Below are 71335 nucleotides of genomic sequence, written 5' to 3'. Positions count from 1 at the left end.
TTGCCAGCAATTTTCTTTTGTCTGGGTCCGAGATACTCATTGTTGGTAAGCTGTGCAAGAACGAAGGAGACTTCTACAACACCCGCCCCTGTAGGTCATCGCTACTCTGTCTTTAAAGTTTCATCTCGTGGCAGCAACCTTGAAGTATTTTTATTTTCTGACGTCTGCAAAGGCCAGCTTTTGCCGTTCAAGGGAAAGGACGTTTTTTTTCCACTGTTTCACCTCTTCTGACTTCTTTTCATGTTTCCCAGGCATTTCAAATATCGTTATTGTCTGAGATCATCTGCGAAGGACAGCTTTTGCCTTTCAAAGAAAAGGATTATTCGCTGTTTTCCCTCTTCTGATTTTTTTCATACTCCAGTTGTAGGTGCTTTTGTGGCTTTTGAAAACCACTGTGCTTTTACTAATGCATCATGAAGATCATGTCAGTGCACTGTATATGTGGCTGCGAACCCAAAGCTGTTGATGTGAAGTGCTGGTGATTGTGAAGTTGTGACGTGAGAATGAAAAACTGTTAATTTGAAGTGTTTGCGGCTGTGACAACTGGAGTTTTCAAGCTTCAGCTCCGTGTGTTTTTTCTTGCCTCCGAAACACCTGCTCAGACATTTTTCTAAAACGTAAGCACAACAATCATTTCATGCCAGCATGTTGCAGTGTTTTATATGCATGCTGTGTTGATGCATGCACACAGAATCTGTTCTTGTGAAGCTCTTGCTTCTAACTCTTAAACTGGAGCCAAGGGTGTTTCACTTTGTAAGCCACAGCGACAGTCACTACACTGCCCTTGAGTGAAGCATGCGAGTACGTATAGCCTTGCTTCACTCTGTATCTCTTAGAAGCGCATTTGGCTCCTGTGCCACACTACCTTGTCTATCTCTCATTTGGTGTTTGTTTTATGTGCCATGTCTTGTTCACACCTATTATGATACTTCTCCCTGCAGGTTTCACATTGTGGAGTTCACTGACGAAGGTAGCACATATGTGGTGCCTGAAAGCTGGGTGAGAATGGAAGTTGATGGTGCAACTTTCTATTGGCCACCAACAACAGCAAAAAAAGAAGTTGACCGCATGATCTTGTTAGCAGTGCCTTTAGAGGACAACTGGGAAGGTTACAAGGCAAGAATTCTTGCAACTAAAAGTGAGCACCATTTTGTTTCATTTTTATAGTGATAACATAGCACAAGGCTGTCTATGTCTGCTCTTCTGTAGTGGACATATATCATTTCAGTACTGTAATTTTTATTCTTTGGTGTAAGGTTAGGAAGAACGTGTTCAGCAACAGTGCTCCTTTCAAGATGATGCAACATAACAAGGACTCTTTGTATGAAGTCGCCACACACTGCACAAAGGTGCTTATTAAATATTGTTTATATGAAGTTGGTAAAATTTGAAATATTTCTCACGGGTGCTCTAAATCTGTTTCTTGACCCAGGCATATATGAGCGTGCCAGAGAGTGTCTTCCACATGCCATTTTAACATCACACCTGGACTCAGAAGGCTCAGTTGTTGAAAAAAGCGCCGGAGAAAGCGAAAGGCAGTGCTCCTTTCGGACAGTGAAAGTGATGACATCCTCGAGGTTCGGTCACCAGGCACTGTGATGAAAAGTGATTTCTAGTTGTATTTTCGCTCATTTCTTGCGACTTGTTTGTTAATGTTCCTAATTGCACTATTGCTGAATACATGATTTTTCTTCTGTGGGGCAGTTATTTTGTTTTGTTGCAATATTTCTTTCATGTAGGAGGGAAAGGATCTGGCATGAGCCAAGATGTCCAAGAGCATATTCCCCTTAGACGCAACTCTTCACAGCAAGTACACATTCGAGGTATAACACTGCTGTGTGCAGCCGTATATTTATGTGAAAGCAATTAGGCATAATCATATTGTTTAGTCTATATTGACCTAAAACTGCTTCATTGAATCAAAAATCGAAGAGCATAGTGCAACAAAATATGTCTCTGAAAACCTTATAGATGGCTTCGTGGCTGCAAGGGAAAGACAAGTTCCAAGGGTGCTTTCTAAGTCACCTACGACATTCAACAGGCACATGAAACAGCTTCCAGGAATGTCTCGCCTATCAGAAAGATTTGCCAAGCATGGGGCTGGTATGGAGTTATCACTATACATGTTAGTGTTTCATTTTGTCTGTAGTTCATTTCAAGCTTGCTGTACATCATTTAGTAGTGCTTTGCATTACTGTCAGTAACCTACTAATTTCTCTTTTGCTTACAAGGATCTTAGTTTCAGCAATGTATTCTGCTTACGACAGAAACATCTACATCTAAAAATTGTACATTTCTGCAATGAAATTGCAGGTCTTCAGGACAAAGCCACCACATCCTCGTGGGGTCAGGACAGCAGTAGCTCTGACTGTGAAGCAGGTGTGATATCTGCTGCGTTTTTTAACAACCTTATCTTTCAATTTTATTAATTTAATATGCTATCTTGTGCCGCACACACCTTGAAATGAGTCGGATAACACTAAAAATTCCGAATAGCATTGACTTGTGTAAACTGTACATTGCTTCATGATGGTTTCCAGAGGCAGTCGAAAGCTTCAACATCTGGCATACTACAGTCATGCTGCTGCTGCCTAGTTTAGTTTTTATAAGCTTAGTTGAATGTTTGAAGCATATGAGGGTGAACTCCACGAGAATACATAGTTATGAGTAACAAAATGTGCTGCATAGAATTGGGGGCTTATGTTTACTGGATGCAACTTATATCTATAAGCCTTGCTGTGGGCTGAGTGCTTTTCTTTTATTCTGCGACATATTTTTGTTGTGTATGTTTACATGGTGTCATTTCACTCCCTTTATGTGTTGTGCTGCTTATGAACATGGACTTCAAGACTAAGCTGGTAAAGGCCAAACCACACCACCAAGCCACCACATTGAGTAGCTGCATTCCTCACAGTAAATAAAAAAGGCATTTCGTGTAGGGTCAGCTCACATTTATTCACTTAGAAGTAGGTATTCAGTTGTAAGTATTCGTTTTACAAATTATAGCTTGAAGACACCGTGCACAGGGGCACACAAACTTGCATTTCGAAGGCATTTGAAACTGTAGAATGTCTGTGTGGTGCTCTTTCGACTTTAATACTATTTCAACTTAATGCTGCGTAACAGCACGGCTGTTAATTCTTATAGCATAGGTATCAGATGCTTCTTAGAGGAAATGTGTATAAAAATATGTACCATATTTTTTTGTCACAGCTCCTGCAAACACAAGTGCCCCGAAAGAGGCCGGTAGCCTGCCTGCATGGTTCACTGGTATGAGTGCGTCTACAGCTTTTTTTAGTACCAGTTCATTTGCTGTCCAAACAATATATGATGCACTGTGCATTTGACAATGCTTCAGATGTTGATGTACCAGTTATATCGGGCCTGTAAAGAGCAATAAGGAATAAATACTCGACTGTAGTGCATAGAGTGCTGATGCTCTGCTTTCTACTTAGGAGAAGTCAAATTATTTTTCTGGATCTTACCTTAAAGTTGCCCTTATTTTGCTTCTAGCCTTCGAAAAGAAAGTTTTTGACAACCAGATGAAAATAATCATCGAGCTGAAGAGTTGTGTTGTGTTGGGTTTAATGGCACATAAGCAGCTAAGGCTATCATGCGCCAGGCTCAAGGTATATGAACACTTTTCTGTAGGTGGGAGGAAACATGGTTGTGTAGAGGACTTAAATTGCTATTTCGTTCTGGTAGTAATAAGAAGAAGAAATTTTATAAATGGCTAAAAATAAATGCTTTCAAGAAGGTCAGGTAACCTCAGTAGCCATCCTTGGCTGGGCAAGGATCCTGAGGCTTCCAACCATTCAAATAACCACCTCAGCCCTCTTCTCATGGAATGAGAAAATGGCTGAAATGCATCATATTTTAAAGCAAAACTATGGATCAAAGTTTACAGTCTCTGAAGAACATCTGCCTCTTTTAAAAAGCTAAAAACGGAAGATATGTTAACAATGGCATTTTCGCCTAAAAGCAGCGCTGGGTGTAAAGGAATGTATTCATTATAAAACTTCGTAAAGTGCTTATTTCTTAGTTTTTCGAGTTTTGCACACGACAATAAAATATTTGTGTTGTGTTGTGTTGGGTTTAATGGCACATAAGCAGCTAAGGCTATCATGTGCCAGGCTCAAGGTATATGAACACTTTTCTGTAGGTGGGAGGAAACATGGTTGTGTAAAGGACTTAAATTGCTATTTCGTTCTGGTAGTAATAAGAGAAAGAAGAAATTTTATAAATGGCTAAAAATAAACGCTTTCAAGAAGGTCAGATAACCTCAGTAGCCATCCTTGGCTGGGCAAGGATCCTCTGGCTCCCAACCATTCAAATAACCACCTCAGCCCTCTTCTCATGGAATGAGAAAATGGCTGAAATGCATCACATTTTAAAGCAAAGCTGTGGATCAAAGTTTACAGTTTCTGAAGAACATCTGCTTCTTTTAAAAAGCTAAAAACGGAAGATATGTTAACACTGGCATTTTCGCCTAAAAGCAGCGCTGGGTGTAAAGGAATGTGTTCATTATAAAACTTCGTAAAGTGCTTATTTCTTAGTTTTTCGAGTTTTGCACAAGAGAATAAAATATGGTTTATTGTTAGTTCGTCTCCACATCTTTCACAACGAGGTTTATCTTGTTTCGTTAGTAAAAAATTATGTGTAATGTGTGTATGTCCAATGCGGAGACGACATAAAATTCAATAAACCGTTCCTGGTGCCTACAGGTCTTCCATTCACCCAGGACAGGTTTTACAAAGTGCAGCTTGTTGTTAACCTCGTTGTCCCAAGAGGCCTGCCATTTTTCTCTCAATTTATTCTGGACTGACTTGATGCAGTCCTTATGCGGTATGTTTACTGGTTTTATTTTTGCGTTAAGGGCAAGTGCGGCGCTTGCATCAGCCCTCTCATTTCCGCTGATGCCCACGTGACTGGGAACCCAGCAAAACTTTATTGTATGTCCTTGTGAATCAGCTCGTATTACATTATGTATTAAGTTTCCTATTAAGGGTTCAGTTGCATTTCTGGGGTTTATTGCTGTAATTACGCTGAGGGAGTCACTGTAGATAACACTGTTCCGTAGGTTTTTCTTCAATATTTGTTCTACAGCTAGAGCAATGGCGTAGCATTCTGCTGTAAATATTGAAGCGCACTGAGGCAGCCTGACTACTTTTTCCCATTTCCCTTGCACTATCGCGCTCCCTACATAGAGTGCTGTCTTAGATCCATCTGTGTAGAAATCTGTGCAATTCTTGTATTTTTCACTTACTCTAAGAAACTCTTGCTGTATATGTTCCAGTGGGGTATGTCTTTTTTGAATGTGTGTCAGTGCGAAATCGCATACACCAGGAAACAAGTACCAAGGTGGCAACCTATCGGGTCTCTGGGCAACATCAGGAAGTGCATCTAGTATGTTTATTTCTTGGCATATTTCTTCAAAGCGGAGGAGCAATGGTTTTACAGCTTGAGGTTTGTTGGTGAACAGTGTTCTGGATGGGCATTTTGTAACTATGGTGTAACAAAGATGTTTCGGTAGCGACCTTATTTTCAGTACGTATGCACAGGTAAGCATTGTTCTCCTGTTGGTGAGGGTGGGTTCATTTGCTTCTATGTGAAGGCTATTTATGGGTGATGTTCTGTAATTTTTAAGGTATGATGGCCTCGCAGACCCATACACTATGGATCCATAGTCTAACGAAGAGCGTACTAGAGAGCGATAGATGTGCAATAGGCACCTCCTATCGGATCCCCAACGCTTCCGTGAGAGTACTTTAAGTATATTCAGGGATTGGGTGGCTTTCTTTTTTAGGGTGTTTATATGTGGTAGAAACGTTAGCTTTTTGTCAAAAGTTAAGCCTAAAAATTTGTGTTCTTGTTTTACTGGAAGTGTGGTGTCGTTCAAGTGGAGGGTGGGATCAATCTGCAGTCCTCTCTCCAGCGAGAAAAGAACCGCAACAGTTTTCTGTGGAGAAAACCTAAATCCATTTCTATCTGCCCAAAGTGCTAATTTGTTTATTGTGAGTTGTAGTTGTCTCTCACAAGTTGCCAGGCTAGAAGATGTGCACGCAATTTGAAGGTCATCAACGTAGACCGAGTACATAATGGACTGTGGAATTATACTGGTTAAAGAATTCATTTTTACTATGAACAATGTAGTACTTAAAATGCATCCCTGAGGAACGCCGTTTTCCTGAGTAAAATTATTTGAGAGGGTTGCGCCGAGACGAACTTGAAAAGAACGGTTGGATAAAAAGTCCCTCAAATATTTCAGCATCCTCCCGCGGATACCAAGCTCTGCCAGGTCGCGAAGAATCCCGAACCTCCAGGTCGTGTCATATGCCTTCTCCATATCGAAAAAAACTGAAAGGCAGTGTTTTCTGTGTATAAATGCCTCTCGGATTGTGTTTTCCAGGCGGATTAAATGGTCGACTGTGGAACATGTTTTTTTTAAAACCACATCGGTGGACATCAAGAAGCTCTCGGGATTCTAGAATAAACATTAATCTAATATTTATAACACTCTCAAAAGATTTGGCAAGACAGCTTGTAAGGGTTATAGGCCTGTAACTGTTAGGGGAGGTTGGTGGCTTTCCTGGTTTTAGAAATGGAACAATAGCTTTTTTCCAAGCAGCTGGTATTTTCCCTACTACCCATATTTTGTTAAAAAATTTTAACAGAACTTCTACAGATTGCTCAGATAGATGGGATAGCATTTCATAATGAATTTCGTCGGGGCCTGGTGCAGTTTGTTTACCTATAGACAGTACTCTCTGTATTTCTTGAAGTGTAATCAAATTATTGTAAGGCTCGTTTGTGCTGCCTGCCGTACGGAGTCTTTGTTTTTCGGTTTGTTTTTGTATTTTAAGAATGACTGTGTATAGTGGGAAGAACTAGAAACTATAAAAAAATGTTGCCCCAAAATGTCTGCTTGTTCTTTAATACTTGTCTGAATTCCAGGATCCGTCAGCAGAGGAAGGGTGAATGGGGAACAGCTGCCATTTACTTTTCTGACCTGCTCCCACAGTTTTTTTGATGTTACCGAGCTGTTTATGGACGACACATAATTTTGCCAAGACATTTTTTCTGCATTCCGCCGTATATATCGGGCTTTAGCTTTTGCCTTTTTGAAAGTTATTAGATTTTCGTGAGTAGGATACCTACGAAATACACCCCAGGCCTTATTTTGTTGTTTTTTGGCTTCCCAACATTCTCGCGTCCACCATACCTTGTGGTTCTGGCGCACCACGCCTGTGGACAGGGGAATAGCTAGCCGTGCAGCATCGATGATACGCTTTGTAAGAATTTCATTGATTTCATCTATGCTAAGTGTTTCTGAGTAAATGTCCTCTAATCTGGCCTTTTCTCTAAACAACGCCCAATCAGCTAGATGTAGCTTCCATCGCCGTGGTTTGGTTGGGATGACTGCGGGTGAGGATGATAGGCTTATAAAAACTGGTAGGTGATCACTCCCAAACGGGTTGTCTAAAACGTCCCACTTAAAATCACTATAAACAGAAGGTGAACAAAAAGACAGGTCAAAACTGCTCATTTTCCCAGACGTTGGGGAACAGTAGGTGGCCTTTTTCGTATTTAAAAGACATACATTATTCGTCAGGATAAAATCTTCGATTATTTGACCTCTAGCGTCACTGCGTTCGCTTCCCCACAGGGAGGAGTGAGCATTAAAATCCCCAAGTAACAGATATGGTTCCGGAAGTTCTCTGATCAGTTGCTGTAGATCATGGAGTGTTAACGTAAAATGTGGAGGACTGTATACGGAACAGATTGTTAGTGTTTTGTAGCTTACGATACTGACTGCAACCGCCTCAAGTTTTGTTTTGAGTTTCAATTTCTTGAGCAGGGACACCGCTTTGAACGACTATCGCGACGCCTCCCGATAGCCGATTTGCCTGCTCTCGATCGCGTCTAAAAGTTTTATAATGTTTCAGGATATGTACATGTTGTGGACCAAGATTGGTCTCCTGAAGACATAAAGCTGTGGGTAACATTGACCCTAAAATATGTGTTATGTCGCTGTAATTCCGCATAAGTCCTCTACAATTCCAATGGATTAAAAAAGCCATGTTTATGTTTTTGAGAGGAAATGAAAGGGGATTTACTTAAGTAGTGGGCCCGTTATGAGGGGTCTGTCTTTTTTCCGCTCAAGAGAGCTGTTCCGCCTCTGTAGTGGAGGCGGAGTGGCAGTTATATCCATCGCCTCACGCGAGGCGCTGGAGGACCGCGGGGAAGCCGCGGGTTTGTCGGTTTCAGTCCTCCCCCGGTAGGGGGAAGTCCTGCGGGATGCCGACGCATGGACCGGCGCTCCCTGCTTTGACACTGGCAGGGCAGCTTTCGCTGACCCTGCCTGGGGCGTGAATGGTGCTGCCATTGGCTCGATGGAAGTGGCCTCGGCAGGCACCGGGGGGCTGTGTGGTGCACCGCCCCTGCGCACCACATCAGCAAAGCTGGATTTTGCTGTGAAGGAGAACTGGTTGGTAACGGCAAATTGCCTTCTTGCTTCTCTAAATGAAATGTTTTCCTTGGTTTTTATCGTGATAATCTCTTTTTCCTTCTTCCAGGACGGACAGGCCCTGGAGTATGCAGCATGTTCTCCTTCGCAGTTTGCGCACCGCAGGGCTGCGTCACATTCCTCAGAAACGTGATCCTTGGAAGCACATTTTGCGCACGTTTTGCGGCCGCGGCAGCTCTGTGAGCCGTGGCCAAACCTTTGACAGTTGAAGCATCTTCGTGGGTTTGGAATGTAGTGTCTGACATTTACTTTCAAGTATCCTACATCGATGGTTTCTGGTAATGTACTTGTATTGAATGTTAGAACCAAGTGTTTTGTCTCTATTTCTTTATTGTCTTTCCGGATTTTGATTCTGTATACATCTGTGACATTTTGGTCAGACAGGCCTTCCAGCAATTCTTTCTCGGTTAGGTGTATGAAGTCGTTTTCAGAGATGACACCACGAACTGAGTTTAGGAATTGGTGCGCTGTTATTGAAACTGGGATTTCTCCGATGGATGCAATGTTTGCGATTTTCGAGTTCTGGGTACTGTCAAGGAGTTCTAACAATAAGTCTCCGCTGGCCATTTTAGACACCTTGTAGCCAGGGCCCAGGGTATCTGTTAGGCATTTAGATACAAGGAACGGAGAAATTATTCTTGCTTGTTTTTCATTACTTTCACTGTGGATAACATAGAACTTGGTGAATGTCAATGTCGGTTTCTTTTTTGAAAAAAAGTCTGCTGCTTCGTTCCGCCCTCTCTTGAGAGAGCGATCGGGTTTTGAAAGGGGGGGAGCCATAAAAAATGAAGTTTTTCAGTCATGGTGCCAGCCACCCACCGTGGAGTCCAAGAAGGGGACGGCACAGGAACTTGAACGCAAGTCCTGCCCATGCCAGCTGTACACCTCAACTATAACCAAATCCGACACAACTCAGGGTGGTTGGCCACACAAGGTTAACCCTCACCGCCTATGAAAAGTGAAAAAAACTAAGAAGTGAGTAGGAGATAGGAGAGTTGTGAGAAAGAGATAGGAAAGTGAAAGACAGAGTGGAGGATTGGAAAAGGCGACTGCCGATTTCCCCCGGTCGGGTCAGGCCGAAGGTGCCGTCTACGTGAAGCTGGGGCCAAAGTGGTGTGTTACTTCCGCCGAGGGGCCTTAAAGGTCCAAATGCTCGGCATCGGCTCAACCACCAGGATCCCCTTTTCCCCGGACACGGCGATGCCACGCACGGCGAGGCGCGGGTGCTCGGGTCCGTGGTGATGCACAATTCACCATCATCCCCTTGCGGGGATGTCCCTGCGGATGCTCGGGAACCCGCGGTGTCGCCACTCACCGTCGCGACGCCTGCAAGCTGCAGGCGCCCCCCTGCGGGGACATCAAGCTGAAGAGTTTGAGGTCACTGCTAACTGCAAGCAAAGCAACAAGAGCTTTAGTTTTGCCCCAAGATTGCCCAAAGCTACCTGCGTCAACAGTGGCAGGTGTCCAAGCAATTGAAGAGTATCTTTCCTCAGAAGGAAACATGGAAGTACTTGTAAGTCTAATGTTTGCTGTTTAAACTCTTCCTCAGCTTTTCTTTAATGTTTGGTATGATGCGTCTGCAGACAAACTACTGCTCAAGAATTTGCGGCATGGATTTTCAAGACACTGTTCAAATTTTGATGCGAAACTTGATGAGCACAGCAGCATCACTGCGATTCAGTTAGAAAGGGTCTCACGGCTACAAGCACGCGTTTGCTGAGCTAAAGAACATTAATAACATGATCCTGGGTAAGTGATTGATTACTCTCGTGAAGAATTGTCATGCTGTGCTAAACAGGTTGGTCATTTTATCAGCCATATATTCTTGGTAGAACACATTTTCCCAAATGGTGGAAATTCCCAGAGCCCTCCGCTAGGCGTTCCTCATAGCCTGAGTCGCTTTTGCAGAAGGTATCTCATTCTATCCATACGAAGGTATATAGTAATTTTCTGACAACTTTGTCATTACAGAAAATGAATCTACCATTTTGAATATTCTTTCCTTCACAAACTTCTGTTGTTGTTTGCTGTTTTTTATTTATACAGCAGGTTTTTAGCTATGCAGCGTATATGACATTGCAAACATAGTGAAATGTATGAATTTACTTTTAAGTGACCGAAACAGGCCACAGGCTTACCTTGGGGATTATTATACTGGTTGCATGGGCAGTGAAAAGGTGCAAACATGGTTTATTTGCTTTTAGATGAGCGATGATGATTATGGATTTTTATGGCGCAAGGGCATCTATGGCCAAAGAGTGCCATGGCACAAGGTATTTTCAAATACTCAAGGTGGGGTCGAAGACCCATTTCCCAAGCATTTCACCATAAATAAGCCGAGCAGGTTTTTAGCTATGCAGCGTATATGACATTGCAAACATAGTGAAATGTATGAATTTACTTTTAAGTGACCGAAACAGGCCACAGGCTTATCTTGGAGATTATTATACTGGTTGCATGGGCAGTGGAAAGGTGCAAACATGGTTTATTTGCTTTTAGATGAGCGATGATGATTATGGATTTTTATGGCGCAAGGGCATCTATGGCCAAAGAGTGCCATGGCACAAGGTATTTTCAAATACTCAAGGTGGGGTCGAAGACCCATTTCCCAAGCATTTCACCATAAATAAGCCGAGCACCAGTCCAGGGGAAAGCTTGTACCCATTGTATCACCGGTGGGTACCCGGGGGCACTGGGGATCGAACCCCACACCTCCCACATGCGAGGCGGATGCTCAACCACTTGGCCACTGCTGCGGTCCTTTTAGATGAGTACTAAAAAAGGACGAGGTAGCTGAAGAGCTTGGCTCGCACATATACGGAATTTTTGGCTGCTAGTATGGTGTTTGCATTATTCACCTTGTTAGATTTATTTTGCTTGAAAAGTGCAAAAGGAAAATTCCAAAATAATACCGTGGCGCACTGAATTGCTGTTTCAGTGTTTCAGTTCTCCCAGGAACTTTAGGAATGTAGGTACGTGCAATGGGTGTAACATTAATTATGGTTTTAGTAAATTTGTAGGTCTCGGTAATTAGAATGTGACTAGCTGATTGACGATGCCCATCTATGTTGTGGGGACGTGGCATTGCGAAGGAAAGTTTTTGTTTTTGCTCACCGTGGTGGCTCAGTGGCTTTGGCATTCAGCTGCTGATCTCAGTGCCGCGGGTTCGATCCAAGCCGCGCTGGCGGCTTTATGATCGAGGTGAAATGAAAAAGTGCTTGTGTGCTGTGCGATTTCAGCATACGTTACCCAGGTGGTCTAGATTACTCTGCAGCCCTCCACTAAGGTGTCCCTCATAGTCCATGTGTTGCTTCCGGGACATTAAACCCCGCAATGTTTTTCTAGGAAAAAAATTTGAAGTGCTTCGAAATTCTACTCTATTCAGTCTACTTTGTCATGAAAAAATTTCGTGTTCATTCTTTATTTTGGCACTGCTGTGACATGGACCTAACAAAATGCAGGTTGTAAAAGATTTACCTGTATTTAAGGGTCAATTTGCATGTTGGTGGCAGTGTAGCTGTTTTATTGCCGGTTTAGATTACCTCATTAAAGCAACTTGTTGAAACAATTGCTACTGTATGCTGCATCAGGTGTCATGCAGTTGTAAAAAAATTGAATTTCTAATACTGCTGGCAATTGTTTAGTGCTATTTATAACGGTACACACAATGCCAAATTTTCAGTATATAATGCCCTGATTTTGGCTAAAACATTTATAATGCTATTGTGAAGACATTGAAGACTGCCTACAAATATATAATGAATGCATTGTACAAAGGACAGATATTCTAGTTCATTGCATTTTGCCCTCATTGCTACATGTTATGTTGGATTCAAAGTAAATATTGCAATGGTAATAGAATATAGTGCTGACTACTGTTATATCCGAGTCCGGACTACAAAGTAGTGGATTATTTGGTAGGAATATCACAGCTGAGCTGGTCTGAGCCTTTCTGAAGTGGAGGCATTTGTTTTTGCTTTCTTCTTTTATCAAAGAATGCCTGAGAGCCCCCTACCCTGACCCAACATCCCTGAAGAATAGCAGCGCTGTCATAAAGCGCTGGCTGATTGGAGCGCAAGATCATGAAGGTGGCCGGAGCCAGAGGCGCCAGCCGACTCGAGCAAGGGATGCAGTGAACACAGAAGAATAACAATATTTTTTGTAAGACTGCACAGTAGGCGAGCGTTTACAACGAGTGGAACTGCTTGTATGCTGATGTCTGCATAAAGGAAGACATTAATAATTGCTGCAAGTTCGTCTTCATTGTGTGTTTCTCCTCAAGATGCCTGTGCATACAGGTCGAATTCCTCATGGCCAAAACTTAGTTTTCAAATGTCATATAGATAAGGTAACCACGATTTGTCATAGATTCACAATCTAGCAGGGCACTGGCTGGCGACTGCAAGGTCGGCATATGGCCTCGGCCCTATGTTGGCTGCCAAAGGTCGGCCGGTGTAAGGCCAATCACCAATCCCAACCTCGGCCCAACCTAGTTTGCCAAGCTAGGGCCAAGGTCGGCCAGGCTGGCTATCGACTTTGGCCCAACATAGGGCCGAGGTCGTTTTTTCAGTTGGGCTAGGTCTCTTCGTGGGAGAGACTACGCGGGCTCCGCAGCCGCGTCACGTCCCTTGGGCGCGTCTGCACGGCGAAAATCCAAGCATCGTAGAGCCGCGAGAAATTACAGTTTTACACATCTACTAACTGGAACTAGCTGCCCTGACGACCCGCTACAATCCTATAATTTCTACCAAGCGCCGAGCTTTAAAAATTTAAACGTTTATTAGCAAATTGAATTAAGTTACTGTGTAGTCAACTACTACCACAACCGCTTCGGCGCCCATCAATGCCATCGCCCTGATTGTGAAAGAATCAAGACTTTTAACTAAAAATGGCTTTTTTAATTTTTTTTTTGGGGGGGGGGAAGGAAATGGCGCAGTATCTGTCTCATATATCGTTGGACACCTGAACCGCGCCGTAAGGGATGGGATAAAGGAGGGAATGAAAGAAGAAAGGAAGAAGAGGTGCCGTAGTGGAGGGCTCCAGAATAATTTCGACCATCTGGGGATCTTTAACACATCCCCTTTTTGAAAATCACATCTTCTCGGGAACAACTTGTAATTCATTGTTGTTCTGAGCGGTTCCAAGGAAAACTGAGTGCCTCATTACGGCTAGACACACAGTGATCGAGTGCGTATGTAAACCAGAGTGCACAGTTGTAGCTTGCACTTTGCTGCCTATGCAACGTTAGCCATAGCGAACGCAATCACCAATTGTTACGGAAAGCGCAGACGCGTTTTCGGCATGTGTCTTTGGGTTCTCCTCCCTACGCGTCTTCTTCGCGCAGTTTTATAAATGCTGAAAGACACGAGTACGGCTCACACAACGGCGCTCAAATACTGCTTGCACAAAAGTGCGCATTTACGTCAAACGCTGAAAATAACACCTCGCTTTTTCAGGAATACACCTCGGCGACTGCGGCCATGTATATTTATGAAAGCATTGCATGGATACATATCTTGTTAGTTAGTTAGTTATATTGATTTTAATGGCGCAAAAGCAACTTAGGCTATGATGCGCCAAACACACGGTTAGAGCTTTTGTTAAAGGTTACGCTTTTTATATCTAAAGTTTGTATAAAACATTGGCTTCTCTGAGAAATTTAAAAATGCTAGAAAAATCAACCAGTGCTTGATCTCCTAAAAGTAACATGGGGTGTAGTGGGATGTATTCATTGTGCAATGTTGTGAAATATTTTTTCCTCAGTTGTTCCAGTTTTTTGCATACAATTAAAATGTGGTTTACCGTGAGGTCATCGCCACACATTTCGCAGAGAGGTTTGCCTTTTTTTGTCAGTAAGAAGTTGTGAGTAAGCTGTGTGTGTCCAATGCGTAGTCGACACAAAATAACTTCTATGAAACGCTCCTGATGTGTACATGATCTCCATTCTCCCAAAACAGGTTTTATAGAATGTAGTTTGTTGTTTGTTTGTTCGTCCCATGCAATCTGCCACTTATTCCTGAGTTTACTGTGCAGTAATTTAGAAAAATCCCTCTGTGGTATGTTAACTTGTTTTATATGGCCAATTCTAGCTTGTGCTGCGCAAGCATCTGCTCTCTCATTACCTAAAATTCCAACATGGCTAGGGACCCAGCAGAATATAATGTTATGTTTTTGCTTTGTAATTTTAACTATGTTATGTATGATTTTTCCTATTATGGGTTCAGCAGCGTTTGTAGAATGCAGCGCTTTTAGCATACTGAGTGAATCGGTGTAAATGATCCTATTTTTTATGTTTTGTTTTACTATTTGTTCTACAGCTACAAAGATGGCATAACACTCCGCAGTAAATACCGATGCATACTGTGGCAATCGTATCATTTTTTCATTTGTTCCTTGAATTACTGCACTTCCGACATGACTTTCTGTTTTTGAGCCATCAGTGTAAAATTCGGTGTAAGTGTCATATTTTTCTTGTAGTGCAAAGAACTCTTGCAGTATGTGCTCGTGTGGTATTTTCTCTTTGTTTAAGTGTGTCAATGTGAAGTCACACACTGAAGGAAGGCTGTACCATGGTGGTAGATATTCATGTCTTTGTGCAATATTAGGTAGGGCGTCCAGCACTGCTAAGTCTTCACATTTGTCTTCAAAGCGCATTATTAGTGGCCTGATAAAATGTGGTTTATTATTGAATAATCTCCTAGATGGGCACTTGGTAACAATGGGATAGCAGAGATGTTTAGGGAGAGAACGGGTTTTTAGGATGTACGTGCATGTTAGTGCGACTCTTCTATCCTCTAGTGTGGGCTCATTAGCTTCAACGTAGACTCTTTATCGGGGATGTTCTATAAGCTCCAGTTGATAGACGCAAACCAAGATTATGAACAGGGTCCAGTCGTTTCAAGTAGGATGCTCTTGCCGAACCATATACCACACACCCGTAGTCCAGCTTGGAGCGCACCAAAGAGCGATATATTTGCAATAGGCATGCTCTATCGGACCCCCACCGTTTTCGCGAGAGTACCTTTAATACATTGAGGGCTTGGGATGCTTTCTTTTTCAGGTTGTTAATGTGTGACAGAAATGTAAGTTTCTTGTCAAAAGTGACGCCTAAAAATTTATGTTCCTGTTTGACTGGCAGTGTGGTTTGATTCAAGCACAGATTGGGATCGACCTGTAGGCCTCGTCGTAATGAGAATAAAACAGCTACTGTTTTTTGAGGGGAGAACTTGAATCCATTTTTCTCTGCCCAAGCAGCCAGTTTATTTAGTGTGATTTGTATTTGTCTCTCGCAGGACAGTATGTTGGAAGAAGTGTATGCTATCTGTATGTCATCTACATAAACTGAATACATTACGGACTTAGGTATTACTTTGGCCAAGGAATTCATTTTTACTATAAAGTGTGTCGTACTTAAAATGCATCCCTGGGGTACGCCATTCTCTTGGGCGAATGTCGTTGATAGAGTTGCTCCCAGACGGACTCTGAATGTGCGGTTAGTCAGGAAGTCGTTCAAGCAGTTCAGCATCCTGCCGCGGATCCCTAGATCTGCTAGGTCATGGAGGATGCCGAACTTCCACGCGGTATCATATGCCTTCTCCAAATCGAAGAAGACACCGATACAGTGCTTTGTGGATGAACGCCTCTCGGATGGTGTTTTCTAGGCGGACAAGGTGATCAGTGGTCGAGCATGCTTTCTTAAATCCACATTGACGTAAATCTAAGAGTCGACGAGATTCAAGTGTGAAGGTCAGTCTAATGTTTACTATGCTTTCGAAAGATTTAGCGATGCAGCTGGTGAGGGCTATCGGTCTGTAATTGTTAGGACTTGTTGGTTGTTTTCCGGGTTTCAGAAAAGGTACTATTATTGCTTTCTTCCACTCCTCAGGTATATTCACAGTTGTCCATATTTTGTTAAAGAAGTTCAACAATGCCTGCACGGCAGCCTCAGAGAGATGGGCGAGCATAGCGTAATGCACATTATCTGGGCCTGGTGCTGTCTTTTTACCACAAGATAATGCCCTGATCAATTCCTGGAGTGTGATGGGTTGATTGTAGTCCTCGTGCATACCTGCTGCAAATGGAAGTTTTTGTTTTTCTGCTATTGCTTTGTACTTCTGGAACGTGTTTGTGTAATTGGACGAACTGGAAACTTCAGCAAAATGCTCACCTAGTATGTTGGCCTGTTCTTCTAATGATGTTTGTGTCCCGGGTGTAGTCAACAGAGGAAGTGTGAAAGGGGTATGGTCACTACTGAATCTTCGAACTTTTTCCCACATTTTTTTTTTTGAGGTTATTGAGCTGTTTATAGAGGACACATATTTCTGCCACGAGGATTTCTCGGCATTTCTCCGAACGAATCGCGCTCTGGCCTTGGCCCTCTTAAAGGCAATCAAGTTCTCCGCTGTGGGATACCGACGCAGAGAGCCCCAAGCTTTATTTTGTTGTTTTTTTGCCAATGTGCATTCTTGTGTCCACCATACATTATGTTTTTTGTGTACGAGTCCTGTTGTTTGTGGTATGGCTAGTGTAGCGGCCGATATTATGCATGTAGTAAATTTTCCATTAATTTCGTCTATGCTGAGATCTTCACAAAATTATTTTTCTAGTGTGGCACTTGCTGTAAAAAGTGACCAGTCGGCGAGGTGAAGTTTCCAGCGCCGTGGTCTTGTGGGGATGACTGCAGTAGACGATGAGAGGCTGATGATAATAGGTAGGTGATCACTTCCCAGGGGGTCATTTAAAACATCCCATTTAAAATCGTTAAAAAGCGATGGTGATGCGAAAGCTAAATCGAGAAAGCTCATTTTTGCCGAGCTTGGGCAACAATAAGTTGCTTTTCCTGTATTTAAAAGACAGATGTTATTTGAGAGGATAAAATCTTCGATTGTTTGCCCCCTAGAGTCGCAGCGCTCGCTTCCCCAAAAAGGAGAGTGAGCGTTAAAATCCCCAACTACCAGATATGGCTCTGGAAGTTCATCTATCATTTCGTCTAGATCATGGACTGTTAGTGTAAAATGTGGAGGAATGTATACGGAACAGATTGTTAGTGTTTTATAGCTGACGATGCTGACTGCAACCGCCTCAAGTTTTGTATTGAGCTTGATTTCTCGAGCAGGGACGCCGCTTTGGACGACAATTGCGACGCCTCCTGAAAGTCGATTTGCCTGCTCGTGATCGCGTCTAAAAGTTTGATAATGTTTCAGGATATGTACATGTTGTGGACCAAGATTGGTCTCCTGAAGACATAAAACTATGGGTAACATTGACCCTAAAATATGTGTTATGTCACTATAATTCCGCATAAGTCCTCTGCAATTCCATTGAATTAAAAAAGCCATGCTTGTGTTTTTGAGTGAAAATAAAAGGAGATTTACTTATGTGGTGGGCCCGTTATGAGGGGCCTGTCTTTTTTCCGCTCAAGAGAGCTGTTCCGCCTCTGTAGTGGAGGCGGAGTGGGTGCTGGGATACATATCTTATAATATCCTCTGTGCATGTATGCGCGGTTCCGCTTCCTGTCGCCCGGGCTCTGCCACTCAAGCCCTATGGAGCTTTGGTTGGTCAGATATCTGTGCATTGTGTTTATATTTGGCACAGTGATTTATTAATATCAGTATATTATTATGCGGACACAATATACCGATTAGAGGCTGTCAAATGCTGTACAGATGCGATTTAAATTTACAGACGCATGTTTTAGCAGAAGACAGTGGGAAACACACTGCATCATTTCGCGCCGACAACGCCCCTCATCACGTGACTAACCTCGTCCTCATAGCCTTAGCCGCGTGCTTGCCGTTTAGTGGTTATCAGGCGGGGCGCACGGTCTCAACACGCCGGAGTCAAGCGCCTTAAAACGCCTTTTAACATTACATCCTGAAACGACTGCATGGTGTGGCATGGCCAGGAGCAGCTGCCACTGTTATAACTATCATGAGATCACTACGGCATCCGCATTTTAGGAATGCGTAAGCATTGACGCCGCCTCGCCCCTCTTTTCCCGGTTTGCCTAAACCAATCAACCCAGACAACACCAAACATCCTGAGGATGTCCTCAAATGGTCCAAACGTCCTCGGGGCCTCTAAAACATCCTCAATATGTCCTCATAATGTCCCAGGTTGGATTGTCCTCAAAACGTTCGCATAATGATGTTCTCAGGTCATACCAGCGGCTTCGTGGTCCTCAAAAGGTCATTTTGAGGACATATGTTTGTGAACACGCATGCATGAAAATTATCAGGAAAATAATGCTTGTGTGTGTGTGTGTGTGTGTGTGTGTGTGTGTGTGTGTGTGTGTGTGTGTGTGTGTGTGTGTGTGTGTGTGTGTGTGTGTGTGTGTGTGTGTGTGTGTGTGTGTGTGTGTGTGTGTGTGTGTGTGTGTGTGTGTGTGTGTGTGTGTGTGTGTGTGTGTGTGTGTGTGTGTGTGTGTGTGTGTGTGTGTGTGTGTGTGTGTGTGTGTGTGTGTGTGTGTGTGTGTGTGTGTGTGTGTGTGTGTGTGTGTGTGTGTGTGTGTGTGTGTGTGTGTGTGTGTGTGTGTGTGTGTGTGTGTGTGTGTGTGTGTGTGTGTGTGTGTGTGTGTGTGTGTGTGTGTGTGTGTGTGTGTGTGTGTGTGTGTGTGTGTGTGTGTGTGTGTGTGTGTGTGTGTGTGTGTGTGTGTGTGTGTGTGTGTGTGTGTGTGTGTGTGTGTGTGTGTGTGTGTGTGTGTGTGTGTGTGTGTGTGTGTGTGTGAAATTTGATTTCTAAGCATTTACTTCCATTAAGTTTTATTTGTGATGCATTACTGCGACGGCGCTCTGAAGTTTTATCCCTTTGACAGTATGCATGCAAAGTTTTTTTCAACGACAGCGCGCTTAGACCGCAAATTGCTGCACGCGGAAACGAGATAATTTAAACCACCGCCTTTAGCTGACTGCCGCGCATGCACGCTGGTTCTAACTGCAACCCAGAACACGCTTGCTGCGTGCCAACGACAGAGAAAAAAGTTTGAGGTGCGGTTCCGGTAAAGCTCGTGCAACGTCGTATTGAACCACCCGCATCGCTGCTGGTTCATGTCCTGAGAAAACCGATGAGTTCTGGTCGACCGTAGTTGTGATTGCCGTTTTTTCATGTGACGACGCTATCGTGCACAATTAAAGCTTCTGCAAAACGTTTTCCTTCATGCAAGACTACGTGTTGTACGCAATGCCGCTAGCTTTTCCTTTGGCGAAGGAGCACGATTTTAGCCCGTTCACGGAAAGCGGGCTTGAATCCGGGGGCCCGTCTGTGTGTTGCTGGGTAGGCAAATTACGGTGTTTTTTTATTTCAGTAAAAAATGTTCTTTTTCACAAAGTCAATCGTTCCGCAATAATTATTGCCTCTTAATATCGCATCGCACGATCAAAATCATTACGTGTGTGGCCGATTCTCGTTTAAGCCAAGCCAAGCCTGCATCCGCAACGTCGTGATCGATCACCGTGACGGCGAAGCACGCACGCTACTCGCACGTGCGCGTTATTCCGCGATGGATGCCTGTCGTGCGCGGCTGGCTTGGACACATCAGGAGCCTCAAGTAATCACGTACGGAACGCCGCCTGTATGTGGACAAGAGTGCGTACGCTGTGATCCATTTCCTTTTGACTCCACATGGAACTAACGAGTCAAGCGGACGGCGACGGAGGGGAGTTCGGGGTGCGCAGACGACCCAGCTTGGCCGGGCCCCATTGTTCGCAGCCCGCTCCTAGAAGCAGCAACGAAGGCGCGTCGCCTTTCATCCCTACCGCGGCGACGCTGCCCAAGGCCATTACCCGGGCGGCGGTCGTTCAGTGTGTGGCTAGGAGGCAATTTTGAAGACGCGTTCCTCATGTTCACTGTGAGCGCTTATCAGCTCCATATGACTGCCAGGCACTTCCTGTGCACGTGAGGCATCAGGAAGAATTGGGGAGCGGCGGCGCCTTAAGTGGCACGGCTTTCGACAATCTGTGCGGCCCTCGCATGCTCTTTAAGCGAGTAATCATGCCGCCCCGCGGGGGAGGATGGAGTGATCCGAGAGGGGAATTGTTAGTATTCGTGACAGTGACCTGTCCCCTCTCCCCAGTCTTTGATTGGGCGTGTTTTACCCTCCTCTGTCTCTTTTTCAATGTGTTTTCCTCTCCCATGTGTTTTATTGGATGTGTTTTCCTTTCCCCGGTCCTTGATTGGATGCGTGCTTGTGTTTTGACCTAATTGGTTGGTGTCCCCACTGAGGGCGGGGACTTAGGGATTAAAAGAAGACGTTTTGGTGGGACCGGGGGTTGATTTCGTCTGGTCACTCTGCGGATCAATCACTATGTACATAGTTGTTCTCCTTGTTGTACCTTCCGTTCTGTCTTAGCTATTTTATGTGTGATTAAACAGTTTACTTCCTGAAGTTCCACGAGTAATGTGACTGAGCAAGTTTAGAACCTCAAGACGTCGGCATCCAACAACTTCTACCTTTCCCCTTCGGGCTAACCTCAAAGAAGAGAAAGGGGTAAAACGAACACAACTGGCGCAGTCGACAGAAATGCGACGTCTTCCTACTCGAGGCAACTGAAGGAGGTCGGAAGTACAAGGCGGCGGACGAGCTATAGCGTGGCACGTCCAGAGGAGAAGATTTCAAGAGTGACAGCTGGTCAACACCGACGTGACGGTGAAGGTCCAAGTCAGCGGGCAGCTGAAGGAACCAGGTGACCAGAGTCAAGGAGGGCGCTGTTGATCAGCAGGAGCCGACGACGGCGCGGATCAAGGAGACGAGTTCCAACCGGGACCGTGCGGCGCAGCGACCAACTTCCGGATCAGTCTTCCATGCTGGGGCACCGGCAGCCTCGTAAAGCGGAGCTTCGGTAGCCAGGCGAGTACCTTTCTGTTCCTGTCGGGCTTGTGCTTATGCCAAAGCCTTGGGTTTTGAGAAGTGACAGTGTTAAACAGAAAGAGATGGAGAACGGGGCAGGAAACGGAGAGTTGGCAGCCGCGAGTCAGGCAAATGAGGGTCCGACGTACCCTCTGACAGTTAGCGCGCCGGTGCAACAAATGACCGAGTTGCAAGTGCAATTACGAATTGCTGAACTAGCGGTGGAAAAGGAGCGGTTGGCTTTGGAAAATACAAGGCTGAATCTTAAGCAGAGCGGAACAGCGGGTGGGCTTGGTGAGAGCGCGGGAGCGAGCGGAAGAATGGACGAGGACAGAAGGTTGAAATTTGCTAACCTTATGAAAGGCGTCCTCACGCCGATGCCGCTTCAAGAAGCCCTGGTACCAGGGTGGTTCGAGGACGTAGAGGCCACGTTGGGGTCATACGAAGCTCCAACCCAGTGGTGGGCTGGACTAGTTTTGCCACACCTAAGCGAGAGGGCACGCATGCTACTCACGCGGTTGTCCGCAGAGGAAAGGAGCGAGTACGCACTCCTGAAAGCTAAAGTGTTAGACGGCTTGAGGCTCACTGCCGCCGAATACAAGCGTCTTTACTCATCCGCGAACAAAAACCCAAATGAGACGTGGGAGCAGTTTGCGGTACGCCTGCAGAACTACCTGGAATACTATTTAAACAGCTGTCAGGTAACTTCGTTAGAGGAGTTCAAACTGCTAGCCGTCGCGGACCGACTAAAGGAAGCCCTCAGTGCAGAGGCGAGAGCGCACGTTGCTCTAAATGATAAGCCAGGGTTCCTAAAACCTAGTGAGATTGTCACGATGGCAGAAAACCACGACGAACGCCGAAGATATAGGGTCGGGAAAGCAGCGAGCGCGGCGGTGGCGACGAACGAGGCAGTCGAGGTAACACAGCGCGACGGAACCCAGTGCCGACCAAACAACACGCGGCCCCGGGGACGTGGACAGTGTTTCCATTGCCACGGGCATAGGCACATCGCAAGATTTTGCCCGAAAAGACAAACCGCGGAAAAGCCAGACATGGGGGGCGGACGCGCAGACCAGAAATCAGTAATCGCCCGAATATCAGTCCCCTTGCATGACAGGGAGACAGTGCACGGCTCAGTGGAAAGGCAGCCCGCGGAGGAGAAGGTCAGCGCCGGAGAGGTGACATTGTTGAGTAGCGGGAACGCTATAAGTGCGCGCATTGACTCAGGGGCCGACATCACGGTCATCCGCAGGTCGCTCGTGCCGCGATATGAATGCGCGGGGGCAACAATAAAACTCGCCGGGGCTTTCGGAAAGCAGGTTGTCGCGGAGCTGGCGTATGTTCCCCTAGTAACAACTCAGGGAGCACCGCGAGTATCATTTGAACCGTCGGAGCGGCGCATACTGTGTGCAGTCACAGACGAGCTTATAACTGGGATAAGCGCGTTAATCACTCCCGAAGACTATGAGCAGCTTCTGAGCGATCGTGTCCATGCGCAAGAACAGGGAGAAGCCGAGGGTTCTGACGAAGAAACCGAAGAGATGGAGAAGCGGGTTGACGAGGTTCTAGCGGGCGCGCTAGCAGCAGATTGCAGCGAAGGGGATACCGCGGTGGCACAGACGACGCGGCAACGGTTTCGCGAGGCGCAGATTGGAGACGAATCACTCCAGGAAGCGTGGGCTCAGGCTAGAGAGGGAACACACGGCATGGCGGTCCGGGACGAGCTTTTGTTCCACCAGGAGCCTGTTGATGGGCATCCATGTACTCAGCTTGTCCTCCCAACCGAGCGACGCGCAGAGGTCTTAAAAATGGCGCACGACTCAGTGTGGGCAGGTCATCTCGGCGAGCGGAAGACGCTTCAGCGGATAAAGGCTTCATTCTTCTGGCCCGGGGTCACACGCGACGTGAAGCAGTACTGCCGCTCATGCCACTCATGTCAGGTGAAGTCGCGTGCACGCACAGCAGATCGAGTGCCGATCGCGCCGATCGCTAGACCAGAGGCCGCATTCCAAGTGGTAAACATCGACTGCATAGGACCGATAGAACCACCGTCAGCTCGAGGGCACCGCTATGCACTTTGTGTAGTGGACATGAACACGCGTTGGCCCGAAGTCGTGTGTTTAAAAGCGCTGACCGCTAAGGCCACGTGTGACGCTCTTCTGCAAGTATTCGCGCGCCTGGGAGTCCCTGAAACAGTGTGCTGTGACCAGGGCACAAATTTTACCGCAAAGCTTACACAAGAGCTTCTCAGAAAATTGGGCGCCTCTCCGAGGTTTTCCACGCCGGACCACCCTCAAAGCAACGGTCTGGTCGAGCGCTGGAATGGAACATTCAAATCCATGCTATTCCAGATTATTCAGGAGCACGGACGTGACTGGGATAGGCTTGTGCCATTCTTGCTCTGGGCTTACAGGGAGGTCCCTAATGAGACGACCGGGCAGTCGCCGTTTGAGTTAATGTATGGCAGAATACCGACCGGACCGCTATCCATTCTCCAAAAAACTTGGACGGGAGACTGGGCAGTACCAGATTCTTTGGCAACGCCGGCGGCAGAGTACCTGTCAGCTTTGCGCGAGAAGCTGGCCGAGGCAAACGCAAAGGCTAGTAACAACAGCACGGTAGCGCAACGCAGGTACACTGGACAATACAACTTGCGCGCTGTCGATAAACACTTCACAGATGGGCAGCAGGTGTTGTTGCTTGAAAGGGATGGCGAGGGAAAGTTGATGTCCAAGTGGACGGGGCCTGTGACGGTAATGCGGAAGACGCGCCCGTACAGTTATCTGATCAAGCTCGACAATGGCGCATGTCGGACTGTCCACGCAAACAAGCTCAGAGCATACCACGCACGGGTGAATGTAGTAAGGGTGATATTCGAGGGCGACGCGGAGTTCGGCGACGTGCCCACGTTCCCCATGCGCTCAGTGCCAGGCGACGCGCTGCCGCCGGGTGCTCTCGAACATTTGAACGAAGCGCAGCGCCGAGATTGAGAGGCACTGATCGAGGAGAATGGCCAGGTTTTCAGCAGTAGGCCCGGCAAATGCACGCTAGGAGCGCACAAAATCGTGCTAAAGGAGGGTGCTCAGCCACGGGCTGGCCATGCGTACAAGGTCCCGATGGCGTATCGGAAGGAAGTGGAGAGGCAAGTAGATGAGCTCCTGGAGTGGGGACTAATATATCCCGTTGAGAGTCCTCATGCTCACCCAGTGGTTTGCGTCGCTAAAAAAGATGGGGGGCTGCGCCTGTGCTGCGATTATCGGAAGTTGAATGCGATAACCGAGCAGGACGCCTTTCCGATGAGCCTACCGTCCGAGCTGCTGTTCCGAGTAGCGAAGGCCAACTTCATCAGCCTAATAGACATGCTGAGAGGCTATTGGCAAATATCCCTTGACGAGCAGGCACAGGCCCTCACGGCATTCGTCACTCCGGTGGGGCAGTACGCATGGAGGGTCATGCCCTTCGGCCTTCGAAATGCGAGTTCGACATTTCAGAGGGTCATAAACCAGGTACTAGCACCGCACCGCGAGCACGCATGCGCCTACATAGATGACCTCGCGATTTATTCAGACGCCTGGGAGGAGCATTTGAGGCACGTTCGGGCGGTGCTCGCTTCGATCTCAGCCGCCGGGTTCACCGTGAACGCAGGCAAATGTCATTTCGCGAGACGAGAAGTCGAATTTTTGGGCCATGTGGTTGGGTCGGGGAAGCACAGCGCTAATCCAGGAAAGGTCAAGGCAATAGACGAGATGCCGAGGCCCCAAACAAAGAAGGAGCTCAGAAGCTTTCTGGTCTTAGCTAACTATTACCGACAATATGTCCCCGACTATTCTCGCGTCGTGCTCCCACTGACGAGCTTAACTAACAGGCGGACACCGCAGCTGCTCCCATGGGATGACGAGGCGCAGAAAGCTTTTGATGAGGTGAAAGCTTGCTTGAAAAGCGCATCCTCACTTCATGCGCCTGACCCAAGTAAGGAGTTCGTGCTCGCAACCGATGCTTCGGACTACGCGGTGGGTGCCTGCCTTGCCCAGTGCGATGACGAGGGCCGCGAGCAGCCTATCGCTTTTCTGAGCAAAAAGCTAAGCCCGGCTCAGACCCGCTGGGCGACTATCGAGAAGGAGGCTTATGCCATCATTTGGGCATTAGGGCAACTTGAAGTCTGGTTGTGTGGCGCACAAATTAGGGTCATAACGGACCATAACCCGCTCAAATATTTGACGCTGAGTAGTCCGCACAGCGCCAAGCTGACACGCTGGGCACTCGCTCTGCAGAGATTCGATATCCGGGTCGAGCACAAAAAGGGGGAGCAAAACGCTAATGCCGATGCAATGTCGCGACTCGTAGCTGCCAAATAGAGGCGTGGGGGTATCCGGGGCCTGGAGTTATGTCATGTATGGAGGTGTACCCTGAGGCTTTGGCAACGCATATGGTTCGGCAGCGGCAGATGGTGCTTCTTCGGCTCCGGGCCCGCGGCACGTTGGTCTGTTTCGGTTTTCTGTGTGTGCTTCATTCCAAGATGTTATGCAGCACACTTGGTGGGGAGGTGTCGTGCGCGGCTGGCTTGGACACATCCGGAGCCTCAATTAATCACGTACGGAACGCCGCCTGTATGTGGACAAGAGTGCGTACGCTGTAATCCATTTCCTTTTGACTCCACATGGAACTAACGAGTCAAGCGGACGGCGACGGAGGGGAGTTCGGGGTGCGCAGACGACCCAGCTTGGCCGGGCCCCATTGTTCGCAGCCCGCTCCGAGAAGCAGCAACGAAGGCGCGTCGCATTTCATCCCTACCGCGGCGACGCTGCCCAAGGCCATTACCCGGGCGGCGGTCGTTCAGTGTGTGGCTAGGAGGCAATTTTGAAGACGCGTTCCTCATGTTCACTGTGAGCGCTTATCAGCTCCATATGACTGCCAGGCACTTCCTGTGCACGTGAGGCATCAGGAAGAATTGGGGAGCGGCGGCGCCTTAAGTGGCACGGCTTTCGACAATCTGTGCGGCCCTCCCATGCTCTTTAAGCGAGTAATCATGCCGCCCCGCGGGGGAGGATGGAGTGATCCGAGAGGGGAATTGTTAGTATTCGTGACAGTGACGTGTCCCCTCTCCCCAATCTTTGATTGGGCGTGTTTTACGCTCCTCTGTCTCTTTTTCAATGTGTTTTCCTCTCCCATGTGTTTTATTGGATGTGGTTTCCTTTCCCCGGTCCTTGATTGGATGCGTGCTTGTGTTTTGACCTAATTGGTTGGTGTCCCCACTGAGGGCGGGGACTTAGGGATTAAAAGAAGACGTTTTGGTGGGACCGGGGGTTGATTTCGTCTGGTCACTCTGCGGATCAATCACTATGTACATAGTTGTTCTCCTTGTTGTACCTTCCGTTCTGTCTTAGCTATTTTATGTGTGATTAAACAGTTTACTTCCTGAAGTTCCACGAGTAATGTGACTGAGCAAGTTTAGAACCTCAAGACGTCGGCATCCAACAAATTCTACCTTTCCCCTTCGGGCTGACATCAAAGAAGAGAAAGGGGTAAAAGGAACACAACTGATGCCTCTCAGAAAAGTGAGTGACGCCTTTGTAGATTTGCACTACGACCTGCTGATTTGCACGATGTCAACGGAAAGTCGTGCGCGAAAGTTCCGCCGCACAAGGAAAAGACGGGTTGACGTTAGCTTGCAGCTCGCCGCGTGTGCCGAAGCTGGTGCTGATCCATTTTCAGAACAGTGCAACCAGCTTCAGCGTGATGTGTGTGTGACCGAACGTTTTGTGCCCGATACTGAGGATGTGCCGACCCCAGACCCCACAAGTCAAGATGTTGAAGCTGGGACCTCATCGGTTTTTGTAGCATTAAGCTCCGATCAGGATCTTTGTCCTCAGGTTGACAGCAGGTTTGATTACGAAGCCGATCATGAACGCGCTGACGAGGACGTAGCGACTTTCCGCCACCAGCTTCAAACATGGGCAGTGGAGTCTGGGTCGTCGCATGCTGCTGTCACGTCACTTTTGAAAGTGCTCCGCAGCCACAAGTGTTTTTCTTCTCGCCCATCATCGTCGAGAGCGCTGTTACAGACACCGAAAAAATCGAATGAACTTTCCGAAATTTCGGGAGGCCAGTACCGCCACTTCGGTGTAGAAGCAGGGATACGGGAAATCCTGGGACAGTGTCGAGACCTGCCGCCGGAACTGAATTTGACTTTTCATATTGATGGCCTACCACTATCGAAAAGTTCTAGAGGCCAGTTTTGGACAATTCTCGGCCGCATAAGCAACCTCAAGCATGCGGCACCATTTGTGACGAGTGTTTTCTTCGGTGACAGCAAGCCGAGAGATGCAAATGAGTTCCTATACAGCTTTGTTGAAGAGCTAAACGTTCTTTTATCTACAGGAATTGCTGTTGAAGCTTTCACAATACCTGTAAAGCTAAAAGCCAGTGTGTGTGATGCGCCTGCAGAGGCATCTGTTTTGTGTGTCAAAAACCACACGGGCTATTACAGCTGCACGAAGTGCACTGTTAAGGGTGCGTACATTGAAGGAAGAGTCTGTTTTCCAAACATTAGCAGTGAGCTGAGAACTGACTGCAGTTTTAGGCAGAGGTTGCAGGAGCAGTATCATACTGGAAGCAGTATTGTAGAGCAGCTGCCAATAGACATTGTGAGGGATGTCCTGCTAGATTATATGCACCTCGTTTGCCTAGGCGTGGTGCACAAATTGCTTGTATTGTGGTTCCGTGGCCCGAAAGCTATAAGGCTTGGCAGCAAAGTCCGCATTGAACTGTCAGTGAGAAATGTCAAGGCCGCACAGTTTGTTCCTTGTGAATTTAACCGAAAGCCTCGTAGCCTCACAGATCTGGATCGCTGGAAGGCCACAGAGTTTCGTTTCTTTTTGCTGTATGGGGGACCCGTGCTCCTGTCATCGCTTCTTCCGTCACAGATGATGAGAATTTTCTAGCTTTGCATGTTGCTATTAACATTCTTTCAATGCCTAATGGCACAAAAAGTGAAGTGCAGTACGCAGGGCAGCTTCTGAACCATTTTGTTAAAGGCTTTATGAAGATATATGGCAAGGAGCATGCTTCGCGCAATGTGCATGGACTATGCCATCTGGCATTTGATGTTGAGCACCTGGGGCCATTGGATTCATGGAGTGCGTTCCCATTTGAGAACCACATGTCTGCTCTGAAAAGGCTGCTCTGAAAACCAGAGCGACCACTTGAGCAGCTCTCTAACAGACTATCAGAGCAAGGAGCTGTACAGAAGGAGGCTCAGCAGACGCCAAACTTCCCACTGCTCACTGGACAACATGAGTCTGGGCCCCTTATTGCTCCATGTCAAGGGCCTCAGTTCAAAAATGTGAAGCTGCCAGGCAGCGTGGTCCTTGCCCCTGGCAAGAAGGACGGCTGCTGCATTCTGCAAGATGGATCTATAATTGTCATCGAGAACTTTGCACATCTGCCAACTGGAGCACTTTGCGTTGTAGGAAGAAAGTTCATTCAGCTCGAGGACCTGTACTCCTCTCCATGCTCATCATCAATGCTTGGCATATATAGAGCGTCACAACTGTCTAGTCTGCGTGCCTGGCCACTAGAGAATGTTTCACGCAAAGCTTTGAAACTCTTTTTTAAACGCGATGCCATTATTTTTCCCCTCCTTCATTCAGAAATATCAGCATAACTGACTGTATAAACCATGAGTTTATGCCAGTGGCAGAAGCTGAAGGCTTTATCTATGGCTGGTGGCATGTTATTTTTTTCCAACTCCAAATGTATGCTTTCAAACAGTATCTCTCATCATTGCATTTCAACTTGGCCAGTACTGTTTATGTGTGCTACAGAATTATCGGCGGGATTTTATTAAATTTTACTGAGGGTTTTCTTGGTTTTCTGGTTCATGTCAGTGGTGCGTTTGTACACAAAAGACGAGAAATTCTCTATTTACTTTAGGAAATGTTGTGTGAAACAGAAATGTAATGCTTGCTGAGGGGCTAGTTGGTGCATATTTTCGTGAAAGGACCTAGTGCCGAAACAGACAGCATGCAGTAAGAGAGAAGGAACAAGTGCTTGTCTTGTATTGTTTGCTGCCTGCTTTAGTGCGGAGTCCTTTTATGAAAACATAAATGTAAAGAGGAAGGGAGTGAATAGCTTAACGAAATGATCGACTGAGCAGTTCAGTTATGGCTGTTTTTTTCCTTTCCTGCGCCTGCGCATTTGTCATTTTTTCCAAGTATTTATTTCGCTCTCGCACTAAATACACTCAGTTGATAGTCAGCGCTCGAGTTTGTCTGTCTTTCTTGTCCTGTGTGTTTTCTTTTGCACTGTTTTCCCTCAGAATATCTCACCAGCTTGCCCAACAACACACCTTAATATGGCTGGATGTTTGTGTGTGCCTTTTCTTCCCAAATATACACTGCTTATGGGCAAGTATTTAATAATTGCATGATTTCTTTTTTGGATGCACAACATGCTAAATAATAACATGATTTGCCTGTGCTCCGGTGTTCTACTATGTTTGTTTTGGTTTTGTAAATGTGTGTCCTCATATATGCATGTTACCTCTCTTTTAAGGTGGTGTCTATGTTGTTGTTAAATTTCCCCAAGAAGATAATGATGTGGCAGTTGTTCATAAGAACTGGTTGTCTGGAGACAGCTGCATGTCGCCACCAAAAAGAAAAGAGATCCGAAGTCTTATTAAAGGGGCAGCAACACCTGCACTCGACTGGAAAAAAGTGCCTTGCATCGTAGTGCAGGCATTTGGTAATAGGAACAATGTTTCTCTATTACTTATTGCTCTTGCATATTAATCTCTAGTTGTCCACTGTGGCCATGTAAAGTCTAAAAGGCTGTAGTATTATTCGAGAGAACAGCTCCACATTTGGGAGGGATTGTTTATGGCAGTGGCTGTTAGAAACAAACTGAAGTGAAGAGCACACCAAGAAAAATAGTACTTAACTTTGTCTAAGAATAAATATTTAGGAATAATTCAATGACATGCATTAAATGAGAATGAAGGTAGATGACTTAAAAGCAGTAACAGTAAAAATTAAACCTGCCGCAGTGGTTGGATGGAGGCGAAATGCAAAAGGCACCCCTGTGCTGTGTGATGTCAGTGCAAGTTAAAGATATCTAGGTGGTCAAAATTATTCTGGAGCCCTCCACTATGGAGACTCTTCCTTCTCTCACTCCCTCCTTTATCCTTTCCCTTAGAGCTCAGTTCAGGTGTTCACAGAGATGTGAGACAGATACTGCGCCACTTCCTTCTCTCAAAAATCAATTTTCTATCTCAAAATAAGAAACAGCCATATTTATTAGTTTGTGGTCATTCATGAGCAGTCTGAGGACTGCTCTTGCTAGGTCATTTTATAACTACAGCTACCTGAGAGAAGAAAATGTTGTATAGTGTCATGAGCAGTCTTCACCTAGCCTGAGTCTGATAATCTTTCGGTTACTTCATTGGTTCAATTGTTGTACATGCCACTCAATGGCTTGGAGCTTAAAGCAGCATTTCAGTTTATTTATTGCACTCTCACATCTCTTGTGTTTAGCAGAATATATAACAAATAAATGACATTGCATGTATGTTTGTTTCTTGCAAACTGAACTAAGATTTCATTTCTTAAAATGAGTTACCATCCCAAAAGTTTTCGTACGTACATGGACAAGTACGGAGAGTCAAGGCCCATTTTCTAACTTTCTTTGATGGACCTTATGACATTACTGTTTTCAGATACATATGGAGAAGCACAGAAAGGACTACGGAAGGCAGAGGACACATCAGATCTTCTGTCTGATTATGATTTAGGAAGGGGAAAAAGAAGAAGACTAATCAGGCAACTGAGTAGCTCTGGGGATGAAAATGTGTCCCCCCCACCACCACAGCCACCACAGTCAATGCTTCAAAGTAATGTACATCTTAGCTTCTTTATAGGTGTTACTCTCAAATGCAAAGAGCCATTTTATACAAACTGCTTTGAAATAATTGATTGCAAATTTAAATGACCTTTGGTACTCTAGTGTTGATCAGTTGCACTGTGTTCGATACAAGCTGCACTGTGTGAGTCGTAGGAAAGTTGCATTCACTGTTATAGTGAGGGCCAGGATCCAGATTCTGGTGTTGTTTCACCTGCCCAACAATTTAGCAGCTAGTGCTCAATGTTGGTAGCATTGGGCCAAATCCAGCCTACCACTGATGACAAGGAACTCCCCTTTTCAGTTCTAAGTCGCATCTTGCAGATTGTTTATATTTGGCATTGTCACACTGCAACTAAGTTAATGTTTTTTTTTATTTCTGTTAGAAGCGATACAACGCAAGGAATCAAGCAGCAGGAAGTCAAAAGAAGCGACCGTTTTGTCCTATCCTTCACGCTTTGCTACCCATGATGGTATAATTTTCAAGTAACCTAATTGTCCAAAGTATGCTGTGGTATTAAATGTTCTGCTTCAAAAGCTGCAATGCCTTAAAATAGAGGTCAAATGTTTTGGTTTGCAAAAGGGATGCTAGAACTTGCTGCATGCTCATCATATAAGATCACTGCAAACAAAGACTTTATGTGCCATATTAAGCTATAAAACATGGGCTATCAAGTATGCATCTTACTTAGTTTTTGTGAACGGTGCACATTATTTGTTACTACCATATGAAGGACTTACGTTGTTATCAATTGTAACGTTGTTTAGTCTTAAAAGAAGCAAATGAAAAAGAAATAGTTCTTTAAGGCACCAAGCCTCTGGTGTGGTGTTTCTTTGTGCTCATTCTTGTGTCAGTTTCCTTAACTTGGGGGCTTGTAGTGATGTTGATTCTGTCTCATTACAAGTGGTTTCTATTAATGAATGAGCTGCTTTGGCCTAGATTCGACATGAAAACCCTTGGCATGTTCTCTTGTAGCAGGCAGGAATGAAATGCCAGATGCCTGGAATCAGCCTTCAGGGAGGAGGGTACTTCATTCTCAGAATTTAGGTTAGTGAAGGAAGTGAAATCTAAATAGACTTTTTTGTTATATCAGGAGTGCAGTAAATGCATTTTTTATTTGCAGGTGACAGTGATGACTTTTTCAGTAATGAGCCTCCACCTGAAAGTGCTGGGGGAGATATGCTTAACTGTCGTAAGTGACTTCTGCACAGGAAAGTACCTCATACACAGGGCAGGAAAGTGATATTTTGTGTCTTTGACAGGGTATACTCGGAGCACTCAGTCGTACGGACAGTTTACACCTAATGGGGGAGAGCAATGTACGTCTGGTGCCACAGGTACATTCTGAAACTTATGGGGGTGCACTGTTTGGCTGTCTCTAAACAGGGCAAAGATCCCAGAACCTTCAGCCTGAAAATGCCTGGCCTGCACGCATGGCTCACTCACAGCCAGAAACTCTCCGCTCCTGGCCAGGTAAGGAATCGAGAGCTATTATCCTAGTTTTCTTCCTCATATATTTTTGTTCTGCAGCACACAGGCAGAGGAATGATAGCCGATTTCCAACTTTTGGCAGTGAGTCGCCACCCTTAACTCATGGAAGGACTGAAGGTGTGCATTCCTTGCCAAGTGAGGATTGGGAACCGTTATTCTGGTTTTATTACTCGTTTCGTTCTCACTTTCAGCACATACTTCTTGGTCTGACGGGGGATCAACACCTCGAAGTACAGCATCCGCAGCTGTGAGGGCTCTCAAACCTGCCCGTAAGCAGTTATTAAAGGTGATCCCATTTAGTACTTGAATCATTATGTGTTCATTTTTAGTTTCTATAATTGGTTACAAAAACTTATTTCGACTGCCAGATTTAATATTACCTAAAAGAATAGCCTTTGTGCAGTGCGGTACTTATAAATATCTTTTTCTTTTTATAGAGTTTGAACAAATCATGAAGCTACTACACACAATAGACATGGGGGTGGAGCAGCAAGGAAGACAGCTGGACGTAATATCGTGACGTCTGAGCAGCGGCTTTACATATGCTGTGAGGTCAGAGGTTGTCACACGGCCATTTAATGGAGTCAGTGCCTTTGAAGAATTCTATTCCCAGTTAGGGATGAATGAAGCCTTGAAGACACGACTTGTAAGGCACTGTTTTCATCTTTGTTGATGTTTAAACTTGTATGCAGCTTAAAAGAATGTACTTTTTCTAGTTGCAGCAACTGTGTGGCCTTGGAGGAGTGGCTGCACCACCGGCCACCAGAAATATGCTGGAGGCCCTCATGACGCCAAAAGTCGCTGTAAACTATAGCTGGCTGGGCCAAAAAGGCAAAAAAAAAGTTTTGCAGCCTTAATGCTGCAGACGTGATCCTGAGTAAGCTACTGTTATTGGTTCAGTTGTTCTGTGTACTGCACCCTTTTTACATGGGCATTTTCAGTGGTAGTTAGCTAACCATAGGTTGAACTTGATAGCAGTGGCTGTTACAATGCTGCTTTTGGGTTTAGTAGGTAAATCACACATTAAGTACATTCATATCGCCCTCATGTTTGATAGGTGGTTCCTACGCTCATGGATGCTTATGGCAGAGATACAAGGTATTTCAGGGAATTTTTAAAAATGGGGTTTTAGACAGAAAAAGAAGCTTTTTGGTGCATAGTAATGTCATTGTTGACTCCCATCTTTTATTGAACTTGCCGCTTAAGGTAGGAGGAGTCAACAAACGCGTGTAGTGCATTTCAGGCAGTCGTGTGGTGGCTTTGTTTCTGCTTTTATTTTGTTTTTAGGTTTCCATGAATAAATAGGTCTACTCAGAGGCTGCGTAGCTGCAAATTAGGCCCACAGAAATAAAAATACAAACTCTGCTTTCACCGATCACTATGTATCACATCCCTGATCGTAGAGCGACAAGCCGCCACGGGACTGGCTGAAAGGTTGGGTGACTCCTGCCGTCAGCAGTGAGTTAAAAAAAAAGGCGGGAGCTGGGACATTTAATCCGATTTAAATTAGGGAAATCGGCTGCACAGGACAATACTTTGAATTTTCTAAGAATGCTCGGAACGACGTCTGCCAACACTGGTATTAATATGCCGTAAAAAGCTTCTCTTTACCTCCAAAATCCTATTTTTAAACATTACTACCTGGCTGCTTTGAAACACCTAATATATATGGTGCACATGTTATTTGACTGTTGTGTGGATTTGCAATCGCATATAACTAATATGTTTGTTTTTTCAGGGGCTGTGAAACAGAATTTTTCTGAGTCCACACAATGTGACGTCATTAATGTTGTAAAGGTGTGGCTTCGCCACTCAGCAGAAAACCTGAAGAAAGAAGAGGCAAAAGCTGTAAAAGTCCTGCACATAGGTAGGTGACTTTCTAAGCGCAACTGACATAAGCTTTGAATGGGGGTTATTCTTTTCTTAATGTCCAACAATGTCAGTGCACGTTAATGAACCCCAGGTGGTCGAAATTTCTGTAGCCCTTCACTACGGCATCTCTCATAGCCTAGGCTGAGTCGCTTTGGGACGCTAAACCCCATAAAAAAAAGTTCTCGCATTGTAGGGTCATGCAGCAGAACTATTTTTGCTATGGATGAACTTTGCTTCAGTGCATGAGGTCATTTTATTCTCATATGAGCCCATGAATATCTGTTGCAGTGATTAACTTTTATGGCAGTTGCTCATGCAGAAGAGTGTGTTGCACTGCAAGTTGTAAGTTCCGATACTGAAAGTTATATTTGCATCTCGTTGTTGCATTAGGAGTATAAAGAACTGTGTGCTTGAACTGAATTGCACATACTCAACTGCTGATTTTCCATCTCTATTTCTGTAGGCACCCCAGAAGACAGCCGCAGCTCAGAAGAGCAGTAAAGGAGCCCGTGCAGCGCACCGGGATAACCGGGATAGCAGCAAGCAGCTGAGGAATTTAATGAATAAATTATTTGCACAAATTTTTCGCGTTTTTTTATGCAGCTTGACCAGTTATAACCTCCTCAGAATGTACTCAAAACATCAGAAATTCTCCTTTTGAGGCTATTCTGAGGATGTCCTGAGGCCGGACATGAGGACCTTTTTAGTACATTTTGAGGACCATTTAAGGATGTCCTGAGGATAAAGAATGTCCTCAAAAAAACATCCTCAGTATGTCTTCAGGATATTTCAGTGTTGTCTGGGAAGCTCCATCATTGCCCATTTTGAGTTTTCAAACTTGGCGCCACGCTTCTTTTTCAAGTTTGGGGGCACACCATAGTCTGTCCAGACCTCCGGTTTTTCAAATTTGGCACCACGATGTAGCTCCACCTACATCTGGTGTTTTAAAATTTGGCGCCACTTTTGCTTTGACTCTGCCCGCTCTGTGGACATTTTTGGTTCTAATTAATTAACAATTACACCTCATGCACCTCATGATTCCCGCTGCGAGATTTTTGGTCCTCTATTTAATGCAACCATTCCTCTTCTTACAACTCAATTCGTTTGAACGTTATTGCGATGACAATTTCGGGATGACACGAAACCACAAACATAGGCATACAAAGCACACGAATTAAGCATTCAGCAGCGACGTGGCACATGAGTTGCGCTACGAGAGCGCCAAGAATGTGCCGCGGCGAAGCGTCGAAGTCTGAACGCTACACGTACGACGGATCGCACGAGGCACCGTTTCTTCCGCGTCGCGCCAGCGTCTCGTCTACCGGCGTTTTCCGTCGGCGGCCGCGGGAGATGGCGACCAAACACGTGAGGGCTTGCGGACGTCTCCGGACAACCAAACACGTGAGGGCTTGCGGACGTCTCCGGACGAGAATGTCCGGAGATCATGGCTAAATTTAAGCCTCTCAATTATCTTTTCTCTGTATCTATTGCGGGGGCAAGGGGGACAATAGCACGATGACCGCAGAGGCGGTGGTGCCGTTACAGCTATGTGGATTGATCTGTAAGTCGCTGCCAACGAGCGGCTAGGCATTAGTTTTCACTAATCTTTACCTGCGAAGTATTTCCGGTGCCGACGCTGACGCCTGGCGTAGCCAGATATCTGGAACAACCGGCGTCAGCGTGCTCTAATCGCCGAAATTACGCATCCGGCGATAATAATAATAATTGCAATACCTTGCTTCTGGGAAAAGAAAATGGCGCCGTATCTGTCTCATATATCGTTGGATACCTGAACCGCGCCGTAAGAGAACGGATAAAGGAGGAAGTGAAAGAAGAAAGGAAGAGGTGCCGTAGTGAAGGCACCGGAATCATTTTGACCACCTGTGGATCTTTAACGTGGACTGACATCGCACAGCACACGGGCGCTTTAGCGTTTTGCCTCCATTAAAACGCAGCTGCCGCAATGGGGCTCGATCGCGGGAACTCCGGATCAGCAGCCGAGCGCGCTAACTACATAGCTACCGCGCCGGGTCCTCTGGCGACGCCAGTAGCCGAAACACTTACGCGACGCCGAAGAAACGCTGCCTTGCGGTTCGGACTTGAAACGCTTGGCGGGTTGAACAAAAGCCAAACGATATTGGAAAGCTGCACTGTCCGACACTAACCTGTCGGAACAGCAATGCATGATTCGAGGAGCAGTCACTATAGCGCATGCTTAATTATGGCATATATGCATGCTTATGCGTGTGGGCTCTATCAATGCAAGCGGACACCTTACCAGCGCCTCAATACAGCTTGTGTATGTCTGGTCCTCTCTCGATGAGGGCGCTCCATGTAAATGCGCCGCACGACAATATGCTCAAGTCCGTTCCATTACATTTTCACACTAAAAAGCTCTCGTAACTCCGCCCAAGCGACAAAGCTACCGTCGCCTAATCACGTTAGATCGCGCCATTAAAATCATATCCAGAAAGTTCAAAAGCAATGTTGACAAGCTAGCACTCATATGCACGACTATCGCTGTAATCATCACTGTTTACGTTCACCTGCGCCCGCTGTGAACACAAATGAGTGTTTGCACAAGAGTTTACTGCCTCGGCGTGGTTTTCCTGATCACAGCATTTCGCACCGCACTGACCGTAAAGAAATGCAGTCCAACACAGAGCTCACAAAGTTTGAACGCGGAGCCCTATATTCATCCCGCAAATCAAACAGGCTGGTAACCGTCGGAATTTATACGGAAATAAAGTAGTAAGAGCCAAGCGAGGATAGCTGGAGAGATAGTGATGGGGCCCTGTGACATGCAAACGAGGTGAGATCCTTCAGCGCTCTATGCCCGGCTTAAACCAAGGTACTTTGAGGCGAAACTCTGGAGGCCCGTGTACTCTACGATGTCACTGCTCGTTAAAGAAGATCAGGTGGTCAAAATTTCTGCGGCCCTTCACTACGGCATTCCTCATAGATTGAGTCATTTGGAACGTTAAACCCAATAAATCAAACCAAACCATATCAAAGAACAAAATTGCCAGTAGCGCCGACGAGTTCGCTTGTGTCAGTAATGGTAAGGTCAAGCGAGCGTCATGGTCGTTCGGACGGAGCCGCTCTCTGCCCTTCACACTCCTATATGCTTTTCCTCCCCTGTGCTTGCATTCGCTCGTGCCCGCTCCTTTTCTACTTTTACGCGCCGCACAGAGGGATACAGGTAGAGGACGGCTGCTGAATAATTTTGACCACATGGCGTCTTTAACATGCACTGACATCGCACGTGAGCCCTTCACTGCGTCACCTCTTTCTTCCCTTCTTCTTTCACTCCCTTCTTTATCCCTTCCTTTAGGACGCGGTTCAGGTGTACACCAGGATGTGAGGCAGATACTGCGCCATTTCCTTTCCCAAAAATCCAATTTTCAATATTTAGACCGCGGAGGTTCAAACGCTTGCAACTGATGCTATCCGGAATTAATGCGCGTCGCAGGTGTGGAGAGCCAATAACAGACGCGAGGTACTGGCGCAGCGAACAGTGCAGCGGCACTTAGAGACGCGCAACCTAATTCAAGGACGGAGTGCCTCGACATTTGCGATGAAAGCACTGCCGCGGTCAAGGCGCAGGGGCCCCGTGCAGGAACTTCAGTTAGGGACGCGGCGCACAATCAACACGCACAGATTGGAGTCTCTGCGACAGCGAAGGGGGCTCGTTGACAGAACGCCCTTTACCGCGATCTTGGCTTAAAGCGTTGAAAGCGAGCAAATAACAGCTCGGCGCCGATAAGAAACAAGCGACGCCAGGACCTCGGAGTTGGTTTACAGGTATTTAACATCCCAAAGAGAGACAGAATGTGAGAGACGCCGTTGGGAAGGGGTCCGGAAATTTCGACCCCCTGCGCTTCTTTAACTTGCACTGACATCGCACTCTATGGGCCTCTACGATTTCATGTGGCATTTCGATGGAAGCGAAATTCGATAGGCCCGTTCGCGCTTGCCACATAAAGCATAGACGCGATGTGCGTCAATAATCCAAAGTTCTACCACGCAAAGGTGATGCAATAAAACTTATTCAGCTATCTACAAACATGGGCAAAAACAGTGTACAAAAGCAGCTAGCTCTCACATTTTTCGATACAGGGTTGAGCGCTGGTCGTATTTTGCACCAAAAAATAATTTCCCTCCGCGCAATCTATCGAGGAAGTCTGCAAAATCTGCCATACAGAAACGCTGTTTTTTCGCTATCCGCAGAACGCTTAGGTATCGCATTTTGGTGCAGCTGATCCGCAACAACCCGCAATAAACTTTTATTACGACCCAGGCGGAGCTGTTCACCTACGTTTCAAGAAAAAATGAGGTTCCTGGTGCAGCTAGCGCGCAATTATATGCACCGCGCCCTCCAAAATAGCTATACAATCATGCCTCCCTATAGGTGTAAGCACTACTATTGAACAACTGGCGCATAGAAAGAACTAGCAGAACAGGTGCAGACTTACCATTTGTTGCCATTGGAGTGCAGTGCTGATCGAGGTGCCAGAAGCGCTTCTTGAAGTGCACTAAGTCACTATTCACTAATAGCACCGGCTCCTTCGTCACCCCAGTCGTGAAGCCTTGCAGCGCATGCGGTGACTGTCGGATTTCCAGGCGAATGCTCGTCGAACGACTCAACACCGAAACGCGTCGCCCGCGAGACAGAGTTGAAGAGGACGCTGAGGACGCGTGCACTCACGGGCACTGGGAGAAAGGCATGGACGCTACCAAGACAATTCTCTGAGGGGGTTGACTTGGAGAGACTCGGACGCTTCCAAGACGATTTTTTGAGAGAGGTGGCTTGGAGAGCTGTGGACGATACCAAGATGAATTTCTGAGGGGGGAGGGGGGAATTTCGGGTTTCTAGGCGAACGCTCGTCGAACTGCTTAACACCGAAACGCGTCGCCCGCGAAAAAGAGTTGAAGAGGACGCTGAGGACGCATCAACACATAGGCAATGGGGGAGAAGCTTGGACGCTACCAAGTCAATTCTCTGAGGGGGAGACTTGGAGAGGCTCGGACGCTACCAAGACGATTTTCTGAGGGAGGTGGCTTGGAGAGGCGTGGACGCAGGTTACGCAACTGGTAATTGGGAAAATTGTCAAAAACTTGCCACAAAGGTGTTAATAAGCCTCGCTTGCTTTGGGTCGGTCGTGGCCGGCGGCCATTTTGCTTTTTTGCTTCATGGGTTACGTCACAGATTACGTCACAGATGTGGCAGAAGTGGTGACGTTGCGCACCTAATTATACAGCCGCAACTTTAGAGTTTTTTGTCACATTTTCGAGGCCGTCAATATTACCGTTGCGTTTGTGACAGAAAATGGCAGCGGTGTACGCGGCCATACGACTGAAACAGCTGGGCTGGCGCGAGCAGCGGCGAAGGAGGGTGCACGAAGACGCGTTTGCTTGCCGGACGAGCTGTTTCGACGCCTTTTTCGACTGGAGAAACAGTGTGGAGCGGCTGTGCGAAGAACCCGCCGATCAACTGGGAGGTTTGCGTACGAGCGCGCTGTCTGCGTGGCGGCAGGTGTTGTGTGCACTGCGGTTATTTGCCATGGGCGGCTTTCAGGCTGCCGTTGGTAGCGAGGCGCACGTCGGCATCGCGCAAACGATGGTAAGCAAGTGCGTGTGGAAGGTGTTGGAGGCAATATGCAAAGTTAGCGCGCAGAAGGGGTGGGTTCCCGCGGTCACCTCTGCGCCACAGATATATAAATAATATACGCTTATGCTTGCAAAGCACTTTAGTTTTCCCAGCAAATCGCACTTCGTGGTCGGCTTCTGTTTCACAAGTTAAAAGAAACAGACAACCACACATCTCATACTGCAACACCTCACCTTTTGGCATTTTTGTCATCCATCGAAAGAGGCGAAAAACACAGACTTCAACAAGTTGTCTTCGTCGATTCCGTACCAAGCGCTTCTTGCAAGTTCGCTCGGTAGACACGTAGCCTTCACTGCATTCGTTCAAATTTTTCTGCGCAGTTAGGTCAACCGCACAGTAGCTTGAGTTCAGACACCGTGTAACAAACAATAAACAAGGCGTAGAATCGCTGCTTTCATGCACAAGCTTGAAGTTTTACCGCTGCCAGCGCATCCCCGAGGCACAAAGTTACCCACCAGAGAATTTATTAGCACAACTTCGAACACTTTTTGTTGTTTAATATTTTCGGACATTAAACACAATTTTTTGGCAAAATAAAATATTATGTAGAGGTGAAGCTCTCCACTCTCTAAATCCAGTCCAAGTGCATACAATAGTTTTACCACCACCACCACCACAAATATACTGGCGGCTGTGAGAATCCGGTGGCGCCTGTGACTTTTACCATGGAAACCACACGTGCATCTGCGCTCATTAAAACCTACAATTACGCTCGCGCGTTTCTCTCGGGCCGCACTGCCTCCCTGCATATAGATCAGATTACCACATCCCCTTAAACACTCGGAACCCCTCCAGGGGCGGTCCTTTCTCCCCTTTTCTTTAACGTTGCTCTCATCCCCCTAGTTCACAAACTGGCTCTAATCCCACACCTAAAGCATACGCTGTACGCTGATGGCATTAGCAGATGGACCACTCATGGCTCTGACGGGGAAATCGAGGAAACTCTTCAGTTAGCAGCAGACACCATCTCCACTCACGCGTCATCCATCGGGCTCGAATGTTCCCCATCTAAGTCCGCGCTCTTCCTAATTAGGTCAAAATCTAGCGCTAGCTCGCTCATCCAAATAAATCTAAAAGGATCCCCTATCCCCATCACACCCACCCTCCGCATCCTTGGCCTCCACTTGCAGGATTCTGGACGAAATGAACATACATACCCTTAAAAGGCTCAAGGCCTCCACGCAATCCGTGTTGCACCTTCTACGCCGAGTGTCCTCCCTTAACAAGGGTTTAGACGAAGCGGACAACATGAAAGTAGTGCACGCATTTACGCTTAGCCGCATTCTATACGCAACCCCATATCTCAAATTGAACCGCACGGAAACCGAACGCGTGAACGCAATGATCCGCCTTGCGACTAAGGAAGCCCTAAACCTACCTCGTAGCACTAGCACAGCCAAACTTCTTGCACTAGGCATGCATAACACCATTCAGGAACTAGTTGACGCGCACCTTCAGACACAGTGCCTTAGACTTGCCACGAGCGCCACTGGCCGCCATATACTCTCCTCCCTTCGCATCAACATACCCGTTAACCAGTCAACCCTTATACCCATCCCTCGACCCATCCATACACCTCTCGTTGCGAAACCCCTTCCTCGAAACGTCCATCCCCAATATCACATCCCTCGCCGCGTAGCTCGCGCTAATGCCCTCCATAAGTACTATGGGCAAGCCCACGATGCCGTTTGGGTAGATGCCACATGTACAGCGCATGAAGCGGTAGCAGTTGCCCACAATCCAACCCTACCTCACCCCCTAACTCACCGTCTTCCCTCGGGCTCTACGCCTTAGGAGGCAGAGGAGACCGCCATCGCCCTAGCCCTTGCACATTCGGACGCCCAATACATCTTCAGCGACTCCAAAACGGCTCTGTCCAACTTTGCCAGAGGCAGGATTCACGCCCCTGCCTGGCAATTGTTGAACACCCCTACCCAAAATTTACCGCGCAGGGTAGAGCTTCAGTGGGTGCCGGCTCACTCTGGGAACCCTGGAAACGAGGCTGCCGATAAATTGGCCCGAGGTCTGATTTGCCGGGCTCAGGACAGTCTAGATCCAGGATTCTCGAGGGAGCAGGCGCACACCTTTGCGGAGCTCACGCAAATACCCCGTTTGGACCGTCGGACTTACCCTCCTCCCCGACCCCTCTCTTACGCACTCCCAACAGATCCTCTTCAGACGCCTCGAGACCCGCTCTCTGTCATCCCATCAGCTTTTATCCCACTATTGCGGCACATCCCCTGCATGCTCCCTATGTGGTGACCCCCACGCCACACTCTCCCATATCCTTTTCGGCTGCCCTGCTGAACCTCCCCCGCGGGGACAGCACGCCATCTCGAGCTGGGAGGACTGGGAGGTCCTGCTTATGTCTGCAGACCCAACATCGCAGCTTGCTGCGGTGACTCGGGCTGCCGACGTGATGTCCCGGCATGACCTACTTGATGCAGTGAGGGACCGCGCAGTGGCCCAGGGACCCAGCTGGGTCTAAAACTCACTTGCTGAATAAAGTTTTTCTGTCTGACTGTTATACTGAGATACAGCTTTCTATGGATATGCTGTGGAAGCTAGGAGCGCGAGACGCCACCTTTCACACGCGCGCTATTTGCACGCGATCGCGAGCCACGGACGCCGGCCTGTTACCAGGCGGCACGCGGTCCCAACTTCCATCGCACAGCAACAGATAGCTGTCCCCAGTATTAGTACCTGTCCCCCCTCAGAGAATAGTCTTGGTAGCGTCCAGTCCTCTCGAAGGCCACCCCCATCAGAGAATTGTCTTGGTAGCGTCCAAGCCTCTCGAAAGCCAATTCACACGTGCGGACCCGTCTTTTCCAACTGTTTCCCGCGAGCGACGCTCTTCTGTTTTAGGCAGTTGGACGAGCGTTCGCCTGGAAATCCGATATTCACCGCGCGCGCTGAAAAGCTTGGCAACTGGGATGACAGAGCCGGTGCTATCAGTAAACAGTGACGCCGAGCAGTCAGCGTGAGGGCCATTAGTGGCCTATAAGTATTATTTTGTGGAGGACGAGGACGTGTAAATGTGTCGTAAAATTTCGCTTCGTCTGTGGATTTCCTGCCATTTTTGCTGTTTGATATGAACACTGACCAAACCTCAGAGCGCCAGCCAACGGACTTAACACAAGAAACAAGGCGCGCATACTCAGTGCACTTGAAGAGGCATCTCTTGAACCTCGAGGAGCATTTCCCTCCAGCGGCAGCAAATGGTAAGTGTGCACCTATTCCACTAGTCTTGTATGCGTTAGTTGTTCAATAGTACTGCTCACGGCTACAAGAAGGCGTGATTGTATAACTGCTTTGCAGAACGCCATGCATATCATTGGGCGCTGGCTGCACCAGGAACCTCATTTTTACTTGGAACGTAGGTTTACAGCTCCGAATGAGTCGCCCTGCAAACAAGAACTTATTGCGGGTTGTTGCAGATCAGCCGCACAGAAATGCGTTTTGCGGATAGCGAAAAAACCGCGTCTCTGTAGGCGGGCTTACACTTCCTTGCTAGATTGCGCGGAGGGAAATTAAATTTTGGTTTAAAATAGGACCAGTGCTCAACCCTGAGGACACAATTGTGAGCGCTAGCTGTTTTTGTACACCCTTTTTGCCCGCGTATTTTGAAATGCTGAATGGATTTGCTGCTTCATCTCTGCGGGATTTAACCTTGGGCTATTCACGCACATCTCATCTATGGTTTATGCGTCAAGCACGAACGGGCCTATAGAAGTTCGCCTCATCGAAATGCGACATGAAATTGTAGAGGCCCGAAGTGCGCGACGTCAGTGCATGTTGAAAACCCGAGGTGATATTTGCAGAGCCATCGACTACGGCGTCCCTTATAGCTTAACTCTTTTTCGGATAGCAAAGCCCCATAAACCAAACCAACTTCGAGGTACAGGCGTTCCTGTTTCCTATCGGCGCCGAGCTGTTTGCTCGCTTTGAACGCTGCAAGCCAATAACACGGTAAAGGACGTCCTGTCAGCGAACCCCCTTCGCTGACGCAGACTCCAACCTGTGCGTGTTCATTGTGCGCCGCGTCCCTAGCTGAAGTTCCTGCACGGGGCCCTTGCGCCTTGACCGCGGCAGTGCTTTCATCGCGAATGTCGAGGCACTCCGTCTCTGGATTAGGTTGCGCGTCTCTAAGCGCCGCTGCACTGCTGACTGCGCCGGTACCTCGCGTCTGTATTTGGCTCTTCACACCTGCGACGCGCATTAATTCCGGGTTGAATCTCCGCTGTCTAAAAATTGAAAATTGGATTTTTGGGAAAGGAAATGGCGCAGTATCTGCCTCACATCTTGGTGTTGTGAGGGGAAAAAGGCCCCCAGCAGGTTCGAGCGTCCTCCGAGGTGGGGCCCCGGAGGATCCAGAAAAGTCGTCCCAGACTGTGCACGTCCGTAGATGTAACAAAAATGGTTTACTTAATATAGGAGAGCAGTCACTGATGAGTATGGAGCTGTGCGGCCGAGGGTCGAGGAGTGGCTCCGGTGTGAGGTTCCGCGGCCCGTCGCCGGAAAGGCGCCGGGGCCAGGTACCTCCGCAGGGTTGTTCTTCCTGCGGCCGGAAGCCGGGCGCGGAGCACCAGCACCGGTGGCGCTGACGACGCACCAGAGAGGTGACGGCCGCCCAGGTCTGGGCACCCGGGCACGGCCAGGAAGGCACCCTTTCACGGCAGGGGGTCCCAGCCACGGGACGGCAGGCACGATCCCACAGCAAGGCCGGCAGGATCTCCGGGCAGGCAGCACCTGCCTGTTCCCGGCACGGCGCCCGCACTCCGAGGCAGCGAGCGACAGGCAGGAGACACGAGACAGCAGGCTCCTGGTTGAGCAGAACTGGGCGAGGACGGCTTCCCCAGGCCTGGTCACCCGGGTTCAGGAAGCCGTTCAGCCGTGACCTCGCCTGCTCCGTTGCTCGAGCTCGTCTCCTCGTGCCGTTCGCGCCGCGCCCCGCGTCTCACTTCTTTTTCTTCACCTTGCTTCTCCCGCCTGAGCGAGCGTCAGGCCGCCGCTAGAGCTGAGGGCGCTGGTGGCGCATCACAAATATGCCCCCCCTTTGAGAAGTTTTTTCCCCCCCCCCCCCAAAAAAAAAAACTTGCACCAAGCACTGGTCGGCGGACTGCACCACACCACACTGAACACTTTCCCACGCGCACCACCGTTCACTGGCTGTCATGTTGCACACACACAAAACACACAACAAAAATGTAACTACACAGGCACCACCAAAGCAAGTTCACACAAAAAGATTGGTTACCCGACCAGTCAATAGAACGTCACAGCGATAGAGTTCTCACAGGGTCATGACCGGCTTAAATAATCTGCACCAACGTTATCAGAGCCTTTAATATGTTCAACCCGGAAAGTATATTCCTGTAGCACCAGACTCCATCGTAGCACACGGCTATTTAAATGCTTCGCCTGCGTCAAGTATTGAAGGGGCTGATGGTCTGTCTGGATAGTAAAAGTGCGATCATACAAGAAAATATGAAATTTGCCGACCGCCCAGATTAGTGCTAAGCATTCTCGTTCGATGGCGGAATAGTGTGTTTCGCGCTGAAGCAGCTGCCTGCTGGCATACGCCACAGGATGAAGCGTACCGTTGTGTTCTTGCAAAAGAACTGCACCTAGACCCTTCCCAGAGGCGTCGGTACGGAGAATGAACTCCTTTGCGAGATCAGGCGCCCGCACAACTGGTCGGGAGGCAAGAGCTTGTTTCAAGGTTTCGAATGCCTTTTCGCGCTCGGGAGTCCAATGTACATGATTACTCTCTGCTTTCCGTGTAAGTTCAACCAAAGGCCGGGCCTTGGCAGCGTAGTGAGGTATTAAGCCCCGGTAGTACCCAGCCAAACCTAGAAAAGACCTAACCTGCTTCTTAGTTTCCGGTTTAGGTGCCTGTTCCAATTTGGTGACAATTGACTCTACTGGGCGAATCACTCCCTCACCCAACAAATGTCCCAAGAAGACCACGCGGCTCATACCAAGCTCGCATTTTTGAGGTTTTACTGTGAGGCCTGCCTGTCTGATACGCCTGAACAATTCTCGGAGAGTATTCAAGTGCTCCTCCCACGTCGAGGTAGCCACCAAGACGTCATCTATGTAATGGACCACATTAGGTAGACCTGCCAGAAGGCTTCTCATAAGGCGGGTAAAAATTGCGGACGCGGTCTTAATTCCAAAGGGCATGAAGGCGAACTGATAGTGGCCTGATTGGGTGGAAAATGCTGTAACTGGCCTGGACGCAGTACTGAGTGGCACTTGCCAATAACCTTTGTTGAGATCTAGTTTTGAAAAAAAACGTCTTGGTGCCGACCTCGGCAAACATAACAGCAGTCCTTGGAATGGGCTCACCATCGTCCACCAATATGCTATTAATCCGACGAAAGTCAATGCACGCACGATACGTTTTGTCAGGTTTCTTAACTTAGACAAGTGGAGAGTTGTAAGGGGAATGGGAGCGTTCTACAACCCCAAGCCTCAACATGTCTGCTACCTCCTTCTCGACAACCTCACGCAAAGCAAATGGTAATGGATACTGCGGGGTGTTGACAGGCGCACTCGTCGTTAATTCCAAGTGGCACTCAATTAAATTAGTATGGCCCGAAACCTATGAAAAAATGTCGCGGTGAGCCTCCAGCAATCTATCTACTGCGGCTAACTGCGTCTCATTCAAAGTTTGAGCTCGCTTGATAGCTCCAATCCCAGGACCAGGATTCGCACTGAAGGTTGGCACTGGAGTTTCTGCCTCCACTTCCTCAACGACCACGAACGATGACGCTTGGAGGGCATTCACTGGCTGGCGTTCTTCATAGCGTTTCAACATGTTTATGTGAAACAACTTTTTGCTGGGGCCCACGTCAAGCCAGTAATCGACTTCGTCTTTTTGCCGGTGACCGCAAAAGGGCCTTTCCAATGCATGATGAGCTTGTTATGAGAAGCGGGTAGAAGGATTAGCGCTCAATCACCAACCTTCAGTTTCCTATTAGAGGCGCGCCTATCATGGTACATCTTCTGTGACCTCTGCGCCCTCATTAAATTTTGGTGTGCGAGCTGCAGCGTGCCTTCTAGACGCTCCCTCTGATCTAGCACATAACCATACGTTGTCCTGACAGTGTCAGACAGGTTTCCGGCTGTCCAGAGCTCTTTTAGAATGGTAACTGGCCCTCGGACTTGGCGACCGTAGATGAGCTCAAATGGGGAAAACCCCAGGCTAGCTTGCGGTGCTTCTCTGTAGGCGAAGAGCAGTGGAGCAAGATAACGGTCCCATGCCTTGGGGTGTTCTTGGCACAACTTCTGTAGCATGCTCTTCAAGGTCCCATTAAACCGCTCCACAAGCCCGTTGCACATAGGATGGTATGGTGTCGAACTTAAATGTTTTATAGCTAGCAAATCGTTCACTTCTCGCATAAGTGCAGATGTGAAACACGAAGCCCGATCACAAAGGACCTCCAGTGGGAACCCAATACGGAAGAACATCTCGAGAAGGCCTTCCGCCACAGTGGCTGAATCGATGGCAGGAAGGGCTACCGCATCGGGATACCTGGTGGCAAAATCCACCAACGTGAGGATGTATCGGTTCCCTCTAGATGAGGTTGGAGTCAAAGGTCCAATGATGTCCACCGCCACCCGCTCAAAAGGTGTGGAAATAATAGGCATACGTCCTAATGGAGCGTTGCCCAGCTTTCCTTTCGGCACAGTCCGCTGACAGGCGTCGCATGACTTCACAAACCTTTTGATGTCGGCTTGTACCCCTGGCCAGTAGAAGTCACCCAGTACTCTCGCCGTAGTTTTCTTTACACCCTGATGACCGGCAAGAGCACTCTCATGCGCCTGCACAAGGACCTGATGGCGCAAGCTCTTCGGAACCACCGCCTGTTCAATCGTTTTGCCAGGGCACACTTGACACGTCCGGAACAATACGCCGTCAACCAGATGGAAGGTGTGGGAGGACTCGGCTTTGCCGGGAAAGGTTGTCCCCAGTTTCTTCCGACACAGGTCTAAGCTAGTGTCCTCTTCTTGTTTCTTGCGGAACGCCAGGCGAGACACGTGGACCGCGCTCTGAGAGAGATCCAAGATAGTCTCCGAAGCTTTCGCCGCCACAGCTGTGCAAGGAGCGTTGGCCTGCGTAGCCGGTGCAGAATTGGTCCCCTGGTCCGCCGAGACTGATGAACAATTATTTGACTTCTCCAAGAAAGGAACACGTGCACCCGGGACATTGCCAACTAACACGTCGTACAAAGGCGTCGGTAAGCACCTTGCAATAGCCTTGCCCGTAAAGTAGGGTGATGCGACGATCACCTCCGCCTCAGGAGCTTCTATGGTGGAACCTTCCCCCAAAAGCAATGTCGCTCTTTTCCCAGTATAAGCTGCCTCGGGCACGAGGGCCTGGCGTACGACGATGCTGTTACTTCCAGTGTCCCGTAGCACTGACACTCTTTGTCCAAACACTTCCCCGTGCACCACCGGCATGCTGGCAATCGGTGGAGAGGGTCTGTGAACAGGATCTGCCGCTTGGACATCTAAACGCTCTCTTCCCGGCTGTGAATCAGGGCAAGAACCTTGGGGTGACATGAAACATGCGGATGTCCCCCGGTCACTTGAACTGCAGCGCCGGCATGATTGTAAGTCGTGTCCAGACTTGCGGCAGAATGTGCAATATGGGGTCTTCGGCTTCGAACGGCAATCGGAAGACCTGTGTCCGACCTTCTCGCAGATGAAACATCGAATTTGTGACTTGGGATTAGGAACCCTGATTGTAGGCTTCACTGAACTCTGCTCACTCCGGTCTTTGAAAGTTGCAAGGTTATTCTGTCTCTGAGCCTCCAGGAAATGGTCGGCGGCCTCAACAATCTTTTCAACCTTTTTACAATCCCTTTCTCGTAGAAACAATACTAAACGATTGTGGCAGTTGCTTATAAACTGCTCAGCAACAATCATATCGCGCACCACCTCAAAGGTGCGGCCTTCTCCCCGCATTTCTACCCAGCGGTCAAAGAAACTGAGAAGCCTCGTGGCGTACTGGGAGGCTGTCTCGTCATCGTGAGGCTTGCTCTGCCGAAATCTCTCCCTATAGCCTTCAGCGGTAAAACGAAATCTTCGTAGCAGGGCAAGTTTCGCTTTCTCATAATCCATGGAGTCCCCTGGAGATAGCCGACCAAAGACTCTAAGAGCTTCCCCGCCGAGACAGAGGCTCAAAGCCGTGGCCCACTTCTCCTTCGGCCACCCTTGCCCTGTGGCGACATGTTCAAAACGCTTCAAATACGCGTCCAAATCATCTCGTGCCTCATTAAATGTTGGTATCAGGCCATGTGGGCTAATGGGAAAAACGGTTGAAGCACTACGCTCCGCACTTTCAGCGTTTGGACTAGGAGGAGGATTTTCTCTTTCTGATAGTTTAACTCGAAGCTGTAAATTCTGCGCTTCTCGCTCTAAGTTCTGTGCATCGAGCTCCAAACGCCGCTTTGTGGCTTCCCGATCCGCAGCTCTCTCCTCTCGTGCCTTGCTCAATTCCTCCTCTACCCACTCGCGCAACTCGCGTCCCTGCAAACCCAGGCGCTCTCCTACCGCGAGAAACTCTGCAGCACTCATTCTGTCTTATGAACTCTGTTAACTGGTAAACGCTACTCGGCCTCATCCTGTCGTGGACGCCACATTTGTGAGGAGAAAAAGGCCCCCAGCAGGTTCGAGCGTCCTCCGAGGTGGGGCCCCGGAGGATCCAGAAAAGTCGTCCCAGACTGTGCACGTCCGTAGATGTAACAAAAATGGTTTACTTAATATAGGAGAGCAGTCACTGATGAGTATGGAGCTGTGCGGCCGAGGGTCGAGGAGTGGCTCCGGTGTGAGGTTCCGCGGCCCGTCGCCGGAAAGGCGCCGGGGCCAGGTACCTCCGCAGGGTTGCTCTTCCTGCGGCCGGAAGCCGGGCGCGGAGCACCAGCACCGGTGGCGCTGACGACGCACCAGAAAGGTGACGGCCGCCCAGGTCTGGGCACCCGGGCACGGCCAGGAAGGCACCCTTTCACGGCAGGGGGTCCCAGCCACGGGACGGCAGGCACGATCCCACAGCAAGGCCGGCAGGATCTCCGGGCAGGCAGCACCTGCCTGTTCCCGGCACGGCGCCCGCACTCCGAGGCAGCGAGCGACAGGCAGGAGACACGAGACAGCAGGCTCCTGGTTGAGCAGAACTGGGCGAGGACGTCTTCCCCAGGCCTGGTCACCCGGGTTCAGGAAGCCGTTCAGCCGTGACCTCGCCTGCTCCGTTGCTCGAGCTCGTCTCCTCGTGCCGTTCGCGCCGCGCCCCGCGTCTCACTTCTTTTTCTTCACCTTGCTTCTCCCGCCTGAGCGAGCGTCAGGCCGCCGCTAGAGCTGAGGGCGCTGGTGGCGCATCACAGGTGTACACCTGAACCGCGTTCTAAAGGAAGGGATAAAGGGAGTAAAAGAAGAAGGGAAGAGGTGCCGTAGTGGAGGGCTCACGTGCGATGTCAGTGCATGTTAAAGACGCCATGTGGTCAAAATTATTCCGCAGCCCTCCTCTACCTGTATCCCTCTGCGCGGCGCGCAAAAGTGGAAAAGGAGCGGGCACGAGCGAATGCAAGCACAGGGAAGGAAATGCATGAGGGAGGGTGAAGGGCATAGAGCGGCTGCCTCCAAACGCGCATGACGCTCGCTTGACCTTACCATTAAGCCCCAACTCGATGGGCATATCCTACGCGTACGCGCAGAGCGCCTGTGCGCCCAGCGCCGCGTCGCGACGGGCGTCGCAAGTGGTGTGCACCTCCATAGCCTGTCGCTGACTCGCGCTCGTGCGCGCACTAGCACGTTGTTGCTAGACTTCATAGATTGGAACTGGCCAAAACAGTTAGACTGCCACTTGAAATTTTTAGATTTTGAAAGTAGCAAGGCAAGTTATGTAACATTACAATCATGAAGTGCTCGTCATGAGCAATGTGCCTGCTTACCTTCACATGGTGTTCCCGGCATTATTTCCGCCACCACCTCCTTCCAGGACGCTGCCGTAACGAGCTTATTTTTGTGGTGTTTGTGGCTGGCAAGCCACAGCGAGCGGCGCCTCTCAACAGCAGCGATTAATTTTTCATTGCTTATTAGGTACGACATGTTTGCGCAGAGGGCTGTCGCAGCTCGTTGACAAAAAAAAAATCAGTCGGCGCGCCACGGAGGCTCATTCCGGATATTGCGGGAACTGTGCCCTCTCATTGGCCACAAACCAGCGAGCCACTTCCGGCGCGGGCGCCAGCGCGTCGCCAGGGCCGAAAATATCTGACATGAACAGATATCTAGCAACGCGCGCGCCTGCGCGCGCGTCTCGCTTTGCGCATGCGCAGACAGGATCCAGCGTACGCCCGTGCGCGTAGGCGCTCAGCCGGTACGCGTAGGATGCGTCCATCGAGTTGGGACTTTACTGACAAAAGCGAGCGCGTCGGCGCTACTGGAAAGTGTGTTCTTTGTTGTGGTGTGGTTTGATTTGTGTTTAACGTCCCAAAGCGACTCAAACTATGAGGGACGCCGTAATGAAGGGTTGCAGAAATTTTGACCACCTGGTCTTTTTTTAACAAGCAGTCATATCGCACAGTATACGGGCCTCCAGAATTTCGCCTCAATCAAATTTCCTCGCTTTAATCCGGACACTGGGCGCGGAAGGATCTCATCTCGTTTCCACGTTACTGGGCCCCGTCACTATCTCTCCAGCTAGCCTCACTTGGCTCTTCCTACTTTATTTCCGTATACATTCCGGCGGTTACCCAGCCTGTTTCATTTGCGGGATGTATATAGAGCTCCGCGTCTTTGCGAGCTCTGTGTTGAACTGTATTTCTTTACGGTCAGTGTGGTCTGAAATGCTATGATCAGGAAACCACACCGAGGCAGTAAATTCTTGTGCAAAAACTCATTTGTGTTCACGACGGGGCAGGTGAGCACAAACAATGATAATTACAGCGATGGTCGTGCATATGAATGCTAGCTTGTCAACATTGCTTTTGAACTTGCTGTATATGATTATAATGGCGCAGCCTAACATTATTAGACGACGGTTGCTTTGAGGCTCGGGCGGAGTTATAGCGCTTTGTAAAGTGAAAAATGTAGTGGAATGAACTTGAGCCACTCATCGTGCGGCGCCTTTACATCGAGAGCCCTCATCGAGAGAGGAACCGACATAGAAAAGCTGTATTGTGGCGCTGGTGAAGAGTCCGCTTGCTTTGGTCGAGCCCACAAGTAGCGATGCCGTAATCATGAGCTATATTGACAGCCCACCGAATCATCCATTGCTGCTCCGACAGGTTAGTGTCAGACAGTGCAGCTTTCTAAAAGTGCTTGGCTTTCGTTCGAGCCGCTGCGCTTTTAAAGGCCGAACCACAAGGCAGCGTTTCTTCGGTGTCGCGCGAGTGTTTCTGCTACTGGCGTCGCCGAGGCGTAATTTCGGCGTCTCGCGTCGCGCGAGTTGACGCAGGAAGTCGCAGATATCTGGCTAGGCTAGGTGTCAGCGTCGCCACCGGAAATACCTCGTATACGAAGACTGGTGAAAGGTAACGTCTAGCCGTGTGATGGGAGCTACTTGCAGATCAATCCACGCCTCTGTGACGCAACCATCACCCCTGCGGTCCGCGTGTTATTGTCCTCCTCGCCAATGCAGTAGGTTCCCGTCTCCGCTGAAGTGGACGATTAGCCACGGACAGAGGATAATTGAGCGGGTTTACCCATCATCTCCGGACTTCCTCGTCTGGAGACATCCCAATATCCTCATGTGTTTGCTCGCCCTCTCCTGCGGGCGTCGAGCGCAAGCGCCGGTAGACGAGACGATGACGCGACGCGGAAGAAACGATGCCTTGTGCGCTCCGGCGTTGTTGTAGCGTTCAGACATCGATTCTTCGCCTTGGTACATTCTTGGCGCTCTCGCAAAGCGACTCATGTGCCACTTCTCTGCTTTTGACAATTGATGCGTGTTCATTGTAGGACTATGTTTGCGGTTTGTTGTCATCACGAGAACGTTCCATCCAATCAGCTTATAAGAAAAAGAATGGCTGCATTATATAGAAATTCGCAAAATCTCGCAGGAATAATCATGATTTGTTTCTGGGGTAATTAGTTAGAGCCAAAAATGTCCAAAAAGTTGGCGGGGTCTGAGCTTGGCGCCAAAGTTGAAAACACCTGAAGTGGGCGGAGCTGAAGCGTTGTTGTAAATTTGAAAAAAAAAATGGAAGTGGGCGGCGCAGGAGCAAAAGTCGCGCTAAATTTAAAAACTGGAAGTGAGTCCGGAGGTAAGCGTGGCGCGAAATTTGAAAACGAAGTGTGGCGCCAAGTATGAAAACTAAAAATCGAATATTGATGAAAAAGAGATGAAGAGAGGGAGGGCCTAGGCGTCCATACTTTCGCATTCCTCCAATACGGGTGCCACAGTGACCTTATAATTTTTATAACAGTGGCAGTTGCTGCTGACCATGCCGCGCCATGTAGTGGTTTCAGGATGCAATGTTCAAAGGCATTTCATGATACTTGACGCCAACTTGTTGCGATCGCGCTCCCCGTCTGATAACCACTAAGCGCGAGGCACGCGGCTATGGCTATGACGACTAGGTAAGTCACATGATCAGGGGCGTTTTCGGCGCCAAACAATGCAGTATGTTTCCCATTGTCTTCCACTAAACAGCTACGTCGATAAATTTAGATCACATCTGGACAGCCTGTGACTCCCACTAATCGGCGTATTATGTGTGGATAATGATAATGATACATCACTGCGCCAAATATAAATAAGATGTACAGGCATCCGGCCTGCCGAAGCTCCATAGGGCTTGAGTGGCAGAGCCCGACAGGCAGCGGAACTGCGCATACATATGAACAGGGCATGATAACACATTAAACATGCAATTCTTTCATTAGTATACGTGTCTGCAGTCGCCGAGGTGTATTCCTGAAAACCAGGGTGTTATTTTTAGCGTTGTACATAGATGCGCACTTTAGTGTCATCAGCATTAGAGCTCCTTCGTGTACGTCGTACTGATAACTTTCAGCAATTATAGAACTGCACGAAGAAGGCAGGGAATGAGGAGAGGCCAAGAGAGAGCGAGAGAGGGAGAGAGAGAAAACTTTATTTGCCACTTGAGGGTTGGGAGTTAGGGCACGTGGGCCGAGTGTGGCCCCCAGGTGGGGGCGAGGTATTCAGCACAAGAGACGTAAATACGCACACACACAATGCATCTTCGCTTTCTCTGGGCTATGCCTAATGAGGCATTGTTTCCTTGCCACCGCTCAGAGCCGCAAAGAAGTGCAGGGTGTTCACAGGGAAGATAAGGGGAGATCATCTTGAAGCGTTAAAAAAATGCAAAAATTTTTATTTTGCACAGTATCATATTCGGGATCTATCCGCACTCTAAAATACAGGGCAAAAAGTATTGAACGCCGAATTTCACCAACAATTACAAAAACAACACACATTTCGCGTCTACGAAGGGCGGAAATGGCGATTTCGGAGCGAAATGCGGCAGAACATCGTACCCCTCGCGTCCCACAACCGCGTTTCCGGTGGCCGCCATCATGGTTTTGTTTGAAAAATTAACACCTTTCCCACATCCTGGTATTACTGTTGTGAGATAATGTTTGAAACGCCCGCACTGAGCTGTATTTTAGGCCTCCGCAACGACCTTAAAATCGCTAGCCCGCGTGCATCAAATGCGTTTTTCTCACCTTCATGTCTTTCGGAACCGTGACTAGCCTTACGGGAGTTTTTAATACGTTTTTATGGTGCAATTTCAGTTATTATTCTACCGTTGAATTCTGAAATTACTGAACTGTGACGCAATGCTATGTTTATTCGCTGAGTCCAACACTACTGAATTTGTGAACCATATTGGCATCTAGCTACAATTCGTAATTATGGTGTTTGGACATACTTGAACAATTTTATACGTTCATATACCTCAATAAAGCATAAATAGCCAAGCTCCAGAGAGCAGACCTTTGGCTACGGCTTCATTTCAATCGAAAGCAGAAAATGGTGAAAGTGTCTTAATGACCCAGAAGAGTTTAGCTATTTATTCAGTTATTCAGGCTTCAGTTATTTGCGCATTTATGGAATCTAATTGAGGCATACTGAAACTTATTGTATTTCTAAAACAGGAAGAAACACATATGCACACCCAATTTCATTACGATATCTGTAATAACAAATTTTCTTTTCAAAACGGGCATCTGCCCATAAGTAATTTTCAAAAACGGGCATATTTAGTTAGTCATGATTGTTTCGCGATCAGAGTGACGGCCTTGATGGACGCCGAAACGGTTATGATAGAAGTTGACTGCGCATTAGCTTTAAGAACGGCTTATTAGCTTCTAATTGTTAACATTTAGGAGCTTGGTAGAAATTAGAGAATTGTAGCGGGCCGCCAGGGCAGCTAGCGCGAGTTAGTAGATGTGTAAAAATGTATTAATGCGTAATCATTGTATGGCTATGTTTGCGGTTTCGTGTCATCACGAGCTTGTCATGGCGATAATGTTATAAGAACAAGAATGGTTGCATTAGATAAGAGCATCGAAAAATCTCGCAGGGGAAATCATGAGTTCCATGTTGGGTAATTAGCTAATTAATATGGGGAAGAAATATAACACAACGAGTGGGGCGGAAGCAAAAGTGGCGCTAATTTGAAAACACCGGAATTGGGCAGCGCTAAAGGTGGCGCAAAATTTGAAAAACCGGAAGTGTGGGCGAAGCGAACCGTGGCGCCAAACTTGAAAACGAAGCGTTGGGCCAAGTTTGAAAACTCGAAAAGGGCAGTGATGGAACTTGACTAATTCAGGCAAAGAGGGGCAATAGAGGCGAGGAGGCGTCAATGCTTACGCATTCTTCCAGCGGGGGTGCCGCAGAGACAACTTTTTCTCGCGGCTCTACGACGCTTAGAGCTTCGTCCGTCCAGACTCATAGAAGAGGCGCGGGGCTGCTGCGGAGCCTGCACAGTCCCTCCCACGAAGTGACGTAGGTCAGAACAGACCCATGGCACTCCTTTCGCGCTTTCCTTCTGGTTCGAGCGGCGGTATGCCAGGCACTGCTCCAGCAGGGGCGGAGAGAGGTAGCCGTGGCTACGCTCTGCTTACGAGTCCCTTAGATGCGCCTAAACCGCTGAGATTTCTCACGCGAGTGCACTGAGTAATAATAATATTAATTGGTTTTTTGGAAAGGAAATGGCGCATTATTTGTCTCATGTATCGGCCGACATCTGAACCGCGCCGTAAGAGAAGGGAGGGAAGGGAGAGAGTGAAAGAAGAAATAGACAGAGGTGCCGTAGTGGAGGGCTCCGGAATGATTTCGACCACCTGGAGATCTTTAACGCGCACTGACATTGCACAGCACACGGCCGCCTAAGCGTATTACTTCGATGAAAACGCAGCCGCCATGGTCTGGTTCGAACCCGGGTAACTCCGGATGAGTAGCCGAGCACTCTAACCACTGAGCCACTGCTGAGGGCAGTTTTACATTTCTTCACCCCTGATAATTGAAATTGGATACGCTAATTGATCGCTACAATTCAATAAATAGAAAAAGAGCTTATGAGTTAATACATAAAAGTTCATTGGCAGATTTAAATCGATTACACAACAAATATGTTATGACGTCCGCCAACTCCTTCGATCTATGATCGCGAAAGAATCATTTTTAGCTCAAAGAGCCCTGAGCACAAGGTATACATTGCTTCTCACGCCAGAATTTCAGGCCAGACCCTAATGAACGCCATCCCTTTTGCCTAAGTTAGGCATATGAAAGGCTTTTGCTTGATACGTGACAAGTACTGAGTTTTCGTCCCCTTTGTATACGCCAACTGTGTTGAGATGAATATCAAGGGTGAAGAGCGGACTTTGTACAAAGCTCTGTTTGGTTGGCTGGCAATTACTTGACTAGTTAGCTCTACAAATTCCACGTTTTAGAAAAAAGTGCCGCCTTCTTTCATAGCTGTGCACATTTTGTTTCAGCGCCACTCGTTTTAACCGGCCAGGCCTTTGAAGAACTCGAGCCCTTTCAGGTAAGCAGCGTGTATCGCCCACGAGCTCTCCTATCGCCTCGTGCGCTTTGTCTGCCCATTAGTGTGCCTTACGTGCCGTCGTGTTCACGCAGTTTGTACTCGTTCACTTCAAAGTTAACAGTCAATGACAATTGCTGGTGCCTACTTTTACCTCCCAGAACAGCAGTTTTGCTTATTAGACGCGTTATAAGAGGGGATCCGTATTTCAAGCAGTCACTCGGTGTTAATGTCGCGCTAAGAATTTTCAAGATGCTTGCAGTTCATTCATTGCATGCATCGAATTACTGCAGCCGTGGCACGCGGCAGGACATGATGGCGGGAACTTCAACTCAGCATGTCGGTGCCGCCGCGACTTTGCCACAATGGCATCATCGCGCGTTCATTTATTGATTCAATATGCTGTGAATGGCCCTCTTTCGAGGTTACTGCTTAAGGGAAGGAGGGGGTGGCAGTAAAAATTGGTTGATTTTTGGAGAAAGGAAATGACTCAGTATCTGTCTCACATAATAATAATAATAATAATAATAATAATTGTTTTTTTGTGGAATGGAAATGGCACAGTATCTGTCTCATATATCGTTGGACACCTGAACCGCGGCGTAAGGGAAGGGATAAAGGAGGGAGTGAAAGATATCTGCAGAAATCTGAGCCGCGCCATAAGGGAAGGGATAAAAAGGTAGTGACAGAAGAAAGGAATAAAGAAGTGCCGTAGTGGAGGGTTCCGGAATAATTTCAACCTCCTGGGGATGATCAACGTGCACTGACATCGCACAGCACACATGCGCCTAAGCTTTTCGCCTCCATCGAAACTCAGCCGCCGCTGTCGGGTTTGGACCCGGGAACTCCGGATCATTAGACGAGCGCCTAACCACTCAGCCACCGCGGCGGATGGGTGGCACAGAAAAGTAAATGTCAGTGACAACATAATACAGAAAATGGAGACAAATATAAACAAGAATGAATAAAAAGTGTACGCGCAGTATTCTACTTATTTTGCTAAGAAAGTTTTACAACGCTAGTGTTACCACTAGACAATGCAATGATGAATACAGCTAAACCACTAAAGCCAAACGAAATCATCGCAACAAAATATTAGGGGGCATAAGGAATCTTCCCATCAGGCGGATCTTCAGATGAAACAAAGATTGTAAGAAAGAAAGGGTGACACCTTTAGGACTGTGGGTTAAGGTACATGCAAGTCCAGCCACGGATTAGCTCTTGAAGTTTTATTGTGCCCGGTTACGTAGCGATGTTTGATCGCAAATGGTTCCATTCGATGATTGTGTCTGAAATGAATGACTTCGCGAAAAGGAATTCCTCAAAATGTGCGGAATCTGAGCGTCTGAAGTTAAACGCCGCCTTTTTTTATGGTGACAGTGTAACAGCGATGGACAGCTCGCTCTCCGGACAAAGCTGTGTGGGCCCAAACGCCTTATATTGGAAGAGAAGACTCTAAGAGGGAGGATGGTGTTTTGGAGAATATTCGATCTCAGGTTTGGCGACTTCAACATGCGAATGATAGGGCAAGCGCACCACAACCAAGGCGTGGTTGTGACTCATTAGCTGTTAAAAACGCTCTATATATGCCCCAGCATCCGTCACTGTCTAGCACTATCTTTTTTTCCTCGATGTACCGCACAGTGTGTGCCCTCTGTTCCTCACTCTTTCTTTATACTGTGAGGGATTGTACAATCTTGGAAATGATGTTTATGAGTGGTTATTTACACGGTTTATGTTCCACTCAAAACAAGCCTATTCTTTTAATGGAAACATTAGGAAGAAAGAGTGTATGACACAAGTGAGCTGCGGCTATGTGCTATGTTGCGCTATACATTCTTTGTGGACTAGGAGGAAGAGAAAGCTTCGAATAAACCGCTAAGCGTGGAGTAAATGCTGCGCTACAGTCACCAAGGCCAACTTGTGCGTCATTTGGTCAGATATCAACCAGACGCGCTTGACTGGGGGCTGGAGTGTGAATTAAAGGGGATTAAATTGCTGCAGGGCAAGAGCAAAGGATATGTTTCAGATTAACGTATGGTTGCGGGGAAGTTGACACATGCAGGAGGGCGATGGAACAATTGGGATGCTCTAATTGGCGCCGAACGTTATTGATCAGCAAACACTCCGTTTTTAAATTCTATGCTGATACAGTCTGACGTCACGATTCCCCTAGGAGATTAAAAAAATTCTATTAAGAAAGCGCGTTGAACTGAATGAAACGAAGTTAATCTAACTCATGTTTTTTCTGCTCTTGGAAGGTTTCCAATTTATATGCTATGAGGAGACTTGTTCAGGCGAGCAAGCTATTTGAAAATTATCTGTGCTTACCACCTCCCTCTCCTTCTTAAAAATAGTTTTCATAGGATGTGCGTGGGAGTATTCGTATTCTAGTTATTTTAGTTCCTAGTGCTAACTTGTATTAGACGGTGGAAACAGCCGGCTTATCCATCATTTCAAAGCCTCCAGAGCCCACACAACATTCTTCCTTGCTCCCTGGATTCAGAAGGACCCAAAGGTCTAGTGCGACACCTTGACTCTGAAGTCGTTGGTTGTTAGGGGTCTTTGTGTTCCGGTAAGCTTAGGAACACGCAGGCACTCAGAATACTTTCTGGAGCTCTGCTTGTGATGCTAAACTCACTCCTCTTATGGCATCGCAACGCCTTGTGCCCGATCAGCTTTCAGCTCGGGCACTAACAAGCCCCCACTATATGCACACCATTGAATTTCAGGTGCCTGGAGTTGCAGCTAGTAACGAGAGCACTACAGTGCCTGACATTCTGTCTTTGGAACCAGCCTCGCGAGAAACGTGGCGCCCCGAGGAACGTGAGTATCTGCGTGTGTGTTTTTTGAAGCGAAAAGCTTCACTACGCCAGCTTTTCGAGCCCTCAGCGGGGCTGGAAAATTGACCTTCAAAATGCCTACAAGTTAGTGGGGCCGCAAGTTTGACCTTGAATGCAGTTAAATGCCAAACCATGAGAAAACTGGTGGCACTCAGGTTCGACATGACGTCACCTAAAGCAGCGACACCAGCGTCTGTTACACCATCTAACTTGACTTTGACTTTCGACCTTCAGTCAAGCGGGAAATCGTCTACCGGCATCGCATGTGGAGGTCATGAAAGTGCGTTCTGCATAAAACGCGGGAGCACTTTGATCTGTTCGCGGAACGATATGTGTGATGGAGGCGACGCCTGCCGTGGAGAGCGGCAGATGTGCGCTTCGTCACCGCGCTGCGGAGAGAAGAAAGCAGGAATCTATAGGTGTGTGCCTACTCCCTCCGTGACGTAACACACCTTGACCGAGCGGAGCGGGAAAGCGTCTGCTAGATTCACATGCTCAGGGCATCAAAGTGGGTTCTGTATAAAACGCCGGTGCACTTCGATGCGTACAGCCTAACGCTAGGTGTGTTCGATGCGACGGCTGCCGTGGAGACCGCCAGTCGCTCGACTTAGCCAGGGAGATGCAGCGTTTCGCTTTCGACCAAGGCTAACCAGAGCTAAACCACCAGCATTTTTTTTTTGGACTTGAAGAGATGCGCGCGTTAAGAAATGAATACAAGCAGTCATTCAGACGGCAGTCATTGTGAGCAGCAGTGCGTGCAGGGCTGCTTCTGTCCTCTCGAACCTTTATTTTTGTTGTTGTTGGGAATCTTTCTGTAAAACCTGTCGTGAGGAGCCCGCACTAAGATCGCCGGGAAGCTCTAATGCATGTCGCGGCGCAAAACTGGCAGATTGCAAGCGACAAGCAAACAGCGAGCTGACAGCATGACCTGAGACAAGCGGCTAGTTGTGCGGATAATCGCTGGAACCAAACGGTGTCTTTTAAGGTGCACAAACCGCGTAAATATTTGGTCTCGTTAAAGATGACCAAATATCACAGAAGTGGTAACAGTCGTTTGTAGTGATACTGCGTCCTTCCTATGCACCATTACCTATGGAATGTGACCCATAGCTGTGCATGCGGTTTCTTTTATTGCGCATATCTGTCTGCGTTTGCAAAAGCAGTCCATAGCTTCCACAAACGTCAGTAGAGCGATGTCAGTATGTGCATGTGCGTGGAATGTGGCTGCATCAATCGCAGCAATAGCCGCGGTAGGATACTTCCGTTGAACTTACTTCTGTTACCGAAAGTTCCCAGAGGTATAGCGCGGGAGAGCGAGGGCGCACTGAACACAAATCGATGGAGCTTCCTCACGGAGTGCATTAAATCTGCCTGGATCTGCCGTGGGAACCGCAATCTTCAAGCATCTCGCGCACTCCATAAGAGGCGAATCCATAATTTAGATTGCCGAAGTTGCCCTGTACCTAGAGGCAGCGTTTGACAACTTGTCCCACGCAAGCGTCTTGCAGAGTCTGAACAAGACCAGATGTGACCGAAAGAGATTCGGCTACATAAAAGATTTCCTGTCAAGCCACACGACGACCATCAGGATAGGGGAGGAGACGTCCGACACTATCGAGCTCGGTGATAGGGGCACCCGTCAGGGATCGGTCTTGTCGCCCCTCCTCTTCATTGTGGCCCTCCTGCCCCTGCCCGATCTACTCAGGCAAATCGAAGGCGTGGTCCACGCATTCAGCACCGACGATATTACGGTGTGGACGACCCAAGCCGGTTCCGATGCCTGGACGGAGGAAGCCTTTGCAGAGGACGGCAACGACCGTGCACGAGTACACAAAATCGTGCGGACTGAGCTCCGCTCCACAGAAATCAGAGCTGGTCATGATCCAACCGGGAAGCTCCAAGAAGGAGCTGCCGCCGAACGTGATCATCACCATTGAAGGAACGGTCATCGAGCCAACACAGCAGATTAGGGTTCTGGGCCTACTACTTCAGATCGACAGGAAGGCTCACGCCGCCGTCACAAGGATCAATACTATAACCAAACGGATACTTAGTATGCTTCGGAGGGTATTACCCAAGTACCTTGACCAGGCGTCTCCCGAAAAGGCCTCATCGGTTACCCTTCGGAACAGCGCCGAGTATAATACAGGTTCCTTACGCCACGAGCGCGCAGTGAAAAATGGAACATCCAAAAGCGTTGCAGGTAGTATGTTCGCGATTTTTTTGTTGTTCTGGTTTTGGTGATTAGGTTGCGCAAGTCAATGCTAACTGCGACTCCACAGGAGGGCTGTTGACCGAAAAATTGCTTGAATGAATCTAAGGGCAGGTACACGCTTGTCCTCTGAACTACGTTAGTCTCTGTCCTCAGCTGTGTTTTCAAAATTCGGTATGCTATACCAACCAGGACAAGCAACAAATATAAAAGCGCAGAGGTGAGGCCGAGATACGGTATGCCGAGGATGATGCAGCTGAGACAGCCGCGCTGTCTGATGCGGCTGATGCAGCTGAGACAGCTGATGCAGCCGAGGATGATGCCGCCGAGACAGCCGCGCGCCGACTTTCTCTGGCCACCGCGGCTCACTAAATTATTCATCATTTTGCTGAAGTGTCTTTTAGCATCCAGAAATGTAAAAATTCGTTAACACTTACGGGGAGTGCCGCAGCAACAACTCGAGATTAGTTCCCCCAACTCAAGCAGCCTTAATGTTATGAAAACTTTTGATGATGATGATGGTGATAATGATGATGATTTCCACAGGCTGAATGGCTGAAAACTGCGCCGACCGCTATAAAAGGAGCACTTCGTCGTCTTCGGACCGGGTGGCTAACAAAGGAGCGAAATGTGCAGTTGTGACAATTTTTAGGCATGTATTCGACAATTACAAAGTGCCCGATAATGTTACGTGTAATGTTCAGGATGAGGCTAACGTAATTGTATATCCCTCTTTATGTCGCATCGTGAAGGATGAATCCCCTCAAACTATAAAACCTTTTCCTCGTACTGAACACGGTCCTTTACGATCAGGTGCGCTTTGTAGCCCTCGTGATTGTGATGGACAGGGGCACTTCGAGAGGCACCTTAATTTGGAGTACACTTATGCTTCACTTTAAGGCTATGACGCGGTAGCGTTATAGGGTCCCTACAGGTGCTTGGGCTCCTCTTTGCATATCACATTGCAGACACGGACAGTGTCGAACAACCACTGCAAAGCCTTCCTTTAACCAAGTCAAATGAATGTGCTTCATCGTCTAATTTCCCTCTGCAATGTAGATCACACACTTTTTGCAATGGTTATTTGCAATGGTCTGCATCTAGCTATCGCTATGACTTAATAGGTATGCATCAGGTCTGCGGTATCAGTGGCCGCAGCATCCAAACCCATCTTATTGCACGTTCAGTTTTGAAGACAGTGTCGGATGAGACCTGACAAGTAGCTTTAATTATAATCTTGATGTCGTTTGCCTCAGTAATATTAACAGCGCAACTATCCCTGTTTTCTCCTTTGCGCATTGTTCAATTAGTATTTTATCTGATGCAGATGATGTAGCCTTCATTTGTTGTGACAAAAATATTGTGCTTAAGCCATTGCATTTCACTGAACCGTTTGGTGAGGTATCAGGTGCGGCTCTTAATTTAAATAAATCCAAGGAGTTTTGGTTCAGTCATTGGGGGTACAACGCCAAGTCATTTTGGTGGCATAAGCTGGGACTGTGGGACGATTCAGTACCTATGGGTTTCTTTTCACCAAATACGCAACAGTGGAGCCTACTGGAGATAATCTGGATGATATGGAGATATTCTCCATGAAGCGAAAAACCCATGCTTGGATGGGTAGGAACATGACAGTGAGTGCTCGCGCTCAAGTCGGCAACAAAGTTTTTGTTCGCAGAACTTGCCTACGTGCTCCAGGTTCTCCTCTGTGCTAGGAAGAAAGTGCAGGTGATGCACAGAATAATTGCTACCTTCGGGTGCGTTCCCTATGAGAACCCATGCATCGCACTAACATATTTCTTTCTCTAAACCCTGGTGGAAAAGTCCTTGTTCACTTATTCCTGCATCAGCTTTTTTCGCGTTTTTTTCCATTTTGAAATCGGCAAACCTGCCTTTTTCAGTAGCGGTGCTTATCAGGCGTCTCTATGCTGATTTGCCTTTTCTATTCGCACCGATTGGATAAACTCGTGAGGGGCCTTTATAAAGATTCCTTTAGGAAGTTTCTGACAACTTCAATTTCCTCACTGTGCGCATTTCTTTAGTCTACTTGTATATCCTCTCATTAAGGCAGATTATTCAGGCATTCACAGAGTATTTGTGTCCTGTATCGTTGTATCGGCAACCTTTTCTGGAGTTCCTTGACACCCGTGTTTTAGAACGTGTTAGGCGAATGTGCATTAATTCTGGTGTAAAAACATTCTTCTTTAAACTGAACACACGCTGCCTGTGAAGGCATGGCTTCATGCAAAGGAGATGCTTGCGCCATGGACGGTGGATTGCCGCCTGTGCAATGCACCAGAGGCAATTGACCATTGTTTTATTCTGTGCATTGATGCTACGTTCTTCTGGGACATATTACAACGGACAATTAAGATGGACTTCGACATCACAGCCTACATTGTCCGTTTTTACCTATGGATAAAAACTGTGTTGTACCATGTGATCTCATTATTTTTCTAGGAACATTTAGTCTTAGGAAAGACCGCTTGCTGGACCGGCGCACCGAATCACCACGGTCCCCGAAATCTGTTTCTTGAGCAGTGCACTTTGGTGCGGGGAGTAATGCTGCCCTGGAAGAGCCGCCTAGCTGGCTCTCCTTTCTGGATGCATGTATATGCCTCCCAGATTTTTTATGTTTTGGAAGGTGGGGTCGAGCAGGGGTATTGTGGCCTGATGTTTTGGGGCGCAAGCATGCTTAGATTTTTGTTTTCGTATCTATTTCTATTTAATAAAGAAAAAAGGTGGCTAATTGGCTTAGGGGCAGCATGTCTGATTTGCGAACCAAGGGTCGCAGGTTTGATTGCCATATAATTACCCAAATTTTTTTTTTAATTTTGCATTCCTACTCGTCATAATGACGCTTGAGTAATGTTGCGACCTTATGATCCCATTTATCAAATTATTTATTCGTCGGACATGTGGAAAAGTGAGAATCGTCCTTTGTTCTCTCCCTTTCTCCCTCTTCGTCCGTTCCCCTTCCCACGTGTAGGGTGGCATACCAGGCGCTGCCTAGTTTACCTCCCTACCTTTCCGCTTGTCTTTCTCTCTTTCGCTTTCTTTATTCGCTTTTAAATCCCGCGGCTCCTTCTCGACCAATTCGGATTTTCTGAACACGCCACCGCCAACTACAAGGCAGGGTTCTCCGCTAATCAAGCGCCTTAACGCTACAGATTTAAAAGAAGATAGGAGTCGGTCGCAGCGCACGCATGTTTATTGGAATGTCGATGCTCGCGGGGCAGCCCAGCGGTTGATAAAAATAGCCGCCGTAACAGCGAGCCCACTGACTTAATGTCAGGTGAAGGCATCATATTGAAATTGAAATGAGGGAGTAAACCGATGATATTGAGAACCACAAAACCACATGACACATTGAATCGCCGCTTGGCGAGGAGTTGCGTCCAACAAGAACTCTCCTCCTCGTCGCACCTAGGAACTCGCTGTCAGAAGCGAATAGCGCGGCTGTCGAAACGCTGACCTAGTGGTATTCCAGACCGCAGCCCTTGTGTGGTTGCATCGCATGCGCGTAAGGAGGCCTGCAGCCCATCGTTTCTGAATAATTTTCCCACGCGAAACTCGCGTTACGTGTTTAATGAATGCATTTAGTGCTCATCCCCAGAGTTATTGAGCCGGCTATTGTCAAGGGAAGAAATTTAGTCAACTGGTTTTTGAAACATGTAACCCGAGTATCGCTGATTACTTTGCGTTGTCTATGAAGGTGCTAGAAAAGCAAGAGGTAATAGCAAAACGCGTGTTTTCAAACTCCATAATGGTTGACTTAGTCTACATAGTAATCTTACACATATTGTTAACGATCATATAGATCATCATCGTCAGCGTCATCATTGTCAGTATCATTACGGAAGGTCACCATAATCTCTGACTGCTCGCCAAAAACACTGGTCCCGCAGCTCGTATCATCCGCCACCCGTGCTGCAACGCAGCGCCTCCTTCTCCTATCTTCTCCTCTTTTGCACATTTTTTGACCTTCCTTCTCTGTGTTCTACGCGGCGTGACGGTCAGATCAGCGTTTAGATTCATGCATTTTGTATTAATGGGTCGAAAAAAACAGGATAAAACAGGCTCTCTTGCTTGGCTGGCTGCATAACAAAAATTGTCAGTTTTATATGACGTGACATCCTTAATTCCGGTTGCCTTCATATACTTGAGCTGATTAATGGGAAGAAGTGCTTGTAACAACAGCGGTCACGAAATTTCATGTTTTCAGGCAAAGCGGATGTAATACAGGACTAACCATAAACTCGGTTATAATGCGCAACAGGGCCTAATATTTATTCATAAACCTATATTTTCCAGCAGATCGATTCCTAGGAGATGCCAGCAATGGAAGCATCAAAAGAAAGGCACTCCACATCGCCGACAATGCGTATAGTGCACTCTCGCAAGGCATGAAGAATCTGCGCTTGAGCACCGATGAGCATGGCGCGCTACCGGAATACTTCGGTAAGCCTGACCCTGTGGTAATTGTTAGCAGCTATATAGTATTATCGGTAATGGATACTGAAAGCTCGAGTTGTGTACGCGCAGTTACTTCTTTGGGCACATTTACTACAATTGCTGTGTTTGGAGGCGAAGACTGGGCCTCCAGCACAAGCAGGATTTCGATTAATCGCGTTCCAGCAGCATATAACCACTCGCACACAGAAACAAAAGCTGGTAGCCAAGAGTTTACGCCCACTGCTTTTGAAGCGCAATGCTGTTCACTGCCTCAGTACAGCAGTTTTAGAAAAGTATGTGTAGGCACCGTTTGTTTCGTGAAGGATTGTCCGTGGTTCGTAGCGGCTAGTGGGCTTGTGCAGTAATCAGCTATTCTTCAGGCATATCAGTGTTAAGCCGATGAATCCCCAACTGGATCCCCAAATTATCAATGGCAAAAACGCAAACTAAACCTATTAGTCTTTTTTTGTAAAGCAGACCTCCTATCAGCTAATAAATGGCAAAACACATAGGTCCCCCGTTCGCTTCATTCAGTTTATACAGCGCTTACCATAAGCTCAAATAAAGCATAACCTCAAACTTTCCAAAATGAAATCATTAGTTTTGCTATTTTCTATGAACGCTTAGGGAGTAGAATATTTCCATTTTAAAAGTTGGGTAATGAGAAGATTCTTCCGAATATCATCAAGGAAACATATTTTATTTTTTTGTCCCTATTTTAATGTCGCCTTCTCCTTTACATTGTGTAAGCAGGTCTTTTTACCGTTATTCAAAGGCTTGCTGTGATGGCAGATGTGAACAATTTCTTTCTGTTCAGTACCCTTCCTTCCTGGACGCGGTTAAAATATCTGCAGCATTATGTAAAAAATAATTCACAGCGACCCCTAATCACATAGTGTTGATAATGCGACAGCGTTAGGTGATGCCTCTACCGGCAGTGGCGTAATTTCCAGTGTAGTGACGTCACTTCTGTCCAGCCAGTGCAAACATCCGGCCCGGTGACATCACTTTCACCAGCCAGTCAGCGAACTTTATGACCGAAGACGCATTTTTTTTATTAGGCTCCTAATTTTATCGCGTAAAAATGGCCTCAGGAAGGAACGCTTTGGCAGCTAACAAATCCCGCCCTAACGTCCGAGATATAGGAATGACAGATAAAGCTCCATAATGTTGCAACGACCTCGGCCTGTCAACAAATGGTGGTGCGCTTGACGCGTTCATAACACGAAGGACCGAACTTTGTCATTAGAGCTGATAAATTCACGGGTGTGTTTAGTGCAAACAGCTTCGTGCAAGCATCTCACATTTAGAATTTGCGTCTGCGGTTTCCACCACACCTTATTCATGTCCTCATGCATTTCGTCCACGGTGTTGCCAGTGGAGAAGATGAACCCAAGGTCGTCGAGCCCAATGAGGTGAGGACAATATTCCGTCTTCACACTCTTTTTTACCTTGAATTGCGTTGCATGGCGAACATTGTGGCCTCGACTGGTGGTTAAAGCTTAATAAATTTTCTTTTATATTAGATTTATAAGTGTTTAACGTCTCAAGGAGGCTCAGGAAATGAGGGACGCCGTAGTAAAGCGCTCCAGAAATTTCGACCACCTGGGATTTTTTTCGTGCGCTGACATCGCACAGTACACGGACATCTACAATTGCGCCTCTAAATAAATTCCACCTCCGCGGCCGGGATCAAACTAACCTCTTTTGGGTCATCCGCCGATATGCCATATCTACTGAGCCACCGCGGCGCTCGCTTAAAAAATTGTGTGGGTCAAACCCATTCCATCAGATCTGAAGACGTCTAATTTGAACTTCCGGGTTAATGTTCAACAGTCATGCTTCAATATGTTGAACAAAAATTTCGGCGGATGGGCGTTTTGAGCTTCAACATCTTCTTTAAGGCGGTAAGCTCGCCATGACAGGATCCCGGGATCTTTCGTGAGCGTTCTGCTGCCGTAACGAGAGCGTCGCAGCGGCATATCCAACGCCAAGTGTTTGCTGCTGCGCCTGCGGATTCTGAGCGCGAATATTCAATGCATTTAGCCTCTTTTCGATCGTCAGTGTGACTGGTGAGGCAGCGACCGTCTTTAAATAAACCGGAGTTCCGGCCTGCGTATTTGTGCGCATCGTAAACACGTGCAAAAATTAAATTTGCCGGTCGACATTGCGGACGACAAAAGAGACAACGCTCACTAGCGGATGTTCGCGGGTAAATTGATATAAAAAATTGTTTGGTTAGCTACAGAGATCGCTTGTAAGCGGTCATGGCGGCGATGTTGGCGGTCGGCATGAAACGAGCGCGATAAATTATTAACTAGCGCTAAAACAAAAAATTTCCTCCTTATTTTTAAGTTTACCCTGTAGTGCTTAACTGTAATTAGCATCGCTTAGTGCGGCTTAGTTGCATCGAATATTTCTCTTCTGTAGAGACTCCGAATATCCGAAGTATTCAGATAGCTGATCGCATTCCAATGTATTCGAGTCGCTTTGCGAATTAAGTAGTACATCTTCAATATTCTTCTAGACCATTCGACAGCGCTCTTAAGTTTTCATGTACTTATGGAACATTTGGCACCAAGTTAGAACAGAGACGCCATAGTTGATTTTTTTCCGAAGACACTTTTCAAAAAAAAATTATATATTCCCAGCAAATCTAGACAAAAGCACATTTGAACGTAAACCCGTTTATGATCGCATTTTTTCTTTCATATAATGTAAGACTTCACTATAACAATCAGTATATCCGCATGTCACCTGACCGCAGGAGACTCAGAGCGAACGCCCGCCGCCACCCGAATATATCCTTCTGGAACAATGGGAGGCTCATGGAAGCGGCGGCCCGTATTTGCGCGAAGAGCCGGCCTCATGGGAAGAGCAGCGGGATGAAAAACGTAAGTTTACGATTCGCAATTGATACAAGACTGCAACACAGGCCATCGTGGATGAGTGCTTATAGCTATTGATGCAGCAGTAATGAAAAAAAAGAATATGCGAAGGTCTCTATAGCTGATTTCCTCGCTAATATATAATACGTAATAAGGAAGCAGTGTTCGTTCTTTCCGCTCACGCTTCAGTTGTGGAAAAGGATGAAGGATGCCGTCTATGACGTAGTCACGTCGAAGCAATTCCCTCCCGATGTAGCAGCGACTGCGCATCACGTGACCAACGTTCCTAACCGTTGCCCCGATGACACACACTTTAGTAGTGTGGGCGGGTCGGGGGCGGGATGCCCGCTTCTCTCTGGAAACGGCGGAAGGTTCCTTTCAGAATTGAGAACGATTCTCGTGCGTGGCTAGAACGTTGTGATATCGGCGGCAGACGTTTGGGGGATGCATGTGTTTGAAAAAATAATCACTTTTTTTTGTAGCAACAATTGCCACTCATTCCGCTCGTATCAGCGGATGGAGCTTCTGCTATCGGCCACAAAAGGTGCTGGTTACGGGTTGCGGCTATGCGGCCAAAAATTATTTGGATCTAGCGACGTACGCTAATCGCGTGGAATGTCTGAGGGTGCCTGGAAACGATCACGTGTCATTAGCTAATACTGAGTAGCAGTGTCGTGCGGCGGCGCAACAGTAGTTTTGTAGCGAGAGCTACACTACGCTACCCAGTCGAGCATTTCGCCATGATCCGGGGAAGCCGACAGTGCGCATGAGTGAAACTGGAGAGGAGCAGGAATGGCGCGGCGCATGACGTCAGAGTCGCCACCGCCGCTGCGCCAGCAGCCCCGCCCGCCCGACAAAGCCCGCGGGCGCCGCGCGTGAATGCGCATGCGGGCAACCGGAGAAGGGCAGCTGGTGCAATACCACCTAGATAACTTTACAAGGCTCCCGCATGACCTCCTCGCCAAGCGTCTACGTCACTGCTAAGAGATGCAGCGCTCAGCAGGTTGACGTGGCGCCATCTGGGAGAAAACTGACTAAGCGGAAAAATTCTGTTCCCTCGATCGGATTTGGAATTATCCTGGCTTGGCTAGAACTTGGCTATTTTCTTGTCGCTTCAATTAAAACTCAAGAAAGCTCTTTTCTTATTTTTGCCACGCTTATATTAACGAGTTTATAGTTTGAAATATTGCAAAAATAAATGTCGTGTTAAGCCTTGCATCCTTGCTGTCAACTGCGGCTTTAACAATGTTTAATATGAAACTCTACTTGCGCTTGAAAGCTAATGCCAGTCCGCATCCTTAGTTGGTTGGGAACACTGAGACAACCAGTACGCACATGGTCATGGTGCTAGCTGACGTGAATGTGTCGCGTTTTCACGGAAGAGCTCAAGAACTGTGCAAGCTTTTTCATCTGCAGAGGCTTCGTTTGCGTGTTTGAACCTGCGTAGCCTCAGTTCTGAAATGCCTGGCTGCTGCTGCGCCCCAGGCTGCAGATCAAATTATGATGGTGGTCCGAGTGTCCGCGTCTACAAGTTTCCTGCCGACGAGACGCAAAGGGCAGCATGGACAAAGGCTATTTCTCGCGAAGATTTTGTGCCAACCAAGCACACTGTGGTAAGC

General features: G+C 47.6%; 2 protein-coding genes and 1 long non-coding RNA gene across 3 annotated transcripts; all 3 read left to right on the top strand.

Annotated features, from left to right (window-relative positions):
• The first annotated feature begins 2306 nt into the window (after positions 1-2306).
• Positions 2307-3684, top strand: LOC144122996 (uncharacterized). The gene is made up of 3 exons (XR_013312968.1): positions 2307-2379; positions 3214-3270; positions 3514-3684. It is a non-coding gene; the product is annotated as an uncharacterized LOC144122996 (long non-coding RNA).
• A 21514-nt stretch (positions 3685-25198) lies between these two features.
• LOC144124625 (uncharacterized) lies at positions 25199-29770 on the top strand. The gene has a single exon (XM_077657423.1). It carries the CDS (start codon positions 26912-26914, stop codon positions 28310-28312), a length of 1401 nt encoding a protein of 466 aa, XP_077513549.1. The 5' UTR covers positions 25199-26911; the 3' UTR covers positions 28313-29770.
• A 157-nt stretch (positions 29771-29927) lies between these two features.
• LOC144124626 (uncharacterized) lies at positions 29928-35213 on the top strand. The gene is made up of 12 exons (XM_077657424.1): positions 29928-30113; positions 31084-31257; positions 32242-32313; positions 32390-32458; positions 32529-32585; positions 32653-32739; positions 32797-32874; positions 32949-33043; positions 33195-33403; positions 33474-33634; positions 34496-34624; positions 35093-35213. Exons 1-9 carry the CDS (start codon positions 30011-30013, stop codon positions 33210-33212), a joined length of 753 nt encoding a protein of 250 aa, XP_077513550.1. The 5' UTR covers positions 29928-30010; the 3' UTR covers positions 33213-33403; positions 33474-33634; positions 34496-34624; positions 35093-35213.
• The last annotated feature ends 36122 nt before the right edge of the window (positions 35214-71335 follow it).

This window comes from Amblyomma americanum, chromosome 3, assembly GCF_052857255.1.
Source record: "Amblyomma americanum isolate KBUSLIRL-KWMA chromosome 3, ASM5285725v1, whole genome shotgun sequence".
Lineage (NCBI taxonomy): Eukaryota > Metazoa > Arthropoda > Arachnida > Ixodida > Ixodidae > Amblyomma > Amblyomma americanum.
The sequence above is the reverse complement of the archived record's forward strand: the minus strand, read 5'-3'. Positions and strand labels throughout refer to the sequence as shown.

What these genes read in the sequence shown, in the direction of transcription:
- LOC144124625 (XM_077657423.1), top strand. Translation starts at nt 26,912, where the DNA reads ATGCCTCTCAGAAAAGTGAGTGACGCCTTTGTAGATTTGCACTACGAC.
- LOC144124626 (XM_077657424.1), top strand. Translation starts at nt 30,011, where the DNA reads ATGTCGCCACCAAAAAGAAAAGAGATCCGAAGTCTTATTAAAGGGGCA. An exon ending in CATCGTAGTGCAGGCATTTG is followed by an intron (nt 30,114 to 31,083) that starts GTAATAGGAACA and finishes TACTGTTTTCAG; the next exon opens with ATACATATGGAGAAGCACAG. An exon ending in ACTTCATTCTCAGAATTTAG is followed by an intron (nt 32,314 to 32,389) that starts GTTAGTGAAGGA and finishes TTTTATTTGCAG; the next exon opens with GTGACAGTGATGACTTTTTC.